Source organism: Argentina anserina, chromosome 5 (assembly GCF_933775445.1).
Source record: "Argentina anserina chromosome 5, drPotAnse1.1, whole genome shotgun sequence".
Classification (NCBI taxonomy): domain Eukaryota; kingdom Viridiplantae; phylum Streptophyta; class Magnoliopsida; order Rosales; family Rosaceae; genus Argentina; species Argentina anserina.
In genome coordinates, this window is record NC_065876.1 from 16,576,280 (window position 1) to 16,648,368 (window position 72,089).

At 37.8% G+C, this 72,089-nt stretch overlaps 5 protein-coding genes across 7 annotated transcripts in view; 2 read left to right on the forward strand and 3 right to left on the reverse strand.

The window, feature by feature from the left end:
• Window positions 1–786, reverse strand: part of LOC126796305 (uncharacterized protein At1g76660) — a 3,380-nt gene extending 2,594 nt beyond the window's left edge. Inside the window, exon 1 of the mRNA XM_050523100.1 lies at window positions 393–786. Coding sequence (XP_050379057.1) covers window positions 393–431 — 39 coding nt within the window. The 5' untranslated portion in view covers window positions 432–786. The remainder of the gene's footprint in view (window positions 1–392) is intronic.
• A 12,951-nt stretch (window positions 787–13,737) lies between these two features.
• On the reverse strand, window positions 13,738–22,464 carry LOC126796297 (histone-lysine N-methyltransferase ATXR7). 3 transcript variants are annotated; one of them, XR_007672336.1, is made up of 19 exons: window positions 22,327–22,464; window positions 21,297–21,899; window positions 21,048–21,164; window positions 20,107–20,412; window positions 19,158–19,499; window positions 18,791–19,081; window positions 18,138–18,620; window positions 17,649–18,036; window positions 17,258–17,437; window positions 16,910–17,029; window positions 16,362–16,783; window positions 16,166–16,288; window positions 15,953–16,033; window positions 15,378–15,431; window positions 15,136–15,287; window positions 14,979–15,021; window positions 14,852–14,901; window positions 14,381–14,528; window positions 13,738–13,980 (listed from the first exon to the last, which is right to left on the reverse strand). XR_007672336.1 is itself a non-coding variant. In XM_050523091.1 (16 exons), exons 2-16 carry the CDS (start codon window positions 21,819–21,821, stop codon window positions 15,000–15,002), a joined length of 3,606 nt encoding a protein of 1,201 aa, XP_050379048.1. In that variant the 5' UTR covers window positions 21,822–21,899; window positions 22,327–22,464; the 3' UTR covers window positions 14,888–14,999. The 3 variants fall into 3 exon arrangements, 1 of the variants encoding a protein (XP_050379048.1); XR_007672335.1 differs by having other exon boundaries at window positions 14,974–15,021; XM_050523091.1 differs by lacking the exons at window positions 13,738–13,980; window positions 14,381–14,528 and having other exon boundaries at window positions 14,888–15,021.
• A 14,878-nt stretch (window positions 22,465–37,342) lies between these two features.
• Window positions 37,343–43,463, forward strand: LOC126796298 (probable cellulose synthase A catalytic subunit 3 [UDP-forming]). The gene is made up of 14 exons (XM_050523092.1): window positions 37,343–37,632; window positions 37,718–37,904; window positions 38,015–38,238; window positions 38,325–38,433; window positions 38,551–38,725; window positions 38,921–39,187; window positions 39,281–39,626; window positions 39,710–39,847; window positions 39,937–40,062; window positions 40,172–40,384; window positions 40,474–40,753; window positions 41,601–41,797; window positions 41,915–42,265; window positions 42,387–43,463. Exons 1-14 carry the CDS (start codon window positions 37,546–37,548, stop codon window positions 42,969–42,971), a joined length of 3,285 nt encoding a protein of 1,094 aa, XP_050379049.1. The 5' UTR covers window positions 37,343–37,545; the 3' UTR covers window positions 42,972–43,463.
• A 1,480-nt stretch (window positions 43,464–44,943) lies between these two features.
• On the reverse strand, window positions 44,944–48,639 carry LOC126796302 (uncharacterized). The gene is made up of 3 exons (XM_050523096.1): window positions 47,691–48,639; window positions 46,830–47,516; window positions 44,944–46,113 (listed from the first exon to the last, which is right to left on the reverse strand). Exons 1-3 carry the CDS (start codon window positions 48,570–48,572, stop codon window positions 45,529–45,531), a joined length of 2,154 nt encoding a protein of 717 aa, XP_050379053.1. The 5' UTR covers window positions 48,573–48,639; the 3' UTR covers window positions 44,944–45,528.
• Window positions 48,640–71,724: 23,085 nt separating this feature from the next.
• LOC126795616 (auxin-induced protein 6B-like) overlaps window positions 71,725–72,089 on the forward strand; it is a 378-nt gene continuing 13 nt past the window's right edge. The window contains exon 1 of the mRNA XM_050522422.1: window positions 71,725–72,089. This exon is cut by the window's right edge and continues 13 nt beyond it. Coding sequence (XP_050378379.1) covers window positions 71,725–72,089 — 365 coding nt within the window.

Genomic DNA, 72,089 nt, shown 5'->3' on the forward strand with positions numbered 1-72,089 from the left:
AACCGATAGAAACCCGAAACTTAACTCAGTAAGCAAGATAATGACAAAATGGTTAGGTAGATAAAATGGGAGAAAGAGAATTATGATCCAGAATTGGACAGTGATTGGTGACCAACAATCATGCACAGCCTGAAAATAAAATTAAATAAAAGGCAGATCTGTCCAGACCAAAACACCTGATGCAAATAAAGACACAACACATCCCCAGATCTGAGCAAAACCCACATCACAAACCACAACCCAAAAGCCAAACACACCAAAATGTAGAGCCAAAAGCACCAGATCTGACACTCAAAACCCTCATAAACTCATTCATACCACAACAACAAAAAAAGGGTTATGTTCCTTTTAATCAAAAGAACAAAAACAGAAACACAAGTAGAAAGCAATACCCGTTCTTGCTGAGGAAACCTGTTCTGTTCGGAACCCATTAAAACCTGAACAAAACAAACAAAACCCACTTCACAGTTTGGACTACTAGTCTCCCATTTCTGTCACTGCAGCTCAGTTGTGTTCTGCTTCAGTCTCCATGAGTTCAAAGGGTGTGCTCTACCTCAAACCCCAAAACAAAATATAAAGCCGAAATCAGAAAGCGAAAACAATCAAAGGGATCCCGAAAGAAAGTAAAAGGGAAAATGAAATTTGGCTTTAATCTTTGTTGGGTTTGTTAATAAGTGAGAAAAGAAACGGATATAATCGTAGATCAAAGGACAGGGAAAGACAAAAGCGAAAAGATTGAACTAGTGAAGTGTGCAGTGATGGAGATACAAGAAAATAGAGAAAGGGACTCTGCTCTCCTATAACTAGAGTCTAGAGAACATGAGAAATTGACACCCTCTTTTTCTTCTGTAATTCTTGCATAGAAAATGATATTAAAATGATATTAAAAGGAATTCTATTCATATTTCTAAAATCGATATTTATAATATATCTTTATTTTATTTTTATAAATACTTAAAATAATATTAAGACTTCCACAGTTTTTCTAAAATGTTTATTATCTAATTTGATATATCAAAGCATACTACTATTTATTAATTTTTTTCTACTGTATTTTAAATTCATTTATTATATACAACTCAAAAAATGCATAATAATCACACAAACTATATTCTCGAATTAATTCGATCACTCGTCCACTCGTTTTTTAAATTCATAATAAATCAGTAAACTATATTTTTCATTAATATGAAATATTTTAACTTCTAATTAACGAGTTTTGTTCATCAACATATATGAAATATTATAACCTCTAATGAACGAGTTTTATTTTTTTGACTCAAATCGAAGGTTATGAGAAATTCTAAATAGTTATATAGTTTATACATTAAATTGTCCACATTCAATTTAATGTTTATCAACTACATTAAATTTTTGACAATGATATTTATCAAAAAACAAGGTAATCAATTAAATCATTTAATGCAATTTAATATCTCATTTTGGATTATCTAGCAATAAATATAACAGATAATTATCTACATTTGTAATTTATAATAGATAAGTAAGAATTATTTCCCTTCTTTTCTTTTTATTGTTATATGTGTTTTTGGTAATTTCATATGCATTGACTAAGTCAAAACTATCTAGGAAAAAGATAAAGGTACAAGTGTCATTTTATGATATATGAATAGAAACTCATTAATATTAAATAGATTATTAGAGTAAAAGAAAACAAAACTTTGAGGAGAAAAGACAGATTAATTAATAAGACAAGGAAATTAGTAAGAGGTGAAAAGAGAAAGAAGGTGTTATTTTTATATTTAAGGCTTGGGGAATGGGGTTGGAGAAGTCATTAAATCTATAATGTCAATTGGATCCCAACTCACTTTTTTTCTTTTTCTCTAAAAATCTGTCTAATATCTTTTTCTTTTTTAGGTTTTAGATTTTTTTTTTTGGCAAAATTTTAAGAATGGTACATGAGGTTTGGATGACTGAAAATTAAAGTGAACATTGTTTCTAAATAATCAAAATAGTACCTGGCGTCAACTTCATGGCAACTTTTGTCAAATGTGTGAGGGTAAAGTCGTCAATTTTTATGTCATTCCAACAACAGTGTAGACCCAACAACAGTGTAGACCCAATTTTCATCCGAAACTCTAAATAGATTTTTTGTTTTCCCTCCTAAATTTTATAGTTTTCCCCTCCAAATTAACAATACTAGTGTAAATCCAGCAAATAAAGACAATTTATATATACACGTTTAATTAGTAAAGGCAAAAAAAGATTAAAAGTCTAAACTCTAGAGTGTCAAGGAAATGTATGTAGAAAATAAATCATCTAAACGAGCCTTTTTTTAGTCAATTAAACCAGCCATTTATGGGGTATAATATAGCAACTAAACCAAAAGAAAATGTGTAAAATAAATCAAAGTAAAAAGTTGGGAACATGATTTATCAAATAAAAACATTTTGGGAACACACATATATTAAACATTAATTGGCATTTGACATTGTCAAAATCAAAAATAACCCGTTGTTACACAAAAGCATGACATTTGCTAAATTCATAAGAAGGTTAAACATAAGAAATGCCACCATAACAGTTAGTTTACATGTCAAATAAAATCTAACTCAAGTAAGCTTTAACCTTTAAGCATGGAAAATATAGCAGCCTCCCAAAAAGGGTTTTGACGAAATATAGCTTAAGTGAGCTTTAACCTTTAAGTGGTCTACAATGTTGGAATGACAGGTAAAAGAAGTTGACGAATTTACCCTCGCATATTAAACGGAAGTTGCACTGGAGTTGATAGTATGCACTGGAGTTGATAGTATGCACTGGTATTGGGTCGGGTTTTATACATCAACCACCATTTTGATTGTTTAGAAACAATGTTCACTTTAATTCTCAGTCATCCAAACCTCATGTACCATTCTTAATATTTTGCCTTTTTTTTTAAGAAACGACGAATTGTCATATAATAGAAAAATGTAATGTACGAAACAACATGAATAAATTCCCACTTCATTTCTAAAAACAACGATAATTAAGAGTTTGCAAAATGAAAAACTCCTAACAAACTAAAGAACTATAACTAAAAATCTACATCTTAATATTGAATCTTTACAGCCGGCCCAAAGTAACCAAGCACACTCTGTTAGCACGGCTAACTTATTGGAGTCGCAATGCCAAACTAGCCCAAAAAAAGATAGAAAAGAAATAGAAAAAGTTGGGCCAACAAAGATAGGGCCTAAAAAGGCCCAGCCCAACCCTTTCATACCTCCTGCGCCTCAATCCAACCTAGGTTGGCCACGACGATCGGAACATGACGCAACCCATCACCCTTCCAGCGGCCGCCCCCGCCCCTCAGCCATGATAGCAACCTAGCTACTGCAAGGCAACCAAGCCTGACTCAGTTTGCCTAGTACGACCCAACGAGATCCAAGTAAACATCGTTGCCGCTGCAATTGGAAGCCGAAGAAGCCGCAAGAGAAGAGCCGATCTCAAACAAACTGAGATCTGAAACAAGGGTACGGTGCCACCTCTTTTGCTTCATCGACCAGCAAGATTTGAAGACCAATTACAGAAGACCCCGACCTGAATCCGAGACCTTCGCCATTGATATGCCGCCGAAACACCGGAGTCGCGGTTGACCCCAATCCTCAAACCTACTGCCACCCGTCCTAGAGGGAAGCAGCTGCTACCTTCCAAAACCAAAGCTATTGGGACCTTCGATTATAACTCTTGTAAAACTTAAATTATCCCACTTACATAATTCATGAATTACGAAAAAGGTTTTGGAATTTGTTGAAAGAAAGGATTGCTTATTTTCTAATTTATATGTTCATAATGTTGTATTTGGACGAGGGTCAAGTTATGGGAATTTAGTTAAATCCATGATTCTATTTCCAATTTCTCAATTATGTACAGTCCTTCTAGGGGTTGGTATTGGGGTTGGTTATTGGGCTTCCAAGTGTGTTGGGTTTTCTTTTGTATTTGGGTTATGGTAGCTAGTTTGATGAGAAGTTTATGCTGGTTTGTTGTGTCTTTTCCTATGTCGGGTCTGTCCATCAGATGTTCATTCACTTGTTGTATCCCATGAAGTGTGGCAACGAGGTTTTAGGAGTTCCAGCAAGTTAGTTGATTTGCTCACATTAGTTTCCTAACTGTGTCTCGACTTCTAAGGGTGTTATTGGAGAATTTACAAAAAAACATATTGAAATTTATTGAGTTTTGAGTGAAAGCATCTTTTAAAAGTAACATTCATGCTATTTCTAAAAACTTTTATTTTATGAAAGTTTTTCAAAACTGTTGTGAGTGACCTACAAATTCTATAAAAAAAATATTTTCTTAAAGTTACGAAACACTATAAAATATAAAAGTCGACGTATAAGCTAATTTTTTTAAAGGTACATTCCTTATATGGTACCTGACGTATGCACTACTACACATATTGCCTTTAATGACATTTGAGGCATGGCGGTTTTTTAAAAACGCCATTGAAAGTTGATTTCATGACGTTTTTGTTTTCAAAAACGCCATTGAATTGTCAAGTCTCTATTATAAAGTTATGTTCCTAGCGTTTCCAAACGCCGTTAAATTACTGAAATTTTAATGGCGTTTGCAAAACGTCATGGAATATTATTTGATGGCGTTTGACAAACGTCATGGAATAGTTATGTGTTCATGGCGTTTAAAAATGTCGTAACGTATTGAATTAATATTCTTTTATCCCACTTTACAATCATGTTTCCATTCAAACCCATTACCGATACTCTCTTACTCTTAGAAAACTCTTCACCCCAAATCTCTCTCTCTCTCTCTCTCTCTCTCAGCCAACTCCAGCCACAACTCTTAGCCCTGACCCTCATCTCGGAAGCACCCTTATCCCTAATCTTTCTCGTTGAGAATCCAAGTCTCGTCGACCATGGATGCAAGAAGAAAGTCGAGCGCGCCAGTGGCGTCAAGAGCCTCTAAAACCCTAATTTGATCCCCAATTCATCCCAACTAAATTCCATCGCTATCCCAAGCTGAGCCATGTTGGGCAGTGTAACTGATTGCTGCGGCGGGATCTATTGGTCTCCGTCTTCATCATTTTTGCCTAGGTATATGACTTGTTCCCTTTTGTGTCCTTTCTCTCAGTAATTCATGAGGTCTAGATCTGTTCTATGATTGTAAGCCTATTAATGAATCAATGGATTTGAATTCGATTTTCGGACTTTGCTTGTTTCCGGATTTAGGGTTTTTGGTTTGGGATTTTCTGGGTAATGAATTTGAATTCGGTTTTCAACGTTTGTATTATTTTGGGATCTGGATGCAAAAGTTGGGCTCATAAGAAATTGAGGCTGGGTATGACTCTTAATTAGAACCCACTTTGATTATAGAATTTGTACAAAAGTCTGAGGTATGCCCTCAATGTGATGTTTCAGTTTGAGGATTTGGATTTTATTGGACTGATCACTCTTTATGTGTTGTATATTTGTTTCAGCACATGTAATGTTGGCAAGTCAGATGAATCCAATTGGAAAGCTCTACTAAAGCAACCAATATATCTCATTGTATCTCAGATCTGGTACCTTTCTTAAGTAGTTTCTTTTCTTCATTTTATATTTGGTCTTCTCAACTAGCACTTGTTTCTACTTTAAGATATATCAGATATGATAACGCTCATGTTGATTCTACGTGTTTGTAACTTTGTATATATATCTCATATGCCAAAGTTTGGATCTTTTGTTTGAATTAATTAATTCTGGATGCTGGAATGAGATTCTGGCATTTTAAGATAGTATGAAGTGTCATTTTAATACGGGTTTTGTGATTTTTTTTTATCTGTAAATAAGAAACATTTTGTGTTTAAGGTATGATTGTTCTCTTCATATTTGGCTAATTTCAAATTCTAAGGATGAAGTCGCTTCTGTTTGAATAATAAGTATAATCATCGTAGGTTATAGATGAGTTTAGATTTTCTTCTTTAGTCAGTGCGGCAACAATGTATGTTTCTTCTGTCTGCAAGATTGGTTTCTTGCATTAGTCATTTCACTATTTGGTAATTTTGAACACATAGTAGCTCTCATATCAAGTTTAAAATTAGTAATTTATTATTTTATGCTTTTCAAAGTATAATCTCTTGCAAACCAACATATACAAAGGAACCTTGTCTAACAATCATTTGACATAGTCAATTAGTGCATAAGTTTCAACAGGATATTGTCTACCTTTGCATTTCTGATATTTAGATGTGATATATTTACATGGTTCTTACTTCGCTTTGTACAGATTGTCTCATCTTTGCTTTGTACAGACCGTTCACAAAGTTGCAGGAAATATAGGTACTAGCTACTACTATATACTGGATAAATTTATTACAGTAGTAAATTTAACTATGCTTGGTTTATTTGCAGCATATTTTAATTCACTGCCCAACCCGTGACAATTGATTTTTTTGGTTTAGGACTTGAGGCAATTCTCTTCTTTTTGCTGAGAATGTTTATCTTAGCATACATGAGGAGAACTCTTGTAAGTGTTCACTCTATGTGCTTTTCTCTAAGTTTTACTATGGCATTGTTTTAGAACCATCAAAGTAATTATAAGAAAAGGCAGACATGCATGGTAGCATAAAGAAATATCGTATTTATTTTGAGGAATATATTGTCTACATGGTAGAACTTCTAGGTCACATTCTTCCAATTTGGTAGCTACAAACTGCTACTAACTTGAGCATTGAAAAAAAAACAGAAAACTGGGCGGTGGGTGGGTAACTTTTTAGAAAATTGTTTCATTACTCTAGTAACACATGTTTATGAAATCAAGTTGTTTATAATATGATCTTTCTATGTTTGGTATAGGAGGGTGTTAATCTCCACCAAATTTCAAGACAGCTGCTCAACTCCATGGATATATTGTCTTAAGAAATGACGTCTTAGCTATTTTCTTTTCTTTCATTTAGGTTACATATTTGTAAATTTCTAGAGTTAAGAAGATTACTTTGATGGATATATTGTCAATTGGGTACATAGTAATGAAATTTTGTCATTGTGATTCGTATAATTTCTTACCAATGAGATTTTTGATTTTTTGCATATAATTAAAAAATCAATTATATAATTTTTTTTAAATTGAAAAAAGATCCATGCCGTTTTCCAAACGCCATTGAATATTCTTTTCATGGCGTTTGACAAATGTCATTAATCTTACAGCATTTAGAAACGCCATTAAAAAAATCAATGGCGTTTGGCAAACGCCATGAAAAAAATATTCTATGGCGTTTTTCGAATGCCGTGAAATTTTTGTGAAAGGACGGTGTCGGTTTCTACGGCGTTTGACGATGGCGTCAAAAAACGCCGTTAACAGGTTACCATGGCGTTTTTCAAATGAAAAACGTCATTGATGATGTTATGTGTAGTAGTGATGGTTAATTGGACACTTTGGTACTTAATGTTTTAAAGAAGACAATTTGGTACCTGAAGTTAGATTTTATAGGACATTTTGATACTTATGGTGACTAATGAGAGGGTAAAATAGACATTAAAATATATATTTACAAAAATACAATAAAAATATGAGTTTTATGTGTTTATTATCCTCAAATCTTAATTGTTTTATGTGTTTAAGTTAATATTTTTGGATCATGTTGATAGCATAAGTCAATTTTATGTTTATAATATTCAATCGTCTCACCCAGAACTACCCCGCGAAACTATATTTAACTAACCAAAAGAATTCTCGTGGGTATTTAGATCACAAATTTTAGATTTTCTAAACAAAAATTCAATTTTCCCCGTCAATTAAAGCTTAAAATTATTTTCTCGCAAGTGATTCACAAATGATGAATACCAAGATGATAGAAATTAGCTTTAAACCCATAAAATTCTATTAGTATTTTTATTTTGATAAATAATATATAACTGTCAATTTTACTCCCTTATATATTGAATAAAGAAGTCAACATAAGTATCAAAGTGTCAATAAAATATATGCATAAATGCCGATTTGCACCCCAAATTTGGTTAAAATTGTCAATTTGCACTCCGAACTTGCATTTGAGTCAATTTACCTCCTAAACTTGGTAAAAATTGCCGATTTACACCCCGAACTTGTATTTGAGTCAATTTACTTCCTAAACTTGGTAAAAATTGCCGATTTGCACCCCGCCCGTTAAATTTAACTGTTTCTATCCAATTTTGCGTCACATGTCATGCACATGAGGGGTAATGTTGTCATTTTTTATTTATATTTTTCTTTAAAACAAATAAAAAATTCTTTAAAATGAGGATTATTTTGTTAATCAAATTATTTATTTACATCTTTTTTCTGCCTACTTAACCCTACTTTGAATTATATATTCAATATACCCACTCATTCAAATATAGTGTGTTGTGTATAAATATATTTTTATATGTACACATTGTTGGAGGATGAACAAAACGATAATAATAACGACGTAATAGAACATAACGTAACCGTTTATTGATTAATAATGAGGCCAATATATAGGCATTACATAACCACATTCCCGTAGAATTCGGAGTCCTAATCTATTACAGAGATGCGAATCTATCTCTAACAGAAAACTTAATAAGGCTAAGACACAAACAATGGTAGAATAGTAATTCTCTCGGAACACACATTTATTTTTAATTTTCAATGTATTTATTTATATTTTTTCTAATATATTTTAACATACCATATCACATAAAATAATAAATATATAAATCAATAACATGTTTCGCAAAAACAAACATTGTAGCAAGTGTTCCTCTTAAGTAATTTTATTAATTTATTTCATTATCCAATATGAATAAATATATAATGACAACATTACCCCTCATGTGCATGACATGTGACGCAAAATTGGATAGAAACAGTTAAATTTAACGGATGAGGTGCAAATCGGCAATTTTAACCAAGTTTAGGAGGTAAATTGACTCAAATACAAGTTCGGGGTGTAAATCGGTAATTTTTTACCAAATTTAGGAGGTAAATTGACTCAAATGCAAGTTCGGGGTGCAAATTGACAATTTTAACCGGGGAAAGCAATGCCAGAAAGCATGTGATCACCGTATACAAGAGGTACAAGGATCTAATGTCTCAAGACACTAACCTTACAGATGAAGTTGAGACAAAAACTCGCAATGCTAATCTCACAATCGACTGAATCGAGGATTTCGGTGGCCATTAGCAACGTGCTAATGACATAGACACTCCGAATTTCAACGTCACAGTCTAGAACCGCCTCTATTATTTTCTTCAATGTTTTTGTTAAGGTGCGGTTTATTCGAGGAAGGATCGCTTATTCTAATTGAGCATTCATGGCAAAGACACAATTTGGTGCTCAAGAATATAAAGTGTTCATAGTTCCTGGTTAAGACTACAGAGATATTTGTGACCGCATTTGCCTTCTCCATCGTCCACGGTTGAAGGTCCTATCTTTTTTATCTTACATTTCACTCAGCTTAATATGAATACTATCTAACAGATGAAGGTCTCAACTTCGTTATTTTACTTTTAGCTTAGCTGAATGTTAATATTAACCAACACTTGAAGGTCCAATCTTCTTGGTTTTACATTTTGTACAGCGTAATATGTTTACTAATCTAACACTTGAACTTCATCGTTGTTTGATCTAGGGCGTTGTTAGTAATCCACTAACTAGCTAGAATCTGCTAAACTAGCTACCTATAAGACTGCATTTGATTTCCTGTGTTAGCTAATGTGATTTCTGAAATCATACATTAGGTACATGAACTCAAACTTAAAATGTATAACTTTGATACTTATGTTATAAACTTCATCCAATCTCTGTTGTAGGTTCTTTCTGGTTATATTAGATACTGTTGTAGGCTTCAAGAGTTTAAACCATGTTATTCACATGTTTGTTTGTTCTGGTTTCACGTGGTGTTTTTTTTTCCTTATCTTGATCACCTGAGCGTACTTCGACAAATGGATTGATGGTAACTAGAGCCTGGATGACTAGATTGCGGGGACAAGACTAGGTTGTGTAGTCTCATTCAGAACTCGGTTCAGAATCCAATTGTTTTAATGGATCATGTGTGCTTGTTACCTCAAAGCTTATTCTACATCCTACATGCCCTCGTCACAGATGCATATTGTTGAGATTTTACTTGTATTGGTGATTTGAGAATATAATGGTCTAGTTAAATTGCATTCCATATAATCATGTAAGGAATCCGATAGGTTGAGCGGGGAGATGGTTTCCACATAATTCTTCTCGACTTTCTGGGTGGCAATTTGCGAAAGTCCTCATCAGTAAGCAGCATGGGAAAGGTTTCCGAACTTCACAGATTCTGGGTTTGGTTATGATTCTCGTTCAGCGCTTGACCTTAAAGTATGTGTTCTTTTAATCAATTGGAAAGATCAGAATGTTCAAGTTCAGCTCGCCCTTTTACATAGAAGATGCAAGGGTTGTGGAAAATCTTTGAATGAGTGGTGTTTCTCTACAGACAAGAATTTGTGGTACTATATTAATAGTTGCACATGTGGTCAGATATAAATGATGCTATATGTGGAACAATTCTATAATTTCTGGGTTTGAGTAAAGGTGTTTAAGTTCTGAGGTTGGTATAATTCACTCATCCAAATTCGATACATTGCAGATTGAGTTGTGCTATCAAGGTCTTTGGAGAACAATCTTCACTTCTGACTTTAGGTTATGGTATTATTTAGGGGTGGATTGGTTGGTATACCAGTCTTAATTTTCTAATACTATATACCAACTAATATATAATTAGAATAAAAAATCCACAATTTATACCAACTAATAACGTTAGTATACCAATTAAATGATACCGTTGGTACGGTTAGTAATGAATTCTACTAACATATTTAAGGCCCAAAAATTTAAAGGCCAAATCCAAATAAAGTAATAACAAATAAGTGAAATAGCAATAGAATTCCAAAGTCTTATATAACTTCAACCAAATTATCAAATACAAAGTCATAAATAGAAAGTCAAAGTCCAAATAGCCAAACTTTTAAAGTACTTATAGATTCTCAAAACAATTGGAAAAATAAATGATAGGTTTAAAGGCGATATATGTTGACATGTTATAAGCAGTGATTGTAAGCAGTAATGGTGCTACTGATAGGTCTAAACATTTGTACTTGGGAATTTGATTGAATCGATTCATTCATAACTAAGTAAAGAAATTGAAGGCAAGAAAAAGAGTGTAATTGACAAAGAAAATTCAAAAAGATTAAATTAAAGTTAATAGATTTATGCGGTTTGAATTTATTTTTCAATAAATCTACGGATGAAATTTATATTTTTTTTAATTAAATAATTTAATATAATATAAATTGGTATGATATACCATGGTATACAAAAAATCTATACCACCTACAGTACCATATTTTAATGTTAGTACAGTATATTGTACTATTTACCGTGTACCGAGTATTTGGTATACCAACGTATTTAATATGGTTGGTATACAAATTGGTTGGGAATGTTTTATTTACCATTGTCAGCCTATTATTAGTCAATTTACAGACTTGCAGAGAACTAACAACATTGAAAAACCACAATTTTGATACAAACCTTTTTCATAATTATCCCCACATAAAAACTGTTTTTTGCAACTAAGAAACTGAAAATTGTTTTTCATCCTCACAACACTTTTAAAAATAGTTTACCAAACACCTCAGTTATTTCCTCTCACAGCAGTTCCAAAAGCAACTCCTCTGACAGTACAACAATCCCAAACTAGACACAACCAATCACATGAGAACATACATAACCAAAACCGAACAACTTTACAAATATCCGACGAACCAAGAATGTCATAGTCGAGAAGAAAGCCATGGTCCAATCCCTAGAACCAACGGAATCAAATCATCCCATAACAAAAACCGTCAAATCCCTAGACCACATAGCTTCTCAACCATGCCAGCGCCACCCCGCCATCACCCCACAGCCGGTCTGCTAGAATCTATTGGAAGTAATAATACAATCACCAAGACCTTGATTTCTTATCTTGCATATGGTAATGTATTAGGAGCAATAAGCCTCAAAGTCTCACCCTCCTCCTTTATCCGGGCTTGGGACCGGCTGTGTAAAATACACACAGGCGGAGTTGCTTTTCTCAATGATCCTCTCATTTCATTTGCATGGCATGAGACCTTGTGCAAGAACATGCCATGGCAACATGAAGGTATTCAAGTACCACTTCAGATCTTGGTTCAACTTTTAATGAACCATACTCAAAAACCACCAATATACCCTATTTATGTCACCTTATTGGGCAAAGCTAATGCAAAATTTTAATATTGAAAAACATGCTAAACTTTAGCCCAATCCCCACTTCATTTCCTCTGGCTGCCCTTTCATTCTTGAGAAGCGAAATCGAGCACAACAGCCACAATTAAATCAAAATCACGGAAATGCTAGTTCCACATATGTTCAGACTTCAGAGTAGTCAACAAGGTGCCAGAGAACTAAGATTTTAAAGCCATTCAATAGTCGCCAAGTTTCCCCGGGCTGAACTACTACTTGAACTCTTTCTTTTGGCTCTGGGAACATGAACTTTAAGCTAATTTAAGTAGATGAGGTGGTTGAATTATAACCATAGAATGCTGCAACCATTCTTTGGGCGGAAGTCAGTGTTTATGCATTTAGTTGAATAGGACATCTCGGCCAACGGACTAATTTGGTTCAATTTCGATGATCCGTTGCATCTGAACTTTTCATTTTATCATATAAAAAGAGCTCCCATAGGAGCCCTCTCTTTCAAAACAAAATGATGGAGGGTGGAGACATCCCACCATGGTACAATAGGATCCAATAATCCCAACTAGTTATTCATTAGGTTCAAAAGGATTATGGAACACCCGGTCACTCCATTGTGATCGAAATAGACATGACTGTTTTCACTGGAAATTTGCTTGTTAAGAGATGGCTGGGATCATTGGACCACACATTGACCACCAAGCTGTACCTTTGGTTTCTTAGAAAGGGCTCTAAATCATAAGGAAAGCCTTTTTTTTTTTGGAAGCAAAGAATACAACGGAAGTGATGCTAAAGAGATGAAAGGGAGATACATACCAGCGGGCACAAAAAGCCTTCCGCCCAAAGCAGCTAAAGTGGTGATTGATTATCCTAATTCATCTACTCCTGCAACAATGAGAAATGAAAAAAATGAAAGCAAAAACATGGGAATCAAGGGTACGTACACATAATTTGTACACACGTAGTATTGAAAGAAAAATAATCAACACAACATATGTGCAAATATGTATGTATCCACCATACGGCAACAACCATTTGACAACTAATTACTGGGTAAAATCATATTACACCAAATGGCTAGATCAATTTTCTCATCCATCTAATATAAATTGTTGCACCTGTTGTTACTCTAAGAGCTTTTTACATGCCAAGGCTTTCCATTTTCCATTCCAAGTTCACTACTGGGAGTTCCTCTCTCACATGCTCGTGATAAATCCAAAATATACCAAGATTATATAGACTGCAAAATATGCATGTTTAACAAACTTGTCAATAAGTTCAGGTCCATGCACAAAAGGTGGTGATAGTCCAACTACGGGGAGACTGGAGAAGTAGGATTCTGACGCATCAAACGCTGGATTGTTGCCCTAGTCCTTTTTAAATGACATCAAACATTAGGGCAACATTAATCATATCATCTTGAACCGCAGACCACATACATAGACTTGGGGCAAATGCATTCCTCTGAATGCAAAGGTAGGATGTATATTACCATTGACTAAACTAACAGAAAAGCATTCCAAAGGGTGTTAAATTTAATTTCTTATAATTGAAAAAAAAAAAAAAGTAGTGCATGTTTATACAAGAATTTGAGATTCCAAAATTTGTTATGTGCAGGAAATCAATTGATTTACAGTTTCTAAAGAGGAGAAACTCATCTGCAACAGAGAAATTCTACAAGAATGCACATGGGTCATGGGTCAGTCGCTATATCTTTGAAAATTAGGCAAAATTCTGTGTCATAGAGTCTCGGTGGCCACATTATCCAGTCTTTTATGTCAACACTGATTTGTAACCTGAAAGAAAATCAAACTTGTATCAATTCTCACAACGTTGATTTGTACATGACAGGAAAATAGTAAAATTCTTTTAATTAAGTCACTTTAACACAATTATTCTCAAAAACAAAAAAAAAACAAAAAAATCACTATAACACAAAGAAATTCTTACTGAAAAGCAGTTATTTGAAGTAACAAAATGCATGGCTGCTCAAATCCCCCATCGAAATGTATGCATAAAGGATATCTCATAAATTCCCCCATCAAAAAGCATGCATAAAGGAAAAACTCCCATCCAAACAACACATAAACACAAGTTACAAATTAAGAGCTAAGGTTATATACAGAAGAGTACAATAATTGACAACATAAACCGCTCAGCTTTAATTTGAAAAGATTTGTGATTTAGAAAACGTACAATTGATACTGAATGCAACTGAAGCACTCTGAGGTGACTCATCCATTGTTATTTACAGAGTCCAAAATATTCAAACAGCATGTGAAGGGCAGGCTGCTCTCTGTCTTGAAAGAACAGAACTCCAGCTCCTCCAAGCAATTCAAAGTAGCTGTTGCATTGACAAGATTACATCACTTTTAGAAAACACATCTACAATTTCAGACAACATCATCTTTTAGGCCAAAAGAATTAAACAAACATATATTGCATGGAATGCAGGCTGCCAACAGGATGAACTTTCAAAGGGAGGTGCCTACTATCCAGGACTTTGGGTTGATAGTTTCATTGGATATAGAACTGCAGGTGCAGTCTGACCTTAAATAGTAATTTCATTTAGAGGTTAGGTTCCTGAAAACTAAAATCTAATGCATGGATGCCAAAAGATGCAATGAACTATAAGGAATTTAATTGTTAGGAAGCATAGAACCAGACCTCTCCAAATATACTGCCGCCCCAACAGCAATATGCAACTTCAAAATGGCCTGCCAAAACTTTGAACAATAAGGGCATAAGCAATCCAGCCAAAAACCTTCATTTGAGGAAGAATTATGTACATTACTCGTGTAGAGGACTCAAATTCCTAATTTAATGATCCGCGGCACCTGACAAAAAGGCAACATTATTAGTAAATTGAAGATAGGTATCCTATTTTTTATAACAAAACTTAGTCAGAAACAGTACAACATGAAAAAGATACCACAAAAACAAGCAGTTACCTTTTTGAACCACAATTGCATGGAATCTTTTTATCCTCCAATGGAAACTTATAATTGTACGTTATTTCTTCACCAGCAGCTATATGTCTTTTTGCATAAATGAAAATCTTTTTCTCACCCTCAACACTTATGACCTTGGTGTAACAGTTAGGCTGCAAAACAATTGATACATATTATGAACTCCAGATACCTACAACTAAATTTGATTCACTAAACTGTAAATTAATAAATAAAATAGTTACCTCACAAGAATGGTTTATAAATCTAGCAATTCCTCCACGTTTTGTAGCATCGACCTGCAAGTTTCAGAAGCAAACACTTATCAATAGGCAATTGCCTGCACGGCACAATTGTGCACAACTACCTTTGAGAATGGAAGGTCGAAAATTGCTTCCTCACTGCACCTCACATACAAAGTAGTAAAGAAGAGAAGTACTAAACAGCATATGCTGCTTTACAATTATTATAAACAAGTGAACACAAATCTTGTTTTAACTTTTGACTTGTTTAAGGTCAGAGTGCAAATTTCCACATTTCTTCACTTAATAATACTAGTGTGTATATGCTGCTTTAGAATCACATTCATGCAAAACAGAGGTACTATTTTAACTTTTAATTAATTTAGGGTCAGTGGCAAATTTTCACAATGATTAATCAGTCATGAGGTACAACATAATCATACTGATATGTCGTATAAGAAAGAATTTATACATTAAGGTCAGAAAAATTAATTAACTCAGAGGGACCAAAAGCCAAAACTGAAAAAGAGAACTTAAAACTATTAAACTAAAGTAGCCATCAGTGTTTAATCACTCACCACATAACCATCATCAATTCTAAACAAATAGCTACTGCCAATTCCCATCTTCTCATAGTGACGCTCGCGTATATCAGATATCTACAGATTCAGAAAGCAAGATTGAGGATGCCAGCAAGAGAAAAGCAAAACATAAGAAAAAAATAAAATAAAAAGACGCACGCACGCATATATATAAAAGTCATGCAGCAAATACAGCGAAGAAAGCTATACCTGGGGACGTATCAATTCTCCAACATATTCAATAACAAAATCTTCTGCCTCGATTGGCTCCAAGGCAATAAGACCCCAATCATGTATCTTGCTCCGCTGAAAACGTAGAAGCTTTTTCCTTGCCTAGCGCGGAACATCAAGTCAAAATACTGTCTAAGGGGCCACTAAACTTGATCTTAATTGAGATTGTATTTACCTTTAATTGAGTGGTTTTCAAAAGGTCAGCACCGTCCGCAGCAGCAAGAAGACTGCGCATTTTCACCCTATTTGTTCTTGCAGAAAGACCCTTGCCATTTGACAACTGTGATGTATTAGTTTCAGAAGTTGTATGCTGGGCATTAACATATTTGATTCCCCTAACACGAGCTCTTTCAACAGGACTTGCGTTTAGTGACCATCGATGCCATTCCCAGCCATTAATCGAAGCACGGGCACATCCATCAGATTTAGGGCAAGGATTTGATGTCTTTGACTTACTGGACCGGGCCTTTCTTACTGCCACTGGGATGTTTGCTGCTTGCTTGAGAACATCATTGGCTACTTTCAAGACCCTTTTGGGATGTGGCAATTGTGAGCCGCCAACTGGACGCTCTCTTTTCAGCTTCGGCACCTTAGATACTGTAGACAGAAGCATGAATCCAGAAAAAGACAGAACAGACATTAAATGTTAAATTACATAATCACCATCAATAGAAGAAAGATTTACAAAAAAAAAAACTTGAAAATTTGAGAACAGGAACATACAAGGATCTTCTTTAAGCTGACCATCACGGCCATGGCTATTAAGAACTTTCTCAATATCATTGTGATCCCGAACATGAGCTAAGACCATCCTTTTACTAGGTTTATCCATGGGTTCAACACCTGGATGGAAAAGTCAACAATTCTAATAAAAATGATTTCTATTTAAGTGATAAACCCATTGCACAGGTAGGGCAAAGAAGTTGACATAGACCAGAACATAACATAAAAGATAAAACCATAAGAAACCATACCTAACTCACTAAAGTCCATTACCATGTAAAACAATGATAAAAAAAAATGGTGAAAAATGTTGAGCATAACCAAATTAAATGTTGAAAAATGGACTACCTTTAACTGCCTGAGAAACCTTCAATCGTTTTCGACTACTAGCATTATTAGCTGCCAGTGTATCAGCGGACGGACATCTCTTATTGATGGCTTGCAAGGGAACGGCACCAACAGATAATTCAGTTTGATATCCCTTGATTGAGCTGACGCCATCAACAACATTGTCAATGGACTCACAACCTGAACCAAACAGGCCAAACCCCTGTTAACATATGAATTCCATACTGAGTAATGAACCCAGTGCACAAGCACACAAGATTCGAGCAAAATACAAAAATCTAAATGGAATGTTTGAGCACAGCTATAATGACAAAAGTTAAATGAACTGTGTTAATTCATGTGAAAATTATAACCATAAAGCATCAAACATAGAGTTGGTGAAGATGCATACTTTGTTCATGAGAACCCTTCAATGGCTTCCGGCTACTGGCACTCTTAGTTGCTGACTTATCAGTTGATAAAACCCTTTTAGCATTGACTTTTATAGATATGGCATCAACAGATGATTCAATTTGGGATTTGCTCAGACCTTGTTTTTTAGGAATCACAGTAGCATTCTTCGGCACATCTATACCAACATGTAGCTTCTTTAACTTCCCCAGTGTTTCACTCTTCAACCCATTATTAACTAGAGTTACATGACCAGAAGAACTCGACTTTTTCCGCAGCAACCGCTTGCGCTGATATGTAAATTCATCCATCACTGGAGATACTTCCGCAGTGAGAGAACTGTGACGATGCTTTAATTCTTCTTTATTAATTGTGTTGCATGCTTTATCCTAGAAAGTATATAACAATAAAAGTTAAAATTACCAGCAGCGACATGTCATTTAGAATGCTAAACAGAGAGAGCAATGTGCAGAAAACAGGAGCACAATACCTTATGACGGACATGGTTCTTCCTTGAAGTTCGCCATGATCCAAGAAACTTATTAAGAGCCAAATCAATGAATGATGATTTCAATTCTCTATTAATATCATCATGGAGTTTCTTCCGCAACATTGCTGTAGCAACATAGGCTCCAATCTTAGGAGTACATTCTTCTGACCTTGAAGGTTGAAATTTGCAAATAGGTTTTGATTGTCCAAATATTTTAACATTCGCTGTGAGTCCAGGGGGTAATGGTTCAATTACTTCTTGGTCCACATCAGAATCATCAACATGTGAACAGACTTCCTTAAAAGCAATTGCCAGAAAATTAGACATATGATTCTCAGGGAGAGAAACATGGAAAGGTTTTTCCATTTGTGGAGTTAGAGTAATATCAGACAGAATTATATCTGCAGATGTGCCATCTGAAGTCCTCAATTTGTTGCACAGGTCAGATGAACCTATGCTCCTCATAGAACAGTCAACATTGTCCTGCAAAAACAAAAAAGTCACTCGTTAGAGATGTGATCATCAATCAAATACAGATAAGTGACTGATTGCTTGTCTCCGTTAAGACAACGACCAAGTGTCTGCTATCACTTTACAGTAAAACAGGAGCTGGGAGGGAGAAGAAGGATATCAATTAAATTTCCCAGGATTACCTTTACCGATTTCTCTTCTGTGGACAAATTAGCCAGTTTACTCACTTCCTCATCAACAAAGGATCCAACATACTCAGACAAGGAACTCTTTGCAGACAATTGGAGTTCATTTTCAATGTGCTTTACAATGTATTTCATGTCTTCATATGAGGGACCTATCTGTATCGTTGGCTTTTCCATCATTAGAACTGATGAAGATATCAATGACGGCTGAGGTTGACACCCTAACTCAGCTCCCAACAGTTCAAAACCAGGGGGGCGATCATCATTATCATCATCATCATGGCAAAACTGCATGATCCAATGGAACATTAAAATTCTTAAATTTGACAGCACCATGAGAAAATAAAACATGCTGATAACTTACAGTTTCATGATTTAAGTTTGGAATCTTCTCCACCCTCTCACCACATCTATTAGGAGGTATCCCAAACAACGAAGAGCCAGTCCAAACTTTCCTTCTCCTCCAAGCAGATGAATATTCTGCCACTGAATCATAGAAGACTGCATTCCACATGACTTCCATGCAATGATTGAAGAGCATTCCGCAAACAACTGCATAACAATCTCGATAATTCTGAATGCTTCCAACAGATTTAGTGCTTGGTGAAGGCTCTGCTGAATCTGGGTTGATACATGTCCTTTCAGCAACACAGTCAGAAGTCCCAGCCTCACTTAAAAGAGCTGGGTTCTCTCCATCAATTTCAGACTAGTCAAGGAAAAAAAAACATTATCTCACCAAGCCAAAACACTGTACTTGTTCTAGCATCACGAGCAAATCTGACAACCATAACAGCATATTGTAGTATTTGGTTGAATAAAAAATAGATGTACTCTGTCAAAAAACAGAATAAAAAAAGTAAAAGTAATTTGGGGTCAAAGAAGCATATCAGAGTGAAGTGCTAAAGAGCTTTCAGATAGTCAGTAGTGCTTTTGATAGCATTTGGCAGTAGTAACTACAAGTAAATTTGGACTTTGTGGAATCACTTTAGTGCGTTTGGGAGGATCCACCCGTTATATGCTTCCAAATAATTTATGCAAAGCATTTTTTAATCAACTTTTTTGAACGATACAAATGTAACGAACAAAAGCACTCCCAAAAAAAGTCCATTAGTGCTTTTGCAACATGTAGTTAGTACTTTCAGGGGAAGTGTGATGAGCTTACAAGAAGCAGTAAAGTTTCATATCAAATTTATTGCAGGCAACTACACATACGTGTTACTGACAAATTAAAACAAATAAATAAAGAATAAATAAACAACCCAAACAACACCACCATCCTATAGAACTACTACTAAACAGGATTTAAAACTCACTGTTTTTGCATCCAAGGAGCACGTCTTCATATTCTGGTTAAGTTTCTGAGCTTTCTTTGTGATAACAAACTCAGCAATCACATTGCTGATTATCTCATCTAACACCACTCTACGTGCTGACTTCAAAATTCCATAGTGCAGTTGGGAAGAAACTCCCTCCGCAACTTCAGATATAATGCTTACGGACGAGCCAGACTGATTACCTTCAGTATCAAATGTAGTGATGGTTTCAAGTCCATCAAGTTTCGATGAACTAACAACAGATGACAGTGTGAAGGGTTCACACTTGTTCTTGACATGATAAATCTGCAAAATCAAATCAATAGTAGGGTCAAAAGTCTAAGAAAACTGCGATATAAAACAGGAAATCCATGAATAAAAAAATACATTGAGGATCTATCCAGTCCATAAGAATCCTCATACTTTTAGTAACACATAAACTTCATGAAATTCCCTTATCAAAAAGAAGAAAACAAAAAGCTTCAAGATATTCCATAAGAAACCTTCAAAAGCATAGGGATCAAGGGGGCCTAAATCTATCCCAAAAATATCTTAGAAAAAGCAGTCAAGAGACGATGCAAAAGGCAGCGAACCCATGCACCAAAGTGACTTTTCATTAAAGACAAAATCTACCAGGCCTTAGTAACATTGTCCACTGATAACCCGCATATTTCATAGTTCCATCTATCTTATTAGGTGGCAATATTTGGTGCTGTTAATTCCTGATAAAGTCGACTTGTCAAAATTAATGCCTATAATTGGGAGTAACTATGGTCACGGTGATATAGAAGCATCGTTACAAACTTGAGTGCACAATTCACGGTAGATTTGATTTCAAGCAACTAAGATCCCAAGAGGATTGTTCTAAAACTTCTCATAGCTTATGTAATAAAATCAAACTAAGTACATCCAAAAACCATCATAATATCTTTATATCTTACCATCAGTGAATCCCGAAGATATCCATATCGATGCCAAGAAGTTAATTCGAAAAGAGAATATGGCCCATTTCTCTTCCCTTCCTTGTCGTCATACAACCAGCAAGACTCTTTACTTGACTATATACACAGATACAAAAACAAAAGAAAAAAATAGAATTAGTACAACAGGTACATGAATTTTTAAAATGATACATAACACATGGGTATTTTCACGTCCCAAAGGAAGCTCAAGTAGACAAGTATGCATACCAGTGACTGATATGAAGTAACTTGGTTAGGTGCTTCGGTGTTCAAAGTCGACTTATTAGAAAAATCAGTGTTGCAGTTGGCCTGTGCAGTGGAGTTCAGATAACTAGTAGGAACCGGTGTAGGTATACTAGATGTAGCCAAATCCCCATGGCATGATTTAAGAGAATCAGTAGGCGTGCTTGAGCTCGAGACGCTGCCCAGACTCAGATATGCAAACCCAGTGGCGACATGATCAGGGAAGTGCTTGAAATACTTCAACGGTACTGGGTTTATTAATGCCCCATTTACCACAGGATATACTGGAAGCACGTCCGGCAAAAAGCCGGTATTTAAACCTTCATACAGCTGCTGCTGAATATACGGACCGCACATTTGACCTTGTTCATTAACATACATCCATCCACTCACAAATGAAGGAGGAGGCATATACCCCGAGTAACTCTTGCCCTGGTATGAGGTCCCCACAGAGTTACAGAGCTGCTGAATACCACTAGAATTGCCATTTGACTGGCAGCTCATCTCCATTTTAGCGATTGACCCAACTTTGTCATCGAAATACCAGCAAGACAACGTGAAGTAGAACGAAAACCACGATTCTCGCACCTGATTGTAAAGATAATAACAATAAGCATATCAGGTACCATATATGCAACAATGCAAACACAACAGCAATACAAACAAGGCCAATTGAACCCCAAGGAACTAAATTGAACACGAAAAGCAATGCCGAAATTGAACCTAATCAACTAAAGAGTAACATAATCAACTAATGATGAACTGATACTGGGGATTAAAGTAACCTAATCCTATAAACACGGAATACTCTATTCTCTCTTCAAGAATCGCAGTAGAAATTCATACGAGTATCCAGTTTTAGCTGGCAATGTCCGATTTTGGGATCCAAAAGCTAGAAGTAATCCATATTCGAATTTCGGAGAGATTAACAATCGCGGTGGGTGTGAATCAGGCGAAATTAATAAGGATGAATACGAAAGAGTGATGCTTTTATTGCGTTGAAATTAGGATTTACCTGAGATTATTTTAGGTGCCGGAGATGGCCGGAAATTTGCTGTATTCAGGCGCAGGGAGGAAGGAGAAGTGAAGGAGACGACACCGGAGGCGCTGAGAAATAAAAAGATGCCGTCGTCGCGTGGTTAGGGCCTACGGGTTTTTGCTCTTATGTTTTCGATATGAACGCAAACTACATATGTGACCCAAATAGCAAGCCCGCCACGACTCGGAAGACCCTATTTTTCTTTTGTTATGCGGGTTCATTCCGTTAGAAAATTGGAAACGTTGCATAGAAATAGCTCACCGGACGAAAAATACAACTTAAGGTAAATGACTTGAATTTAAATTAGACAATGCAAAGGCAACCTAGCATGGAAACACATAATTTTGAACAGTGTTTGATACATAGTGGAAGACACTAAGGTTGTTTCCAAGCATACGTAGCATGTGTGCCTGAAAAAGGCACCGTACACCCAAAAAAGAACCATGTACACTCAATCGTGGCATAAGCATTGTCCTAGTCGTGTGCGTGGACGAGCGCATATAGGCTGAACATGTGTCAATCAGTTATCTATAACTATTGCATGGAAGTGTCTAGAAGACATTCTCTTCAACTAAATAGAGTTTTGAATCACCCGACTTGATGTAACTGACTCCTTCCCAACTTTTCCCTCTATAAGCTTACGCGATGATTCCTGAATCCTGACGTGAGCGTCAGAGGGGGTTAAGACCAGTGTTTGCCCTCTAGTTTACCTTCTAACGTCGTTCGCTTATCTTTTATATCACCATACGGGTGAAAGTAAGGATAAGCTTTTTAACCCAGAGTTACATCTCAAAACAAATAGATATATTTAGATGAAACGAGATAATTTTAAAAGGTGCTTCTATGACCATGTTGAACTAAATGAAACAAAGCACTTCCTCAACTGATTCAACTACGTATATAGTAGTTACACACAAGAACTCACAAGAATACTGACTAAATTAGCTCATTATTAGAGCCCACCACCACACCTATGATCTTTGAACGAGCCCAACCAACTGCATCCCTCAACCACCCATTCTTCAATAGGGCCTTGAACTTGCACGTCTTGTACACTGAGTACCTTCTTTAGGGGCAAACAAGAATTCACCTTGTTTTTAATATCTTTAGGCCTCCCCTTACGCTTTCTTCAAAGAAACCAACAACACACCATTCATTGTCTACATATCCAATTGCAGCTCAAAACAAAGTTTACACCCTCACAAGTTGTTGCACAACTCCCTTAGTTTTATTATTGTATCAAATCATTGTCATGAAGTTAGTTGCTCTCTGTTGTCCTGATACAATCTTTGGCAATACCACTTCTAGGACAACCTTGATCATCATTATGCACTCAAAGACATTGTATTAATTCCAAGCTTTACCACAAATTCCCTAATAGAGAGGCTATACTGAAGAAAGTCCAAACTCTAGGCTAGCTAGTTATTGCCTTACCAGCTAGCGCTATAACAAACCCATTTTGGAGTTAAGTTTGATTCCACAAACATAAACCCTAACAATCTCCACCACTAGCGCACAATACAACTGGATTAAATGATGCTCTAGGAAGCCACAACCTGTCATACTGAAACTTCAACTCTGCCATTTGCACTTGTTATGAACTCAAACTCCTTTAAAAGGAAAAATTGCTTCACCAGAGTATCAATGGCATGTCATATCATACACATTTTCCATTGTACTTCTTTTAATAGCTAGAGTATCTAACTGAATAATTTATATATGGGTTCCACAAATTAGGATTTAAGAGTTTTCAATGAAATGCTTCGGAGGCAGGCGACAAGTGTCAACCTTCCCTAGAAAATCTTGCCGCTAGGTAATGCTTCCCACAAAAATCAAAGGGTTGTCATATAAATAAAACTAAAAAGTATAGTCTTCCTCTGCCTTAATTTGGCAAATGAAACAATAAAGATGCTCCATGATCATGAGACAATTGCCATACCTCACATTGATGCAATCATCCTCATCAAAACCTCTCACCACAATTGACATCAATCTTCCCATCAAAAAGTGGTGTTTAGAGACCGCCCTTGTACGTCTCTATTGGCCAAATATCATTTTCAGCATCTTTCATTTCTAGTGTTTCTGTTTTTTAGTGTATCAGTCAAGGCCCTCAAAGAGCCAAATCTAAACCATCAAGGTTAAGAGCATCAGACACAATAGTGACATTAGTTACTTGTATGATAATATACCACAAAAAGGCAAAATTGATACAAAATAGAGAAATATGAATTATGGAACTTAGGAGAATACGAACTTATGGGTTGTGTAAGAAAACAAGTATGCATGAAAATCAAATCCTTCTCAAATCATGAAATCTATTTTAAGAATGTTAATCAATTTTGACAAAGCATTGTCAACAACTAACATCAAATTTGTATATGTATCATATATGGATAGAATGATACAAATTTCTTATTGTTAAACAGCGACAAGTGTGGCTCATGGACCAACTGTACTGATATTGTCCCAACGTAGCCACCTCACATGTGTTGGGTTTTAATCACAAAAGGCCTCGGTACAATTGGTTATTATCCACCCACTTATAAGCTTTTATTTTCTTTGTCACTTCTTAGATGTGGGATCTCTCCTCTCCAACACGCCCCCTCACGTGCAACCTAATTTTTAGGTCTGCACGTGATAGATTAACATCCCACATACTGGGACGAAATAAACCAAGGTCCAGTAACCAACGACACTTGGTGACCATCTAATCGGAAACTCTCCGTTGGCATGATAATGACACCCATCTTGGGCCCATGACAAAGTGGCACCCAACTCGGGCCTACGACAGATTAGAGGCCCGACTGGAGAGGGACCCGCTCTGATACCATGTTAAACAGCGACAAGCGTGGCCCGTGGACCAACTGTACCGATATTGTCCCAACTTAGCCACCTCACAGGTGTTGGGTTTTAATCACAAAAGGCCTCGGTACAATTGGTTATTATCCACCCACTTATAAGTTTTATTTTCTTTGTCACTTCTTAGATGTGGGATCTCTCCTCTCCAACACGCCCCCTCACGTGCAACCTAATTTTTAGGTCTGCACGTGATAGATTAACATCCCACATACTGGGACGAAATAAACCAAGGTCCAGTATGTGGGATGTTAATCTGTCACGTGCAGACCTAAAAATTAGGTTGCACGTGAGAGGGCGTGTTGGAGAGGAGAAATCCCACATCTAAGAAGTGACAAAGAAAATAAAACTTATAAGTGGGTGGATAATAACCAACTGTACCGATATTGTCCCAACTTAGCCACCTCACAGGTGTTGGGTTTTAATCACAAAAGGCCTCGGTACAATTGGTTATTATCCACCCGCTTATAAGCTTTTATTTTCTTTGTCACTTCTAAGATGTGGGATCTCTCCTCTCCAACACTTATTTCTAAATATTCTTTGGAGCTATTCATAATTATCCCCTAAAAGGCCTGGCAACCATGCAGATCATGTGAGTTCTTAGTGGACTAGACTTTTAATATGTTAGCGTGTTAAAAACCCATTAAAATAATGAGTTTAGCGAGCTAAGCCCGATAAAAATTTGTATTGTCCCTTAGGACCCGTTAAAACCCAATAGACTCTCAAAAGAGGAATAGTAAGGTTAGAGAAGTTGTGCACACCAGAGGAGATTTGAGCAACCCTCCAACAAAGCTAAAGGCTGTAGAAATGTCTAAAGTTTCAAAGAGTAGCAATGCTTCAAAATTTTTAGTTTCTTCAATGGTTAGTGGAAAGGAAAAAAAATGAAGATTTGAGCTTACCTTTATGCATTTAATTTCTTGTTTGAGCATTTGTTAGATTGTTTAATTTGGAGTATGATTTCAATTTGATATCTTGATGAATGAATGAAAGGCAAAGCCGAAGCTTTAGCCTCCGAGCCAGGGCCTGACTCTCCCCATGTATGTTTTTATCCAAAGTAAGGTTTGAATCTCCGACCTATTACTAGTATCGAAGCAGCGTTCGCCCTGTTTAGAGGCCCATTGGATTGCCATCTGAGCCATACCACATGGGTGCAATTTGGTACTTTGAACTTGGAATGTATTGGATTGTGATTTGTTCTTGGTTAATTTAGACTATGTTGGTCTTTAATCGTATTATGATCATCTCTTAAATTGTATGGCATTATATATACTTATTATCTCTTGTATACAGGTTGAACATATATTAGACCTTGTGTCATGCCCGGTCCCGGCAGTCGGCGGTCCTGAAAAGCGATTTGTTGTTATAGTGCGGAATGTAAATAAAAATAAAAACAACTTCTTTCTAGGCATTTCACTCTAGGCCCGCCCAATCAACTCCTGACTCGATAAATATACACTTTTCTACAAAAGAGTGTATAAATGAGTGGGTGAGCAAAAAACTAGCGCCCAGTGGGTGGGTAATGTAATATTTCAGTGAAGCGATATCATTTTACACGCTCTATAAAAATAGTATATCATATACGCACAATTCATAATAATGCGTCACATCACACAAGTCATTCTTATTAGTTATCCTTCAATTTAGTGATTCATACGGGACACCTAACGACCTTCTTCCATATACCTCTGTATGCCACATTCTTACTTCGGTATAACTTAATCAAGAAGTTCACATGTTTCATGACACTATAATACGTATAATTTCAACACAATTCACAAATCGACATGTTTCACTTAAAAATAGATAGATATTTCGCAAATAGATCAAAAACATGTTTTTCGACTATTTTAAAAACATATAAGAATATTTGGAACACATTACAGAAAACCACTCACCTCGAAAGTACGAATCGTCACCAGGATCGTAAATCGAGACACCTAAATAAGCCTTATAGAAATTACCATTGGATCTACCTCAAACCTCTAGGATAGAAAGAGTACACCAATACGAATATGTAGTTACTCACAAATTACGAATCGGAGTTACGGATAAAAAGTTATGATCTATGAAAAATTCGTCGCAAAAATTAGTAAAATAATAATTAGAAAGTACATAGAAATTGATGAAAGAGACACTCTCTCACTAAAAATACACAGTTGACAAGAAAGGCAACATAACTTGGAAAAAAATTTCAATGCTTCCGGAGAACCACGTGACAATGTCTAGTGGTACTTCTCACTTGTTATATTTTGACACATGGATTTATTACATCAAAATTATAAGTTTATTATTTATGAAATGACCTTCATGTGTATTGATAATTGTGAACTAGAATTTCGGGTTTAGAGTTTAGGGTTTGGGGTTTTAGAGTTTGGGGTATTAGAGTGTAGGGTGTAGGGTTTTAGAAAGAAACTCAAAATAGTCTTTGATTAAATAGTTTAAATATGATTTGTTTAATTAAATCTTAAGTGTCAAATGCTGATTAGAATGGAGTATCACTGGACATTGTTACGTGGTTATCCGGGAGAATTTAAAAATTCTTCCTGAACTTGGTCACTAAGAAACCTCTTGACCAATATAAATGTGACACGTCGCCATATGTTGCTATTTCAAACAATCTTTAGAAAATTGCTTAAAATGGTTGGGACTCCGAAAAATTCACTGAAAAAATATGACGAACTCGTGACGATATTTTCTTTCTATTTTTCAAAAGAAAAATAGAATTTTATCTACTTCAAAAATTAGGATATTACACCTTGCTGTGGAGTTCCTTGTAATTCTTACAAAAAGAGAATGTGATAAAACCAAACCAAACGTTGGCAAAAAGTTTTTTTTTTCCCTACAATAAACCCAAATCTTCATAGGCCTAGTATATGCGCATACATTTGTGAACACAATTTTCTTTTTATTTTTGCTTTATATAAGAGATTAGTATTAGGTTAAGTTTTTCAATCAAAAAATAACATCACCACCGTATAATTAATACGTTTAAATCAATTAAATATGTGAAACAGTAGAATGAATTTGATAGAAAGAGTTGTGATTTTATTGATAGCATAAAGTCTTATATATAGGCATTACAACAAAGATCCTGATGAATCAGGGAATAGCTAACATTCCTTATCTAATTAGGCTATACTAATTAGGACAAGATACATCAAGTATGAATATGAGATGATTCTCCTACAACACTCCTCCTTGTATCATGATCCTAATGTGACATAGTGCAATATTTTTGCCTTGGTAAAAACATTGCCAAGCAAAACAAAAACCTCTTGGGTAAAATTAAAAGCTTTTGGTCGAAGGAGAAAAAGAGCACAATGCACTAACTGCAAATGGTCAATGCATGTGATGAAGACTCCCCTGATTTCTACAAAACCGCTCCCCCTGATCTTTAACTCAATCTTGGAGCTCTGATAGACGACGCAATCCAATGCGTTTCACATGCATCCCAAATGTAGATTTCGGAAGAGACTTAGTGAACAAATCTGCCACATTATCCTCAGAACGAATCTGATTAACTTAGATATTCAACATCTTTTGTTGTTGCTGATTATAAAATAACTTTGGAAAAATATGCTTTTGTTGTCACCCTTAATGTAACCTAACTTCATATGCTCAATACAAGCAACATTTGTAAAGACATATATGTTCAACTGTAGTAGAACTTAATCCACTAGCCTCTCGAATATGAGTAATGATTGCTCGAAGCCAAATACACTCTTCGACTGCTTCATGCAATGCTATAATCTCAGCATGATTCGAGGAAGTAGCAACAAGGGTTTGCTTGGTTGATCTCCAAGAAATCGTTGTATTCCTCATGGTAAAAACATAACCAGTTTGGGAACGTCCTTTGTGTGGATCCAAAAATTATCCAGCATCGACAAATCCTACCAACTCATCACTAGAAGTTGTAGGAAATGAGGAATTGTCATTCAAATGCTTAGAAGCAGCACTGATAGCAACACAGGCGGCGGTAGCGGCTACGACAAGGCCGTGTCCAGCTTTTCGGGAGAGCATGGCGGCAACGTTGTGTCGATCATCACCATCAACTCTTGTCGGAATATCACTTTTCTTGTCGGAATATCACTTTTCTTATCGGAATACTGATAATACAACCTCATATCAATGGAACCTTTCAAGTACCTAAAGATGTTCTTGATACCGGTCCAATGACGCATAGTTGGTGCATAACTAAACCTTGCCAACAAGTTCACTGATAATGCAATGTCTGGACGAGTACATTGAGCTAGCTAAAGCAAAGCTCTTATAGCACTCAAATATGGATATTCATGACCAAGTATCTCTTCATCATCATCTTTCGGACAAAATGGATCTTTCTTGGTATCCAGACTTCTTACGACCATGGGAGTACTAGAAAGGTGCATAGCTTTGTCCATACAGAATCGTCTGAGCATCTTTTGGATGTATGCAGACTGGTGTACAAGGATTCCACCAACTCTATGCTCAATTTCCAAACCTAAGCAAAACCAAGTATTTCCCATGTCTTTCATCTCAAATTCTGCTTTCAAGTAGTTTATTGTCTCACCAAACTCATTAAGAGATCCGATTATGTTCATGTCATCGATATAGAAAACTACTATAGCAAAACCAGAACTATTGCGTTTGATAAACACGCAAGGGCACAGTTCATCGTTCTTGTATCCTTTCCCAATCAAGTATTCGCTCAAACGTGTATACCACATTCTTCCGGACTGTTTAAGTCCATAAAGTGAGCGTTGTAACATAATGACATAGGCATTGCGTGGCTTACTTGACTTGGGTACTTGAAGTCCATCATGAACCTTCATGTATATCTCCGTATCTAGATCCCCATAAAGATACGCGGTCATCACATCTAACAGTTGCATCTCTAGCTTTTTAGATACTACTAGACTTATCATATATCGGAAGGTAATGATATCCATAACCGGAGAATATGTCTCCTCCTCATAGTCAACACCAGGACGCTGAGAGAATCCTTGAACAACGAGTCGCGCTTTATACAGCAGAACTTCGCCTTTCTCATTCAGCTTGCGAACAAAGACCCAATTATGTCCAACATACTTAACAATCGGCAGTACTTCAACGACCGGACCGAAAACTTGCCTTTTATTTAGAGAGTCTAGTTTCGTCTAGATTGCTTCCTTCCATTTCAGCCAGTCTGCTCTTTGTTGACATTCTTCAACCGAGCGCGGTTCCATGTCGCCGTCGTCGATGATTTCCTGAGCGACGGAATAAGCAAACACATCATTTATCCGCATGGAATTCCTATCCATGACTTCTAGAGCATTTAACTCGCTCAATGAGATTTCTTTGTTCTCTGATATCAACAATGAGTCCGAAGCGTCCCTCATATCATCAAGTGTTGATTCATGGACATGGCTATAATCAGAGATAATCTCGAAGCTCGGGTTGTCTGAGTCTATGATGAGTGAATTAGTTTGTGCCTTGACTTTAGCTCGTTTTCTTGGATGTGAATCAGTGGAACCTTTCGGCCTCCCCCTCTTCTTGGGAGGAGTCGTGACCGTCGCCGTGCCTCCACCTAGGGTAGGCTCGACCTTGCCCCGGTACGACAATATCTTGCCCGAAGTTCAGGACTTCTAACCTCGCAGGACAGTTTGTAGCAGATATACTTGATCTCGTCACTTTTGCAATATCCGTAAAGGCGTTAGGCATCGAATCTACCACCTTATGTAACTGCAAAATACGTTGCATTTGAATCTCAAGATGAGATGTGCGGGGATCCCAATGAGACATAGTGGGGGTATTCCACGTCAATTCTCGACGTTTATCTTGAACATATATGTTCTTTTCTCCCCTTAAATGCGGGAAGTGTGTCTCATCGAAGTGACAATCTGCAAATCTAGCAGTAAGGAGATCTCATGTCTGAGGGTCAATGTAGTGGATAATCGTTGGAGAGTTATATCCAACATAAATTTCCATTCGTCTCTGTGGACCCATTTTCTTACGCAATGGAGGCGTAATAGGCACATAAAATGCGTAACCAAACGTGCGTAAATGTGAAATGTCAGGCTCATATCCAATTACCAACTGGTACACACTAACATGTTGTTTGGCGGTAGGTCTGAAATAAATAAGTACAGATGCATGCAAGATTGCATATCCCCAAGCAGTTATGGGCAAGTTACAATGCATAACTAAAACTCGAGCTATAAGTTGTAACCGCTTAATTTTCGCTTCTACCAGTCCATTCTGAGAATGAACATGGGGTACAAGATGTTCAACATCAATCCTAATGGACATGCAATAATCATCAAATATCTTCGAAGTGAATTCTCCCGCATTATCTAGTCTAATAGACTTAATTGGATGGTCAGGGTGGTGAGCCCTGAGTTTAATTATCTAAGCAAGGAGCTTCGGAAATGCAGCATTACGTGTGGACAATAGATCGACATGTGACCAGCGTGTCGATGCATCTACCAGAACCATAAAGTATCGAAATGGTCCGCATTCTGGATGTATTGGCCCACATATATCACATTGGATCCTTTGTAAGAATGGAATGTTATGTGTATTATCAACTCCAAAGAAAGGTGTTTCCTGCATCTTTGCGAATGCACAAGCTTGGAAATTAGAGATCGCGAAAAAGGCATCGCATAACTCCTTGGGCTTCATCACGACCTTAGAGGACTGTGAGAAAGCCTTGGCAGGCCGTTAGTCCGAGCCATGGCCGGACACAGGTGCCACGGCCGTGCTAGCATCATTCACGGCTTGTGGGGTTCCCACATGCCTGTTGGCTTTGAAAAATAGATGACCGTGTGAAGTTTTTAATATAAAAATCATCACATCACGTCCAGGATGACCTAGACGATTATGCTATAGCTTGTAAGTGTTTGAATCACAGAAAGACTTGTTCACTGCATTGGATTCAATTGCACATAGTCTGGTAAAGTACAACCCACTACTAACACGCTCAAACAAATCTCGGGTGTGACGATGACGTCCATAACAAGAGGTAACACATAGATACTCCTTTCCATTAACAACTTTGGTGTTCAGGTGATAATCATTGGCACGAATATCCTTACAACTGAGCAAGGTTTGGTTCCTCTTTAGTGCATAAAGTGCATCTTTGACTGTGATGAGAGTACCATTAGGTAGCAAGAATTGCGTTATACCACGCCCTTGGATCAATTGATCAGTCCCAATGAGACAAGTCACAGAGGATTTGTAAGGCACAAATTGTGTAAAGAGTTGCTTATCCCGCAAAAATGTGTGAGTTATTCCACAATCTGCTAAGCATTCTATCTCGCCGGTTGACATCTACAAGTGAATTGTAAAACATAATTAGTCTTCAAAAAGACAAGGTGAATGTTCTCTAAGAGAATAAAAACGATAATATGAAGGGTCAAAACAAGTTGTGATCTATTCAATGTGCATAACGGTATCATAGATACTTAGAGAAATCACATTATAAACTTATGTGTGCCAAAGAGTAATCACGTTGTCATTGGATCAAGTAACTATGATCGGAAAAAGAACAAAAAGTAGCACTACATGGCCAGGGTGAGGCTGCAGGGCCTGGGCGGGGGTGCCTAGGCGGGGCTGTACTGTCGTAGTGCAGGGAAGCTGCAGGGGGGCCGTGCATGCTGCCGGGGGGGGGGGGCATGCGGGGGTGCTACAGAGATGTTGCATAGTAGCTACAAGGGTCTTGCGGGGCGGCTGTAGATGCCGTGTGAGGCTGTTGCAGGGGGGATTGCAGGGTGGCCGCGCAAGGGCATGTAGAGTTGGCAACCGTGCGTCATGCACATTATGAAACCGTTCCTTGAGATCTTCCCAAAGAACACTCGGATCTGTATACCTGAGGCACTGTTTGTTGAGTACCTTGTCCATATGGCGCCTGAGAAACATCAGGGTTTGGGCTTTCACCTCATCGGACGCTTGGTCCTCTTTTTCTTTTGGAGGGTTGATGGCAGCAGTAAACTTCTTTCCGACTAACGTGATTTACACGTCGGACACCCATCGATGATACTCAGTTCCATGAGAATCTAGGATGTCAAACTTTGTTCGTGTATTTTCAAGCATTTATAAGAAAAGCATTGAAGATGTTAGTTTCGATTTAACGAAACAAGTTTGATTTGATAAAACTATTTTAGAATAATTGTACAAGTCAAATCGATGCGAATTTGCGGCTATGAGTGCCACGATCGAAATTTTTATTGTTCTTCCTTCTTTTCTTTTTTGTATATAGCTACTCCAACGGCTACGAATGGTAACTGCAGCGACACTCCCAGCCGCACCTAAAACTCAATACCATGGGAGTCATATCCTTGTGTATCACCCGAGAAGCAAAAGAATCGGGTTTAAAAGAAAAATGGAGTTTGAAAGTCCCCGATGCAAGACAAAATTTCCATCAAAGTAAATTTCATTGAAAGCAGGAACTTTAATTTATAAATTGACCTTGAATTGCAAAAATCTTGAATTTTCTTCTTCTCTTTTTTCTTAGCTTGGCAACAATCTTGAAGCTTTGTCTTCAACTTGGTGCAGCGGCAAACAGAGGGGTTAGGCCACCGAGAGGTAGTGGCCGGACATGGGGGGGGGGGGGGGGGGTAGGGAGGAGGCCGGTCGGAAAAAAAATCTAGGGTTTTAGTTTTTTTGTTTTGTTTTTTTGTCGGGTTCTAGGCCTATGGTTTTCAGGGCTAGAGCTACGTGCTGATAACGTGAAACAATAAAATGAATTCGATAGAAAAAATTGTGATTTTATTTATATCATAAAGCCTTATATACATGCATTACAACAAATATCCTGATGAATCAGAGAATATCTAACATTCCTTATCTAACTAGGCTATACTAATTAGGACAAGATACACTAAGTATGAATATGAGATGATTCTCCTACAATAATGTGTATATTATTCATGTAATTTTTCAGCCAAAATAGTAATTGTTAAGACGTCTCTAACTAGATTAAACCAATGACCACATCAAATTTAATTAAACATTATTCTTGATTCTTGTTTAGTTCAAGAATCGAGAGTCATTAACTTAGAGTTGTGCCGAAATGATAAAGTAATCTACCATTTTTATATTGAACATTTTTACACGAGAGTCATTCTTGTTAGATATCGTTCGGTGAATCGATATTATCAAGTTTTCTAACTCTTGGTCAACTTTGTTCAACTTGGTGCGGGACTTGGTTAATTTCCTAGCTAAACCAGGATACCGATAACATAATCATGATAATCGTCACATCTACCGCTTTTGTATCATCTTGACGCTTTTCTTGCCGAGATTTAAGATGTCATTTACCGTCGATGTACGAGGGGATCGAAGCATGGAGCACCCTAACCTTGTCTTCAGCATATCACGTAGGGTGGGCCGCTGGCTAGATAGGATGTGTCGTGACCTTTCTGGGATAGTGGCGTTTTCAATACAAAAACAAATTCGGTTGTATGCCGATTCAACGAGTTGGGTTTAGACGTCGTGAGACAGTTCAGTTCCTATCTAGTAGTGTTATGTTTAATTTCTTTCTGAGCGATGATGGCGGCGACACCCGGTAAGGCAACATTTTAATTGGACACTTATTGTGGAAGTGAAAGGACGATTAGTTAAAGAGGACACTTCCGATTCTTTGAAATTGTAAAGCTAAAATCCTTTGTCCTCTTCCCACCGACGGATGAGTCGACGGAGTCACAAGTCAGAACTCAGAACTAGTAGTCTAGCAGTAAGCTTCCAAAAAAAAATTAAGAATCATACCCTTCTGGCATTATTACCATTTTTTCTTTATGACTCTCTGGCCTTGCTTGCGTCAAGTGATTCAAGTAATTAACTATATGAGAAAAAATATTCTATAGACGTACACACAAAGTGGGCAGCTAGCTTTTAACATCAATTCCACAAGTCTTAATTTCCCTGCAAATTCATTATAAAATTTGGTTTGAGAAACTAATATGATTCATGTCTTAATTATTTGGACCTATAAAGGATGCAACGATCTAGGTGGGGGAGGGCAGAAAGAGACGTATAAACAAATTAAGGATTGAATATATTTCTAAACCTTGATTGTATCCTTTCAAAAACCTTGATTAAATTGTGTAACTAGCTGCTAAGCTAGACAGACATAATTATATGAATATATTTTTAGTAGGTTAAAGTAAAATTGCAACAAACAACCTCATAAATAACCTAACTGAATAACCCTTTTTTTTAAAGAAAAAAAAAATCTTGAATCAAATTAAAACGTAGATGACACCTAATATTTATGCATAAGTCTCATTTTAAGTGAGAGTTCGTTAGTTTCACTCACAACAGACTTATTAAGTTCGTTATAGCATATTAATTGTTTCAATTGATTAAAAAAACCGTAAATACCAACTAAATCGGAAAAGTTAAATCGAAATACACATGTTTGAAATCTGCCAAATTGTCAGTTACAAAATTAGTAAACTAGCCTTTCAAACAAGGTATAAAGCACAGTGACGAAATGAAGCAGCTAGAGTGTAAATCACAATAATTAACTGATTAATATACTCGTTGGTTACGAATTAATTATGAAGGTAAACCAATGATTGAACTAATCACGGAATCAGCAGACGTTACGAGTTTCAATTGGGGTAACTTTCTAGTATTAACTATTTAACTGGGTTAGTCTGACCCGAGAAAGTCAAAAGCAGATTGGAAAAGCTACAGTACTGATCTGAACAACTCGAAGAAGAAAAAGAATCACAAGAGGACATGGAAAGGGATGGGGCCCAGGTGTTGCGGGAGACGGAAGGTACAGCTGGCTCTTAGCAGAAGGAGACCGTCTGGCCGACGTGACCGCCTACCTCCACATGTAACCCAGTTGGTTTTTTTTTTAAATTTTTTTATCTGCGACCTTTATGTTTTTATTATATTGTGGAATGATTGATCGTTAATTGCTGTCTCTTCTTACATTAATCATGTACCAGTGCCCACGTGTCTTGTCTGGTTATTTTTACAATATCTATTCTCATCTATGCATGCATTACTTATTTGTTTTTTTTTTTTGGAGAGAAAGACGTCAAAATGTCACACTTCTTATAGAGAAATGAATAACATTGAACAATCTATTTTGTATCATAACAAATGCTTTCATTTCAACGAGAACTCGAAACTCTGATAGTCAAAGAAATAAATTCCAAATTACATTGAGCTTATAATTAAACAAACATGAAAAAAACTAAAAAATTACTCCCATTCGTCGAAATACATAACATTTTTCAAACAACTTAGAACTTGTTCGGGTTCGTTTTTGAAAACAACTTTTAAAAATAAGTTTCAAAGATGAAAACCTTTGTACAAGTTGATATATTTTTAATTTTCATTTTCTGCGACTAAATAAACATATTTTCATAATTTTTTCATTTTTAAAAATAAAAAATATAAGTATGAAAACATTACCGGACGCTGCCTAAAAAATTAAGAATTATTTTCTCACATCTAGGGATTTGGGGTCTCCAATAAGACTCATTTTCAAGGGTCATTAGGTTAAGATCTTTGAAGCATGGAGGAAATTAAAGGAAAGAAAAAGAAGCAAAAGATGGCAAGGTGGTTGGTTGTCCTCGTTGTTTCTAGTCACAAAACAACCATCAGGCCTAAACCATTGATTCCAACAGTACAAGATATTTCAGGAAACTAGACAAAAAGCAAAGAGATATTTTCCTCCCGACGAAAAGAGGAAAAATAATAACTCCTTCCGTTTCCTCCGTTATTACGCCCATGTTTTTGTTTCCATCCCGCCGTCATTCCCTAAATTACCGCCCCCGGACAAAACACTGCTGAGATTATCCCGAGGTAAAAACCATTACGCCAGCAGATCACATTAATTTCATAATCCGTTGACGAAGAAACATCGTTACCGTTAAATGACAGTGTGAGTATTAATGACGCTTCAGCTTGTGTCGGCTGATATTTTGATAACCCAAAAAGAAAAAAAAAGAAAAAATCTCTTTTGATTATAGTACAGCTTAGTTGAAGCATCAAATTTGCATTATTGGATTTGGACTGGTACTATAGTCCTATAGTAGCTGAGATGTTATTAATTAATTAAAATGAAATAATTATTACTGGTAAGAAAGGAGGAATTACTAAACAGAGAGAGAGAGATTGATTAGGAGAAGAAGCAAGGAATGATAAGAGAGAGAAAAGCAGGGCGCTAATTAGTCGGTGGAGATTTTGAGAGCTAAAAAGAGAGAAGGAAACAAAGCCTCTCAGACTCTCTCTCTCTCTCATTAGTCTCAATCTAACTGAGAGAGTTGGATTTAGCAGATGCTGGAGTAGTAGTAGCTTTGGTGGTTGGTGAAAGCTTCGAGTGGCTTGTGCTGCATTAGCAGCAGCAGATCTGAATCTGAAATGGAGGCCAACGCTGGTTTGGTGGCCGGCTCTCACAACCGGAATGAGCTCGTCGTCATCCCCCGCGAGCGCGACGGCGATTCTGCGGTAATTACTGATTTGTTTGTTTATGGTGTGGTGAGATAATGGATTTGGATTTAATCGAATGTGTGGCGTGTGTTTGATTTGGCAGCCGAAAGGGGTGAAGGGGCAGATTTGCCAGATTTGCGGAGATGACGTGGGGCTCAACGCCGACGGGGAGCTCTTCGTGGCCTGCAACGAGTGTGCCTTCCCAATTTGCCGCACTTGCTACGAGTATGAGCGCAGAGAAGGAAGTCAGGTCTGTCCTCAGTGCAAGACTCGATTCAAGCGTCTCAAAGGTAATCTCACTAATTAGCGCTATGATAATTAACTACAATTGATGAGTTGATCGGTGTCGGTGCTAGTATATGACTATGAGTATCGGAATTGTAATCGTTGAATGTTTCAGGATGTGCGAGGGTGGCCGGCGATGAGGAGGAGGACGGGGTGGATGATTTGGAGAACGAATTCAGCTTCGATGGAAGGAGCAGACACGATTTGCAGCATGCGCTTTCCGCGGATGCAATGCTCCATGGCCACATGAGCTATGGCCGCGCTTCTTCGGTCTCGTCTGACTTCCATAATGATCTGCATTCCATTCCTCATCTCCCTCTCCTTACTAATGGTCAAATGGTAATGCTTGCCCCAATCCAATCCAATTCAATTCAGTTCACTCTCTGGGTTCAGAGTTTGATATGTGAGCTGTTGTTATTTTGCAGGTTGATGACATCCCTCCTGACCAACATGCTTTGGTTCCTTCTTTCATGGGAGCCAACTCCGGAGGCAAAAGGATCCACCCTCTTCCTTTCTCAGATCCTGCATTTCCAGGTAAACGGAGCATTCTCGCAAGTCCAATCAAGTCAACTGCCCTCCACACTAGGATCTATTCATCTCTTTCTGCTGGCTTGAAATTGAATTCATCGTGCTCTTTTTGTTTGTTTGCAGTACAACCCCGATCCATGGATCCTTCGAAGGACCTCGCTGCTTATGGCTATGGTAGTGTTGCTTGGAAGGAAAGGATGGAAAGTTGGAAACAGAAGCAGGAGAAGCTACAGATGATGAAACATGAAAATGGTGGCAAGGATTCTGACTATGATGGGAATGGCCCTGATCTACCATTGTAAGTGCTCCGCCCCAACTTTGCTCCTTTCTATGAGGTTGCAACTTGTTGCATCTAATCAGTTCAATTTTATAATGCAAAATAGGCATCCATATAAAATCTATTGCTCTAGCTAATACATTTGTGATTTAGTTTTAGTTCAATTTCTCTCCTATAAAATTAGTTAAAAACGGAAATCGTTTGCTTGTGGATCAGAATGGACGAGGCACGACAGCCCTTGTCAAGAAAGTTGCCAATTTCATCGAGCCAAATCAATCCTTACAGAATGATTATCATAATTCGACTTGTTGCTCTTGGGTTCTTCTTTCATTATCGGGTCCTGAATCCTGTGAATGATGCATATCCACTGTGGCTTATCTCAGTTATTTGTGAGATTTGGTTTGGTGTTTCGTGGATTCTTGATCAGTTTCCCAAGTGGCTTCCAATTGACAGGGAAACTTATCTCGACAGATTGTCTCTGAGGTAAGTAATCTAAATAGTGTATGCGTGCACGGTTTTCTTGTGGTGGTTTCATTTTGAACATATCTAATGTTTGCGTTAATTGTTTCCTTTTAGGTATGAGAAGGAGGGCCAGCCTTCACAACTTTCTCCAGTTGATATTTATGTCAGTACAGTGGATCCATTGAAAGAGCCTCCTCTGGTGACTGCAAACACCGTTCTTTCCATTCTTGCTGTGGACTACCCTGTTGACAAGGTCTCATGTTATGTTTCGGATGATGGTGCTGCTATGCTGACATTTGAGGCACTGTCCGAAACATCTGAATTTGCTAAGAAGTGGGTTCCTTTCTGTAAGAAGTTTAACATAGAACCACGAGCACCTGAATTTTATTTTGCCCAAAAGATAGATTATCTTAAAGATAAGGTGCTCCCTTCATTTGTGAAGGACAGGAGAGCAATGAAGGTAATGGTTGTTACTAGCAGCTGATACGGTCTGTTATTCATTCCAGAATCCATTAAGAATGTTCTGCTTACTATATTTTGCAGAGAGAATATGAAGAGTTTAAAGTTCGAATTAATGCTTTGGTTGCAAAAGCTACTAAGGTTCCAGAGGAAGGGTGGACAATGCAGGATGGAACTCCGTGGCCTGGAAATAATGTTCGTGATCATCCTGGGATGATTCAGGTTTGTAACATTGGACTTTGATTGTGATGTTTTTGTATACTTACCTTTGCAATAAACTTTGACATAACGAGTTTATACACATTTCCTAGGTTTTTCTTGGACAAAGTGGAGGACTCGATACAGATGGCAATGAATTACCGCGCCTGGTATATGTTTCAAGAGAAAAGAGACCTGGGTTTACTCATCACAAAAAAGCTGGAGCTATGAATGCCTTGGTAAGTTAAATAGAAAGGGAGAGAGGAAATAGACTGCCCGCATGGTTGATTCTCTTTTATTATTATTAGTTTGTTCTCTGGGGCTTACGAGCTCTTGTTGTATGAACAGGTCCGAGTCTCTGCTGTGCTCACAAATGCACCTTACATGTTGAATTTGGATTGTGATCACTACATCAACAATAGTAAGGCTCTTAGAGAGTCTATGTGTTTCATGATGGATCCATTGCTAGGAAAGAGGGTGTGCTATGTCCAGTTCCCTCAGAGGTTTGACGGTATTGACAGGAATGATCGATATGCAAACAGAAATACTGTGTTCTTTGACGTAAGACTCTAGACAGTGTGACTGGTTTATTGCCTTTTCAATTCACATATTTTTTTTTGAGTTGATAAATGATTCATCTTTGATAACAGATTAACATGAAAGGTTTGGATGGGATCCAAGGACCTATCTATGTCGGAACTGGATGTGTCTTCAGAAGGCAGGCTCTATATGGTTTTGATGCTCCGAAAGTAAAGAAGCCGCCAACCAGGACATGCAACTGTTTGCCTTCATGGTGCTGTTGCCTTTGTTCAGGAAAAAGGAAGAAGAAGAAGGCTAACAAACCTAAAACTGATTCAAAGAAAAGATTTTTCAGAAAGGCAGAGACAGCCCCTGTGCTTGCTCTGGAGGGAATTGAAGAGGGCATTGAAGGTAAATTATTGCCATTTTTTTTATCTATGAGCTTTACTATCTGGGAAGAGCAATATATATGTGGGCAGTTTGTCCGCCAGATTGAGATGATTTTGCCTTTATGTTAGTTTTGCTTTGGATGAAAAGTACCCTGGCATGCACCAGCCTTCTTCACATGAATTACGCAAATTGTGTTTAGTCATATAACATTTTGAAATAGTTATTTTCTTGATAAATGTTTTCAAATTAACTGTTTCTCATCTTTAATTCTTTACCTGCAAATTTGATAAGATTCTGATTAGTCTTAACTATATGCCTGTATATGTATTATCCTGGGCACAACTTTACTGGAACACATGAAAATACATAAGCTCTTCCATTATTCAGTAGGTCTCTTGTGGTCACCTACTATAGGAGACCCCAGAACTCCAACAGTGGTGGTATGCATAGTTTAGTTGATAATAGTTTACATGGTTTAAAGCTAGGCGTAAATATTTTATGTCCACTTGACCGGAAATGAAACATATTAATGTTTATATTGGCCTTTTATGATTGTTTGTATTAGTCCTATATGTAAATATCATGATTACTGTATTTCAAAAACGAGATGCCCCTCTGCCTTCAACATACTTCTGTGAAGTATTGGTGGGTTGATTGAAGAAAATGTGTAAATAATGGGACATATTAAGAAGTTTGGAATGGTAAGGAAGGTTTGCTGCTAACTATTGTACCGTTTAACCAGCAGTAACTAGATGCTTGCTACCATTGTCAAGATATGCCTCTTTATATCAAATAAGTCTCCCCGTTTTGTCTTTATTCCCAGTCACTCTGTCGTTTGACTCCAGATAGTTATGTCTGCTTTTTGCAGGTGTTGAAACTGAAAATGTGGCTCTAATGCCTGAGCACAAGTTAGAAAAGAAGTTTGGGCAATCTCCTGTGTTTGTTGCATCCACTTTGCTAGAGGATGGAGGTTCACTAAAAAGTACCAGCCCTGCATCTCTACTAAAAGAAGCTATCCACGTGATTAGCTGTGGCTATGAAGATAAAACCGAATGGGGAAAAGAGGTAACATCTAATTTTTATGATCTGTTAGGAATAGGTTGCGTAGTTAGATTTATCTTCTCACCATTAATTACAGGTTATAGATCTTATTGGCTTAATTTTTCTTGTTTGCGAATATAGGTTGGCTGGATTTATGGCTCAGTTACAGAGGATATTCTGACAGGCTTTAAGATGCATTGCCATGGGTGGAGATCCATATACTGTATCCCTGACAGACCTGCATTTAAAGGATCTGCGCCCATTAACCTTTCTGATCGTTTGCACCAAGTCCTTCGATGGGCCCTTGGCTCAATTGAAATATTTTTGAGCAGGCATTGCCCTCTTTGGTATGGGTATGGCGGGGGTCTAAAGTGGCTGGAGCGTCTCTCTTACATAAATGCTACAGTGTACCCATGGACATCAATTCCCCTTCTTGCCTATTGTACTCTACCTGCTGTATGTTTGCTGACAGGCAAATTTATCACTCCGGAGGTAATGAATATAAGACTTCGCTCTGCCCTTTATATGCCTTCTTTTATTTAGTATTCACTTTATACGTCTTGTATCTGTATGTATCTATTTGATTAAAGAACGCATTGTTCGCTACTTGCAGCTGACCAATATTGCTAGCTTGTGGTTTCTGTCTCTTTTCATCTGCATTTTTGCAACGGGCATATTGGAAATGAGATGGAGTGGAGTTGGTATTGATGAATGGTGGAGAAATGAGCAGTTTTGGGTGATTGGAGGAGTGTCAGCTCATCTATTTGCAGTGTTTCAGGGGCTTCTGAAGGTTTTAGCTGGTGTTGATACAAACTTTACTGTGACATCAAAGGGAGGAGATGACGCAGAGTTCTCAGAACTTTACGCATTTAAATGGACCACATTGCTCATTCCTCCAACAACTCTGCTCATAATAAACATTGTTGGAGTGGTTGCTGGAATCTCAAATGCAATAAATAACGGTTATGAGTCATGGGGGCCTTTGTTTGGTAAGCTCTTCTTTGCCTTCTGGGTGATTGTTCATCTCTATCCTTTCCTCAAGGGTCTGCTTGGTAGGCAGAACAGGACCCCTACTATCATTATTGTGTGGTCAATACTGCTAGCTTCCATCTTCTCCCTTTTATGGGTCCGGATTGATCCATTCTTGGCCAAGTCGAATGGTCCTGTCCTGGAGGAATGTGGATTGGATTGTAATTAATCACACTTGAATTCCAATTCAATCGTTCGGCAGCAGGCCACAACCACAGCCCCAACCACAGTAGGGGTTGATGTCTGAATGATACAAACTACACTAGAAAAGATTCGGTGTGTTTCAGTGATGGGTCTGCAAACTGTAGATTAAAATGTGTGTATCAAGATTGAAGGCTGCTGTTTTGTGGGAGACTGTTGGGCACAAGTACAACAATGCTCCGATTCTTTATTAGTTGAATTTATAAAGACGAGATAGGTTAGGGTGAGGAAGGAAAAAAAACCACACTGTTTTTGTGTATTATTGTTATTTATCACCAGTCTCTTTCTCTGTCTCGATATTGAATTTGCAATAACAGCAGGTCATGTTCTGCTGCATGTAACTTGTAAGTTGTAACTACAAAAGCAAAGAGATTGTGGAACATAACAAATTGTTTGTGGGTTTCTTGTTTGATGTGTTTATGAACTTTGAAGCTGTGCTGCGGCCTGTTGGCTTTTGTGTTACGTGCAGGCTATGTAATTACAAGTATCTTTCCACATTATCTGTTGCAGTTCTCTTGTAGTGCAATGTAGGACAAAAGTTCAATATGTATTTTGTTACTGGTTCTTTTACAATACATTAGTATACCGCTGCATTATGTATACTAGCTCTAGCTTAGTACAGATGAATTTAAGTCAAACTGGCCTGTTTTACTTGTGTATCAGATCTAATTTACTCATGTATTGTACACTATATCGTAGAGTTTTCAAGTGATATCATCATATGTCCGGACCTCCATCTAATCAAACGTTACATTGGTCTAAAGGACCCAAACGGTGCATCATGTGAGATGATATAACTCATATGCAGATGTTAACCTTGCTAGAGCTCCCCAGTACTTTGACCGGTAAGTTCCAAAGAAATAATTCACTTCATTTTTGTCTTAATTAGCACTTACATTTGTACATATATGATATATTCAGCAAACTTTTACAAATCTCGGATGAAGAATACAACTGCATCAAGGGTTGAGAATAGAACTGAAAGATGAATTTGGATTCAAGGAAAAAGTTGACATTATTCTTATTGATCAAGATAAATCAGATAATTTAATTAATTCACCCACATCCATAGCGAATAAATTATATTCACAATGTGTCGGATTAGTTTTGGCATATATACTTGTATAGAAATTAGATTACTGAATAGTGAAGAATTTGTTTCTTGCTTATATACAAGGGGTGACTTGCTTACCTTGTCTTCGATTATGTAGTTAGATTTAGAGATAGACTGGCATCCATAGACAGTTATCCCATTGATACTCTAGCTTCTGTTCTGTAGAAATACCAGAAAAGTTGAACAAAAAATAACACCAGAAAAAAGAACTCGATATATGTAATTATGTTCTCGACGCCTTCAAGCACCTCAGAACTTCAGCGAATCTCTGCTGAAAACACTTAATTTTTCACTTAATTTCTTCATAATATTTTCTATATAGCCCTTTAGATTGATTTTTATTTATTTAAAAAGGTGAGAATTTGGGTACCAATGCTTTTCTCCAATGAGCCTGGCATACTGAATCAATCAAATTATAATTAACAAAACTGAAAATTCATTTAGATGGCAATAATGTATCAAGAAGGTAAGCTACCATTCTTGTTATTGAGATTGTAATTTGTTGAATCTGAGGTGGCAGGCAGTCCAAAACGATAGAATGCTAACAAGATTATAACAGTTGCGAAGGAAGACACTGTAGCATGAATGAGTTGGTTGGTGCATGTTGGAAGCCTTGCAAGCAGGTATAGGGCGTTTAGCTATTGCAATCATCATCAACTCATTGTTTTTGCTAGACAGTAAAAATTAAAAAAATGGAACAAGCAATGATCAACGACCGAGTTTAAAAGATGCAATAGAAGATTCAACAGCAGTGGAGTCAAAATGACAAAACAATGCCAATATTCTGATCAAAACCAACAATCCCAAGTAAGAAGAAAGAAACCAGTTATAGAAGCAATTTATATATATCTCCACATACTTGAAATATGGTACACAGCTATCACAAAACTGACCAATCCATGTATTCATACAAGGATTTATTTTTCCCCACCAAAAAATCTGTATCAATTTGTCTACGCAGTTACCAAGAGAAACTCCCAAGTACACTGGACGGACCAATAAACTTAGTATGGTACAAAATTATGCAGCAGAAAATTGCTGTATGCACTGAAACCGTTGAAGACCTCCTCATTTAAAATCATACAAAAAAGGGAGATAAAATGTTGAGTGGTGATTGAAAGCTGGATTTTCCGACTAACTGACAAGACACAGCTCAAGGGAACATAAGTTGGGTGGAAGGGATTCCAAACCTTTCATCCTTAAGATGAGGAATTTGCGCCCTTAGACAATCAAGGCAGTAATCACATGGCTGAAGGGAAAATGCAATTGCAAAGCTGGATGTTGCCAAAGGAACACAGTTCATAAGCTGCTCCAGCTTCTCAGTCATTCAATATTGGAATCCTCTTTAACTTGTGGATCCCAACACCACAAGCATCATTGATAAATTAACTCACTCCTGTTCTGTCAGTTGTCATGCCGGAGAAACTTGAACAGATGCTGCCAATTCTTCCAACTGCTTCTTCCCAAGAGTGGATATGAGCACCACAGACATAAAGTGCTTTGGTAGACTTTCTACCTCTTCCAGTTTAAAGTTGTATACCGGTTCAAGTTCCTTGGCTTCAGAGTCGGCTGCTTCAGCCTCTGCAAGCAGCAGGTTAGCTTCCTCAATATCACCCAAGTCCAAAGCAGCTTCTCTTTCCGCTTTAGCAATACCAGATACTAGTAGCAGCCTCTGAAACCTAGCTGTTGCTACCTCTTTTTCCTTGGACAAAATGTGCCCCTCAGTCTCCTGCAGTCTGTTGACAGTCTCTTTAATCTCTTCCTCAAGCTTATCAAGCTCTGAGATGGCCTTTTGCATGTCAATCTGTAAACCATCCTTTTCAACATTCAATGATTTGGCCTCGGCAGCTATCCGGGCAGCTTCTTTAAAATTTCTTGCAGTGGCAGCAACTTTCTTTTCTGCTTCCAGCTCTGGTATTCTTTTATCAATGAAAATAATTTTCTGCTTAGAGGACGCTATATCTTGCTGAATGCTTGACTTTCTGGAAGACCGTTCCTGAAAACAAGAAAAAACACTATGTTTAATGAATGGCATCATGAAATAGCGTATACGACAACTAAAGGGAAGATAGAGATAACTGGGAGGATCAAGAGGGTTTGAAAATATCATCAGGTGTTTTAAGTTACATTTTATAAGGAACATTAACATGTTCAAATGCTCAGGTTAGATATAAAGTTGGGCGTGTGTGTGCGTCTGTGCTTTTGGGGGATTGGGGGGGGGGGGGACTGAATATGAGATATATCCTGGACTAATGGATTGTTCTAATTGATTTTTTTATATTAAATATAGGAGGGAGATATGTTCTCACAAGAAGATGGGTTACCGAACACGCATGTGTTTTTGAATTTGTATTACTGGGCAACTGGGTTGGGCTGTTGGGCAGTGATTCTCAATCTTACACATAATAAACCAACTTCTGCATAGTAGGTTATAAGTCCATAATTTTATTAATATGCAGCAAGTAATTCTTTCATTTCTTTGGATACTTGTTTATTTAACAAGGAGATAATTGTCTGCTACGAACAATTTGGTGGAATCATTCATGTCAGTTCTAAAGGGAAAAACAGAGACTCGATGCAGGAAACCATCATCCGCTACAAATATTTTGGTGAAACATTCACGCCAATTCTTATGGAAAAACATAACACCTATGCAGCAAAAAATATATCTAGGAGCAAAAATTTATAGGCATAAACTAGAAACGTTCATACCTGAAGTGAAGTTCTTGCTGCAGAAACATCCTGTTGGAGCTTTTGAACATCCTCGGAAAGCTTCTCTTCAGTCTTTGCTAACCTGACCTTATCTTCCCTAGACTTCAAAATAGAGGACATTAGACTCTTTCTAAGTGCAGCAACTTGTTGGTATCCCTCAGCTTCCTCTGCAGAAACCCTGGCCAGTTCCCTCAACTTTGCTCCCCTCTCTTGGTCCTGAGTAAGGACAGCATCAATTTCTGTCTTTTGTGTTGACAGAGCTTCATTCTCCAAGTGTATCTGAGAAAGAGCTTCTTGCAAGTCACTAGACTTGGCCTCCATAGTGGATTGCATCTCCCCAAAGCCAGACAGAACATTAGCAATCTTTTCCTCAACTTGCCGGATGTCACGATCATTCTGTGCGATTTCCTGTTCCTTCTCTCTTACTAACGCAAGAAGCTTCTCCAGTTCATCTGTAAGAATGTCCCTTTTCTTACAGAGAGATTCTTTCTCTTTCTTGTCATCCTCCACCGAAGTCTCAATGCAACTGTTTAAGCCAAGCCCCGCTTCGCCAATAATATGTGACTCAAATTCCAATTCCATCTTCTTGGCTTCCAAGGCTTCTGTCGATGAAAGCCATTTGTCTGTCTCTGTGGAAGACAGCTCTTCTGCCGCCTTTAACACCAAATCTGCATTATTTGAAGCATCCTGCAATGCAGAACAAACAATCACAATCATTTCTAATATACTCAAACTTACATATGCTGGATCGATCCATCTGCAAACTACTAACCGGTCTGACTACTTTAACCAGCTTTACTACGCAAACATGCATCGATATGCTTACAATAAATAACAATCTAACAGTTTATAGGTTCTCACAGTAGCAAACTGTTGTAGCAGAGATGCACATTCTTCTTCTGCGGCGATCTGTGACTGCAGAACCTCATGCATTTTCGAGTCCACAGCATCACAATCCGCCTCAGCGTCTCTCAATGCAGCCAACAGAACCTGCCTTTTCTCCTGAGCAGCAGCAAGGCTGTCACTAAGCCTCTCCGCCGTCTCGAAATCCTCAGCCTCACATGCCTCTTCCAGCTGCTTCTCCAGGCTGCCGTAATCGACAGACGCCACATTGAGATCGTCAGCCGCTGCCCTCCTCCTCGCAATCGAGTCCTTCCTCGCCGACGAAACGGACGCCGCAAGTTCACGAGCACGCCTCAGCTTCTCGCCGATCACCGCCTTGCTCTGCTCCAGCCGCACCTCCGGAGTCACCTCAAATTCATCGGATTGGAGCTCCGCTTCGGCTTCGGGTCTGAGTTCGGGTTGGACTGGTGGTAGTGATGGAGTGGAAGGGCTGGGCTCCGGGAGGGAATCAATACCGTCGGTGATGACGTCATCGGCGTCGATAGAGAGGGAGCGATCGTGAGAGTTAGAAGAGTGTCTGGCGTATCCGATTCTTAATCCGGCGGCTCTTTTCTTCTTCCGGGAACTCGAGTTCTGTCTCGATGTGGATTTGATCGGATCTTGTTGTTCTACCGGAGGGGATTGGAATTGGACGGTGAGGTCGGAGAAGAGATTCTCGTCGAGGGGTTCAGATGATGATCCCGGCGGCGACGGCGGAGCATCTTGAGATTCGATTTTGCGATCTTCGGCGGTGTCCTGAGGAGGGAGAGGAGGAGGGTGTGAGTCGGAATCCAATTGGGAAGAGTTGGGGTCGAACAAGACCATGCCCTCGAACAGGGAATCCATTTCGTCTTCCTCCATTGGCTTCGACTACTCGCTCTCTGCTGTTTGTTTTACCTCTCTAGTTTTGGTCAGAGTGCAGCTTTTGCTGTTTCTACTTCAAACTTCTTGACAGGAAAATTCTAGTATACATCAATGTATGCTATACATCCCATATCCGACGGTCGATAATGTTTTATAAGGGGTCAAAAAAATAATATCCGTTGTCAACCGTTGGATGTGGGATGTATAACATACATTGATGTATACTAGATTAACCCATGTTATCATACAATTAACAAATCGATGATTATTTGGCATTTCATCATCGTGTTTTACACACATGGTTCAGGTTGTATAAATTTGGATCGTTGCATGATTTAGTAATGTTTTAAATTTTAACACCTTATTGATCATCAAATTAGATAAATTTTTTATAAGTGATCTTTATATTATATTTTAGATTATACAGTGAAAATATGACAAAACCATAGTAAAATAATGAATTTCGCTATGTAATTTTAAAGCGAACATTCACTATGCATATAATTATATTTCAATAAGTATTATTATTTAAAAAAGGCAAGTTATATAATACATCGGCGTATGTATGTTGGTGCTGAATACGTTGTTAAGACGTGAGGGCATATTTGCAAAATCAATGAGTTGGTAAATCAGTTTTCACCAAGATCAACAAAATGATGTTAATGGAGCTTCAAATCCATTTAGAAGACGAGAAGCAATCGATAGAGAAAGGGAGATCAAACTGATTCCGCTTAAAAACATGTGGGTGTTTCTCTGGTTGGAGTGATTTCGCTGATTTCGAAGTTAGAGTCACAATTTTTCAACAGTGTGATAGGAGCACAAAGTGTGACGTTCTTAATGTATATATGCCATATTCTTATGCTTTGTTACTTCTTATTTTTGTTTTAGGTTCATAATTGTCATTTTATGTTCTAAGGAGAGCTATGCCGAAATTAAATGACTTGATGATGAAATTGTACTAAGTGTTAGAACTCCTTATTGAGCTAGGATTCGTTACTCGATTAGGACTCTACTTTCCTATTTTCATTCTTTCCTATTCCTTAATCGTCGAATTCTTTTCAGGAAAGAAAATTCATACTTGGAAAGGAAGTAGTGATGTCGTGATGCATTCCTAGTGAGACAAGGAAATCATATCCGAGTTGAAGAAGGAGAAGAAGAGGCCGGCCTAGCTATTCCTAGTTGAACATGGAGAGATGCCGTGCAGCCCATATGTGTTCTCCCTATTGGATTTGGTTTCCCACATCAAGTTGGATTTGGAGTACAAGAATCAAAGTCTATGACAAATAAGATTTCAGCTTCCCAATTGGATTCTACCTCCTTAAGGGACGGCAAGAGGGCTTCATTGACTCCTATATATAGAGGCTCGGCCTCCCCATTCATTCATCATCAACCTTGCACACAAGCACAAGCCTAGCTCTGCCAAATTAATCCCTCACCCTTCCAAGAAATCCTAAAACCGATTCCACCAATCTATAGCCTTCAAGCACGCTTGCGAAGAGGTTCCATCCCCTTAGAAGCCACGGCTACACCTTGTAGAATCGCTTGATTGAAGTGTAACCATGATTCTCTCTTTGATTAATTCGGTTTTGGTTTTCTTGTTCTTGGATTGAGCATGCGATTTGTGTAGTGTAATCTTGTTTCAATTTTGTCTATGAAATAGCTACTTGATTCAGTTTATATAAGGATTCAAATTCATGTTTTGGTTTTATGAATTTTCTGTTTTGGTTTCTGCCGTGTACTATGTATGAACAATTTCGATTCCTAAGTGTTATGATTATGCTTGCAGCATGATATTTAGGTTGTTGGATTAAAGACTTATGCTAAGAACATGTTACTCTTTTATATGTGAGTTTCGAATTGCATGATTATTGGTTAAGTAGGTGACATGCTTAATGAATTCAATGTGCATGGCTTTGGAATTACATGTTGAAGATGAATATGTTAGATTTCGATTATGGCTGCTTGGTATTAATCGAATGTGTTAAGTGTCTATGTGTTTAGGTTACTGCTTAGAACCCTAATTGCATGATCCAACCTTAAGTGTTCATAAGGAGGTCTCGGCATGATTCTAAAAGGAGACATAGAACTTGTTTCGATTTCTTTATGTGAATTGTTTTGGTGATTGCTTAGATGTTGGTTGGTTGATCACATGTATATATTAGTTTAGGTTTTATTTCCTGTTCTTATATCTCAATCCGATCATATAAATCAACTCTTTTATATCTTTATGAATTCGTGTCAAGTGTTTGTGATCCTAAGCCCTGGCTGGATCCCCGGTTTGTGAACGATACCCTCTTGCTTTATACTACTAATGATGCGTACATGGTTAAATATTGATGTTGAGTAATCGAGCAATCATCAAACAGCTCTGTATTTTTGTGTCTATCTTTGTCGTGATGGGTCAATGGTACAGAAGGCAATAGTCATTGTGGACGAGACGACGTGACATACTACGATCGCGTATAGAAGTGCTGCCCCTTGGCCACGTATATCCCATATTTGCACGTGATGACAAATAATTGGAAGTCAACTTGATTTTGTCCTCAAAACTTTCAAGCGTTTTGAGCAATTCATTTCTTTTTGCAATAAAGAGTTTATCACATCCCTTTTGCAAGTAGAAGCTATTAGTCCTCCATAGTGAGGTGAAAAGCTCTTTTAACCAATCTATGTTCTTTTTGCTACATTCCCACTAGAATTACAATCTATTGCCTTTTCAGTCCTTGATCATGTGATTGACCCACTATATGAGTGCACCAATGCCTACATAAACGGCTAATACCATTACTTCCTCCATATACCAACAATGTACTACAAACACTACATTTAGCATATTTAACGGATTTATTATTCTCAACAACTACAATCTTTTTGAAAAAGATCCAAATTGTTTCACAGTCTGAACTCTATGTAAATGAGGTTTAGAGGCCTGTTTTGGAGATGTTGGTGGGGGTTGTTTGAGTTACTAGAGTTGAGATTGAGACTATAGAAGTAGCGAGTATAGGGCTAGTTACTCATTAAGTTCAGGTGCAGGTCCTCCATCGGTGGTGGAGATTGAGTTTGGATCTGATTGGGGAGACCAATAGAGGAGGCAACGTTGTGGTCTATCCTTTTAGGTTTCCTTTCAACAGTTGTTGAGGGGAAGTTGTTAGGGTTAGATTAAATTAGGACCTAGGTCCGGAAGGTTGATTTGGGTTGCTATTATTGGTTAATTATGAGTTGATAGAGGTGGAACCTGAGTCGTGGGGACGGCCGGAATGTTACCAGATCTGGTATGGGTGTTCAAAGTAGAATTGTGAGGAATTTCGTGGGTTTGGGGTGTTGTAGTTTGTGCTAGGGTGGTGTTGTTTGTTCTCGATCAAGGCTCACGTCCCGAATTTTGGAAATAATAAAATTTCAAATTTGAAGACATTACAACTCAAATCAAAATCAAATAATACACTTACATAGTGGTACAAAATTGAGCAACAAGTAAATTTAAGCGTTCCTAAGAGGCTTACTACAAATAATACAAGAATTACAAAACTCCTACCTCTAACTGAACTTCTCTAACATCTTTTGTTACGAACCTGAAAACCTCACCTACACATAACCCACACCATGAATTGGTACACCGGGTTGTAAAAAACAAACCCGGTAAGTTTATAAAACTCATATGAGTAAACCTGACTCAAGAAACTCATTCTTATAATTCTTCAATATAAGCAACCTCACTTAACTCCACAAAACACACTCACATAAAATGCATGTTAAAAATTTGTGATTCGTGCATAAAAGCATAGTTTAGGAATTGACAAATGAAAGCAAATAAGATAATTGTAATCTCTGCATATAGTTTAGTTCAAGAGATCACATGCATAAAAAAGAAGTAGAGAAGAAGATTTTAACAACTCAGCCCAAATTCAAGACCCAAAAAAACACACAACCATTGGTTCTAATCCCTCATAAAACATTAGAACCAACAACAACAAAATGAAAAAACTATTCATTTAACTCACAAAATTCTATTCTTGAGGTTACAGCGATCCTATCATCGCCCCAATGAATAGATTGGTGATAAAGACTAGAACTCTACCTAATCATCCCCACACCCGGTCAAGGTGTCGTTCCGACACTTGCCTAACGACACTTAGGCCGCCACTCATGCAAAATAACAGAAATTTAATTTTGCCACTTTAGCCGCCACAAAGAAAAACAACAGAAAATCAATTTTCACCACTAGCCGCCACAAAGAGAAAACAAGAAAAACTCACAATGAAACAACACTTCTACTAGAAGGTACATTTTTTTCCATTCCGGTTTCATCATCTACACAATAAACCTCAATCAACATCAAATAATCAAATTTACCAAAAAATACATTTTCTTTCATTCTGGTCCCTTCCGCCATATTATCAAGTAACCACATTCAATTAACCCAAAATACACAATAATAATATATAATATAATAGAGCAACGTGTATACGTATACTATTATTACCATTAAATATACATATACAAATAGACTGTACTATACTATATGAATAACCACAAGCACAAACCAATTTCATTCTCAACATTAACCATAGTCCATAATCACCGAAACCCTTTAAAATCATTTATAAAAATATAATTTACTTACCTATGAACCGTTGATGATCAAGTTCATGTTATTTAAAACCAAAACATATTCTTAGAACCATTTTAAAAAGATTAATGATATATGGACTATGTTAACAACTCAAATTAATTTTTTAACAAGTGAGGTTTACTCACCTTATCTCGCGCTTTGCAACTTCTACAACATCAAGTGAGGCTCTCTCACTTGCTTCCTCAATCACCTAAACGACATAAGCTTCACTTAGTAATAAATAAACCAAAGTAAAATTCAACGAAGACGAGTTCGCACTCTACACTCTCCAAGTAATTGCCGAATTCCTAACTTCATCGTAACCTTCTCCTCAATCCTAAGGTCAAAATCATGCCAAACTCACTTACATGTATTCCGACAATCGAAACCAGATGATCTCAACTTAACACTAACCATCTAACCATAATTCACTTGTTTTACCATGAAAGTCTTAGTAGCTCTACCTATCCAACAACACTGATCATAACACATGAATTTGAACCTCAAAACTCAACCGAAATTACACTCAACACAGTGGAACTTTCTTCCGGCCAAACACCACCACAAATCATCATATGACCTCAAATCTCTTACTCTCACTACCTCACAGACTCTCCCTCGGTGCAACAGCTGTTGCCTTCAGATGTTACTCCTTTCGACTTCCCCACTTATGTAGACGTGATCCAAGGAGTGAAGGTGGTCGATTGATGGTGGCTTCGAGCCCCAAATTCGCCAGAATGCCCGCAGCTCCAACGCCTACTGTTGCAACAACTTACGAGTTTTGCTTCTCTTTGCTTAATTGCCAACGTAGCTCAAACTTGGTACCAATAGAAAAATAAGAGAGAGAGAGAGAGAGAGAGAGAGAGAGAGAGACGAAACTAATAGGACAATCGACACTCGATTTGGTGGTCAGATGAGAGAGAACAGAGGAGAGGAGGTTTGATGCAATTTTGGGGAAGATGATGAACAATATTGCGAAAAAAGTGCGGCTATTTCACTTTTCTGATTTTTAGATGCCCAAACCTCTTTTTGATTTGTAACTTTTTCATACGATATTTGATTTAAGCGTGTCATCTATCTATGCACTCAAATTGACAAGCTCTACGACTTTCGTGAAGGAAATTTTTTGAGATTTCCAACGATAAAAAGTCAACTCTTGACCCCTCTACAACTTAAGCACTCAAACACTTTCGAGTTCATCCTTGTACAATAAAATCGGACCATCACCAAATTAATAATCTCCAAAAACACTTGGAAATTTAATATTAATTTACGGGGTATTACAAAGGCCCAAACACTTTTGGGTCTAGATGATTGTGGGAGTGGGAGCAACTTAGGTACTTTACCATCTGGTTTGCAGTATTAAGATTGCTTAAGTTTACTTAATCAATTTTGCATGGTTCAGTTTTGTTGTAATCCTCACAGGCGTTCCGTGTTCATGCTACTTCTCCTTGTTGATCGCTTGATTGGCTAAGGTTATAGTCTAGGCTGCATGGAATCGGAAGCGGGGACGTGGAAGCGAAGCGTTTGGAAGCGCGGAAGCGTTTTTTTTCAAAATTTCTTGGAAGCGGGGACGTTTCGGAAGCGCGGAATAAAATAATATATAATTAAAGATATCAACATGTATATATAAATGTATAATATTACAAAAAAAAAATAGCAAATTCAAAGTCATTATCCGATTCATAGAAAATTCAATGTTATTGTTACACAACCAAATAAACTCAATAAAAATAAAGACAATACTAGTTATACATCAACGACATCATCCTCATGAACATTCTCCTGAACATTATCAAACAAAACAGCCTCCAAAGTCGGTTCATCAAGAGAAAGATCCTCAAACTCAAGCCTTCCAAGATTAGTTTCATCTAATGAATCAAATTGATCACCTCCAACATCCCACATGTGAAACGGACCTTCCTTGTAAGAGTCACTACATTTAGATACAAGGCGAAGATTGGTATGTACATACACCAAATCTTCTGCTCTTTGTGGAGTAATCTTGTTTCTTGTTGCCGAATGTATGAACTTGTAAGTACTCCAGTTCCTTTCACAACAAGAGGATGAAGATGGTTGCCCAAGCAACTTGAATGCTAAGGCTTGAAGCCTTGGTGAAGACGCTCCATGAACAGCCCACCATTTCAAAGGGTGTAAGATGGACCTATCATGCATTGCATCAACATTACAAAAATCATCCATACACAAGGAAAAATTGGAGTACTCCACATTAACTTCTCTCCGCTGATTATAGTCATGGTTCTTGTTACGATTCTTTCGCATCATCTAATCACTTGGTCACCCTTCATTATGCTCGATGCGTCATGACATATTGCTATTTTTATTTTACTTTGTAATGTTGCTCCTACTGAGCATTCTGATCTCTTGATCACTCCTTTGTACTCTTTAGAGTTATGAATAAATTGACATTTGAAATAAAAAAAATAAGTTTCTAAATATTATCTAACTATGTATAACCGTAAGTAAATTGATCATTGCAATATGTATCCAAATTAAGAAATAAACAAGTGAATAACTAAATTAATTTGAAAGTCATATGACATTTAATTTTTATAAATGAGTGAATAACAAAATATATTTTTTCATATGTGTTTGCTTCGACATGTTCTGAAAATTAGCCAAGTTCATAGCTATTTAGTGGCATCCTTACTTCAAAATTTGAAATTAGAAAAAAAACACTTCTAACAATTGGGGAAAGCAATTTTTGGACTATAAATTCAAAAAAGAAAGGGAAAGAAAGTTACATTTATTTGAAGTCAAAAAAAGTTGTATTTGATGATTCATCGAAGTCAGAATCAAACCCTGAGTGACAGTTCAAGAATGAATTTAAAGAAACAAAGAGCTAAAATTTGTTCAACAATTCTAAAAAGAACCTCGACTTCCAAAGAACAATTTCAAAAATAATAAAGAGTTATTTTTGGAGAAGAAAATATGATAAAGAGTTATAAACTGTTGAACAAGCAGTAAAGTGTCAAAATTTCAACTTTTTTTTTTCGCAAAATCAAAATGTTAAAAACTTTAAACCACATCCATCACACTATCCACAAACAATAAAGCTTAGTCAGAATTTCAATCCAACCAAACCAAGACTCAACATCATTACAAGAATAGAACTCAAAACCCCAAATACAATAATATCCTAAAAATAGGTAAACACATTACCTTTGGCCTCCAAAACCAGTCTTTAAATCTACAAAGAGGAAAACGAAGCAGAGCTAGAACTTAGAACCCCCAAAAGGATAGCAATTTTCTTCAATATCAAAGCAATAACACCGAGCTATTGATGATAAAAGTAAGATTTTCCCTACATTTCCTAGTTTAAAATGGGTAGAAACAACGTAATGCTTTGGATAAGTTATGGTTGATAATGACAATATGAAACAAGCCAGCTCCAAATCATGTGAGATCGAGCAGGACATACATATATGATCAAGAAACCCTAACTTGGAAATAAAGGAAAGACAAGAGTTTTGAGCTTGTTGCTAATCTGATTTGCAATGACATGACAGTCGGGTGATGCAACAACAATATAAGTATGTTGTGATGATCGGGATTTAAAGATTCCTCATAGGACTTTGTAGTTCAAAGAGTAGTACTAGATGTCCTTATGATTACAGAAGGTCTCACTGGCTTATTAACTGCAGCTGAATTCAATGGCATTATTCAGGGTATTCACGTAACACCTAATGCCCTCTCTATTTCTCATCTCCTTGTCGCAGATGATAGTCTCCTCTTCACTCCAGCCTTAGTTTCTCAATGTTTGGCCCTCAAATACTGTCTATTATTATATGGAAATGCGGTAGGTCAACACATCAACTTTCAGAAAATCTGCTATTTCATTTGGCCCCAATGTTCCTCTCTCGCATAAATTATGGATCAAAGGTTTTTTGGATGTCCCCGAGGTTGAATTCCATGAAAGATATCTTGGTCTGCCTACTCCTTGGGTTGTAATAAATCAGATGCTTTCAAAAAACTTGGTGATCGACTTGATACACATCTTTCTGGATGGATTGGAAAGTTTCTCTCTCAAAAGCAAGTAAACTTGTGCTAATCAAAGCAGTAGCACAAGCCATTCCTACTTATTTTATGAGTGTGTTCCAACTTCCAGTGGGTGTTTGCAAAATGTTTCAATCAAAAGTAAGAAAATTTTGGTGGGGGCAATGGAGGCTCAAATGGTATTCACTGGTGCACTTGGGATAAATTATGCCTCCGTAAAGAATTTGGAGGATTGGGCATCAAGGATTTCAAGCTTTTAACCAGGTTCTTTTGAAAAAAAATGACTTGGCGTTTGTTCTGGGCCTTCATTCTCTGGTGGGTGATCTATTGCAGGCCAAATACTTTCCCAATTCCTCTGTTTGGAAGCAAGTTTGGGACGCACTCCATCTTCCATTTGGCATAGTCTTATGTGGGGGAAACCTCTCTTAGATACTGATTCCTGATGGCGCACTGGCAACGGGCAACACGTTTAAATTACGCAGGATAGATGGCTACCTTCCCCAGCCAACTTCAAATTAGTGAGTCCTATCTCTATATCTCCAAACATAAAGGTTATTTCTCTCTTCACTGCTCAGGAAATTGGAACGTGCCTCTTTTACATGCTTTGTTCTTGCCGTGGATGTTGATCACATTACTAGTATCCCACTTGGTCTTTGCTCTTCACAGCACAAAATTATTTGGCACTTTTCCAAATCAGGCGAATACTCTGTCAAGTCGAGATACTGGTTAGCACAGCAAAATGCCCTTATTGTCCCGTGGTTGTCATGCTAGCTCTAGCTCAGATCAGATTGCCCTGTTGCTCGGAAAGTTTGGAAACATTCCTACTTGAGTGGAGTCTGCAGGTTCTGGAATCCTTCTTCTTTTGTCGATCTTTTGGATCTAGTTTCATTCCATTCTACATCTTCAGAGTTTGAGTATTTCAGCATCACTGCTTGGTGGCTTTGGAAAAATCAGAATTAGATTCGACATGCTAATCACGTGTGGCAACCGACGCAGATTGCTTGTCTTACTTTGGAATGGCATCATGATACTCGTATTATTGTTGGTCCTCTTCTGAAACCAGTACAACACCCTGCATCTTATTCCTCTATTTCATGGTCTCCTCCTTCATCCCACCACCCCTTTAAAATTTAATTTCGATGGTGCTTGTTGTGCTTCATAAGGTTACTCTGGTTTGGGTGTCATTATTAGAAATCAACTTGGCAATTTCTCTAGGGCTTTGGCAGTTCCCATTCAAGGCAACCTTCCTGCTAGATCAGTAGAGGCTCTTGCTCTTCTTCATGGACTGACCTTTGCTCTTTCTCTAGGTCTTGACTCACTTGAAATTGAAAGTGATGCTCTGTCAGTAATTCAAGCTTTGAATTCTTCTTCCCCATTTGATTTATCCACGGAAGGCCATTTTTTAGAAGAACTTAAGTTTATCATTTGATCGATTCGATTACTCGACATCAATATTAACCATGTAAGCATCGTTAGTAGTATAAAGTAAGGGGTATCGTTCACAAACCGGTGATCCACCAGGGCAAAGAATCACAAACATTTAACAACAAATTCATAAGAGATAAAATGATTTGATAGTTATGGATTATAAGTATAAAAACAGAAAATAAAACCTAATCTAATATATATATGTGATCAACCAACAAACACATAAGCAATCACCAAACAAATAACATAAGAATGAATGTGTAGACACAAGTTTGAATCGTTGTTTCAGAAGGCTGGATAGCTAATTCAGAGATAATGAACATGGTAAGACTCATTTGTTGAACTACGGAGGGCAAGCCCCCGATCAACTCCATCACCGAGATGTATGTCAGTCAATAGTTTTCTCAGATCCAATTTTGGTCTCATGCACAAGGGTAAGGAAAGAGCGTGCCCCTTACTCAGCTGAACTCAAACTTGGGTGTTAGACAAATCTCCAAGTGTTAATAAAAGCCGCCCTCAACCTCATGCAAAAACTTTAGAAGAAAACATAAGGGGTTAAAGTTACTATTAACAAAATGGATTTTACCTATTCCGTTTGATTTACAACTTACAACAATCATTCATTCGATCACCAAAACAACAACCTATGATATATTTACTATATGTTACGACAAAATAAGATAAGAATATAAAAATGTACAATATGAACAGTGAATTCGAAATAAAAAGATTGGGATCCATCTTTATGGATCCCCGGCAACGGCGCCATTTGATCGGTTCGATCCCTGGCAATGGCGCCATTTGATCGGTTCGATTCCCGACAACTGCGTCATTTGATCAGTTCAATTACTCGACATTAATATTAACCCTGTAAGCATCATTAGTAGTATAAAGCAAGATGGTATCATTCACAAACCGGGGATCCACCAGGGTAAAGAATCACAAACATTTAATAACAAATTCATAAGAGATAAAAAGATTTGATAGTTATGGATTATAAGTATAAAAACATAAAATAAAACCTAATCTAATATATACATGTGATCAACCAACCAACACATAAGCAATAACTAAACAAATAACATAAGAACAAAGGAAATGAAATACAATCTCAATTAAGTTCATGCCGTATGGTTCATTATACATCCTAGAATCGGTTATGTAGTTAAGTTCCTCCCAAGGTTCCTAACTCAATGACATTTTAACACGTTCGAACTCAGCTTCATTCGAAATCTAAAATACTAACCCATCATGCAACCCCAGTCACATAAAGAAATTAACATATTGAAAGACACAAGTCTAACCGAACCTATGCAATAATCGGTGAAGGTGACAAATAACAAACAATTAATCAACTCCCAAGTATCAAAATCGTTTATAACTTTGGATTCTTACACATGCAACGTCAACTTCCGAGTATCAATCACACACATAAGTAAGAACACACCGAAAGTCCTTTAAATAAATAAATAGAAACACATGGCATAAAACCTAAAATCATTGAATAAAAATCGAAAACCCTAATTCATCATGTCATTCGAAAGTTATAAATATCTCATAGACAAGAATAAAAATAACTTTAACAAAAATTAAACATGAAAATCATAGAGTTACACTTTATAATTCTCCTCCCAAGGTTCCTTACAAAGGTAGCACGAAATCTAGAGTATGGTATCTTAGGCTCCCAAGCTTTGGACAAAAAATATGGTGAAGGGTGGTGAATTCGGATTATATGGTTCTTGGTGAATGAAAGTGTTTGGGCAAAACTTTGGCTATACTTATGTGCAAGGTTGATGATCTTTTTATGTGGAAATGAGGTGCTATATATAGAGGAAGAAACCTAAGGGAGGCTGGCCACAAAGTCCACAAAGTTGCAACCAAATTGGTTGAGGTTTCCTAGATTTTCTCAATTTGGCAGAACTGACCTTTGTCCCTTGTTGTGACCATAACTTTATCTAGAAAATAGATATTGAAAATAGACTTCCGTAGCTTTCCATCTATATATTATGCATTTTCTGAATCATTGTGAGCTATCCAGGGAAGCCTGTCAAAGTTGGATGATCTGCACTGCTAGAATTCTGTTTTCGATAAATAAGAATGAGTACGTTAGAAACAAAGAAATAGGAAATGATAAATCATACTCGAACAAGGAATCATATTTCAACAAGGATTCTTAACACTTAGCACGATTTTATCATCAATACACTCATATCCGAGTTAAGCTTTACCTAGACACTTATTCTAACAAAATGACTCTAAAACATACTAAATAAGAAGTAACAAAGAGTAAGAATATGACATAATCACATTAAGAACGTCATACTTTGTGTTCCTATCAGGTGTCCTTATTAGAAATCAACTTGGCAATTTCTCTAGGTCTTTGGCAGTTCCCATTCAAGGCAACCTTCCTACTAGATCAGTAGAGGCTCTTCCTCTTCTTCATGGACTGACCTTTGCTCTTTCTCTAGGTCTTGACTCACTTGAAATTGAAGGTGATGCTCTCTCAGTAATTCAAGCTTTGAATTCTTCTTCCACATTTGATTTATCCACCGAAGGCCATTTGTTAGAAGAACTTAAGTTTATCATTTCCTCTTTTCGGTCTTGTAAATGTTCTTTTGTGCGTTGACAAGGTAATGTTGTAGCTCACTCTTTGGCTAAGGCAGCCTTGCTCGTTCTTCTCCGTTAATTTGGGTTCAGGAAGCCCCCTCATGGCTTCTCCATTGTATCAGTTCAGACTTCTTGTCCGAAGTCTAGTCTAATCTCTCTCCTTTGGTCAGGCCTTTGTATGACCATTTGTCTGAGATTATACTCCTTGTTTCTTTCTTCAATGAATGAAGTTCAAGTTTGATAAAAAAAAAAGTACTAAATGTCTAGCTAGTGTAAAATATCAATACTAGTTTTCTATGTACTAGAGCTTTATGCGGAGGAAAAGTTCTGTTATTCGGATTTTCTCCTTCGATAGAGCCCCTGTATTGTTGGTCTCTTTCACTATTTTCATTTTCGTCTCCTTGAAACCAAAAATCATTCCGCTCATTACATGGAGCTTTCTGATCTCATTCCCAAGTTCTACAGCTAGATCTGCTATTACAATTAACTACACGTTATTGCCCCTGACATTTGTAAGCCTTGGGAATTTTTACTGAGGCTTAATAATGTAAAAGATGTAGATATAGATTCTTTCTCTCCTATACATTAATTCTTTTGTAATTTCAAAAATTTCTTCAAAAATTGAAGAAAAATTGTTTATATATTACAGGAAAACCCTAGTCAACATAAGAAAACCAAACTCTTTGGCCAGAAAATCAGCCACGTACATTATTACCTTCCTTGTGAATATGCTTGAGGTTCTAGAAATAACCGATCAGTAAATCTTGCAAAGCATCAAAGAAAATGCCAAGTGGGTGCAATAACTGCAACAACATCAAGAGAAGAAGAGGATCAGACTCAAGAAGACTAAAACAACAAAAACCCCTATGCTGGGTTTTCCTCTACTCACCGACTCAAAAACCCCTCATCTTTGCATACGTTTCCTTCTCGGCTGAACGTTGATGGCATCTCTTGCTGTTGCATTTCAGTTTGGGAAGGGCTTGTAGAGTAACTTTGGTGGTGTTGTGGTAGTTTTTGGTTTAGATCTGTTTGTTTGGGCTCCGATCGCGGTTATGCCGTGCTGCGGCATGGTTTGATGCTGCCTCTTCGCTGTGGGTCATCGGGGGTTTGGGTTGTCTGCCTTGGTTGGTGGTGGTCTGTGGGTATACAGCAGCTCAGGTTCCTTGGGTTGGCCTGTTAAAGCCTGAGATCTAGAAATGAAGGATTGAGAGAGAAGAAGAGAGGAAATGAGGGAGAGAGAAAAGATAGAAGCTGATATATTCCTTTCTTATAAAAAAAGAGATACACCGCATCATATATGCTGTCTATGTTAAAACCACATCACCCGGACTCAGTCCCATTCTTACGACTTAATTAAACATACTTAATTAATACACTAACTTCCTAGTGAGATTATGGGAGATCATAACATCCCTGCCTCCTTCAGAAATACCTTGTCCTCAAGCTAGGCTTTGAAATCTGAGAACCGCTTAAACACTTCATCTGCATCCATCCAAGTTGCTTCTTCCGGAGCTGAACCAAGCCATTGAACCAGCCACTTCACCCATGTTGCATTACCCTTCTTGTATAGCTGTCTGTCCAGTATTTTGGCAGGATACCACCTTGGATTGTGAGGATCAAGGTCTGCAGGTAGATACGCAGCTACCACAACAGCATCACAATTCTTCTTTTTTAGCAAAGACACATGAAAAACTGGATGTACCTTGGAGCTGGGTGGTAGTCTCAGCCGATATGCAACCTCGCCAATCCTCTTCTCAACTTGGAAAGGTCCATAATAACATGGAGCAAGCTTATGAAACCTTTTTTTTTCCACAGAATGTTGCATGTAGGGCTGTAATTTGAGATACACCCAATCTCCCACTACACACTCCCTCTCAGTGTGATTTTTGTCATAGAACACTTTCATACGATCTTGTGCCACTTTCAAATTGCGCTTGAGAGCTGCCAACAGTTGATCTCTTGCCAACAACTGATCATCTACTACAGCTACAACAATACCTCCAGCTTCATAAGGTCTAATGGCAGGTGGTTCATACCCATATAGAGCTTTAAATGGTGTCATACCAAGAGCACTGTGAAATGCAGTGTTATACCAATGTTCAGCCCAAGGCAGTGCTTCCACCCATGCATGTGGTTTCTCCCCCACTACACACCTCAGATATTGCTCTAATGTTCTATTCAAATTTTCAGTTTGACCATCACTCTGTGGATGGTAAGCTGAGCTGCGATTCAAAGTAGTACCCTGAAACTTGAAGAATTCTTGCCAAAAGTTACTCATGAGATTGGATCTCTATCAGAGATTATGGAATTAGGCATACCATGAAGCTTGAAGATGTGGTGAATAAACAGTTGCACAATCGTTGAAGCAGTATAAGGGTGAGCGAGAGAGATAAAGTGTGCAAACTTAGTGAAACGATCAATCACTACCATAATGACACTCTTACCTTCAGCTTTAGGCAAACCTTCTATGAAATCCATTGAAATGTCACACCAAGCTCACTTTGGGATGGTATTAGGCTGTAACAAACCAGGAGGCTTAATGGTTTCATAGTGATTCTGTTGACACTTGTGACAAGAAGCAACAAAAGTCTGCACATCCTTAGCCATGCCAGGCCATGCAAATGATCTGGACACTCTTTTTTTTGTCCTCAATGTACCAGCATGCCCTCCATTATAACCATCATGGAACTCACTGATGATTTTTTCTCTCCAACCACCCGATTCAGGAACAAACATCTTACCCTTATACTTGAGCTGCGAATTAGTCAAATTGAACCCTGCAGGGGCTGCACTGCCACTAGCCAACTGATCCATCTTGTTTCTTGTTTCCACTTCATCTAGACAAGCCTGATGTATGTCTGCAACATAAGAATGCACAGGGGAAGAGATTTCAGTTGCCATAGACAATGAAGCATAATTGGTGATCACATCAATGTGAATCAAATCCTCCCTCCTAGATAACGCATCTGAAGCAACATTGTTCTTGCCTGGCCTGTAATGAATTGTGTAATTGTACCCTATTAACTTAAGTAGCCACTTCTGCTGAGGTGGGGTAGTGATTTTCTGGTCCAAGAAATGTTGTATGGTTTTCTGATAAGTAAATATCCTAAAACGTCTGCCTAACAAATATGGCCTCCAATGTTGTACTTCAAATACCACAGCTAGCATTTCCTTGTCATATACTGAAAGTGTTGTATGTCTTGGTGCCAAGACTTTGCTTAGAAAAGCAATATGATGGCCATTTTGAGACAACACTGCCCCAATACCATTACCAGACGCATCACATTCAACATCAAACTCTTTTGTAAAATCTGGCAAAGCTAGAACATGAGTGCTCATCAATGCTTGTTTCAAATTTTCAAAAGCCTCTTCTGCTTTAGTCGACCAGTGAAATCCCCCAATCTTCAACATATCAGTGAGTGGTTTAGCTATTATTCCAAAATTCCTCACATACTTCCTATAGTATCCAGCTAATCCCAAGAACCCTCGCAGCTCCTTCACAGTGCTAGGTTTATTCCAACTCTTAATGCAAGCGATCTTGTTAGGATCTATTACAACCCCCTTTCCACTGACAATATGACCTAAGTACTCTACTTGAGACACTCTAAAGCAACACTTACTCTCTTTAATCTTCAAACAATTTTCAGCCAATTTCTGAAACACTTTCTCTAAATCTTCCACATGTTGCTCCATTGTGGGACTGTAGATCAAAATGTCATCAAAGAAAACTAATGTATTCTTTCTCAACATCTCACGCAAAACATTGTTCATCTCTGATTGGAATGTGGATGGCGCATTTGTAAGACCAAATGGCATTACTAAGAATTCGTAATGGCCATTGTGTGTCCTGAATGCGGTTTTGCACACATCTGAGGGTTGCATCCTTATTTGATGATATCCTGATTGTAAGTCCAGCTTTGTAAAGATTGTGGCTCCATGAATCTCATCTAGCAACTCATCCACCACAAGAATAGGGTATTTGTCCTTAATTGTAACAGCATTTAAGGCTCGATAATCAACACACATGCGCTATGTCCCATCTTTCTTCTTCACTAGCAACACAGGAGAAGAGAAAGGGCTAACACTTGGTCTAATGACACCACTTTCAAGTAGCTCTTTTACAATCTTCTCTATTTTGACTTTCTGAAAATGTGGATAACGATATGGCCTCACACTCACAGGAGGAGTATTTGGCAATAACTCAATTTTATGATCACACTTCCGAAAAGGTGGGAGACCAGTTGGTGCTTCAAACAACTCTTTGTACTTGTTCAACAATGATTGCAGTGGTCCAGCTTGAGAGCTAACTACTCTTTCAGTGGTCATTGGTTCAACTTGCACCAACATTGCATCTTTCTCCTTCTTGAGTAGCTTAGTCATAGCTTTACAAGTGATTGTAGTGGTCTCAGGTCTAGTTTCTCCCTTAAGATGGTACTGAACTCCTTGCACATGAAACCACATATTCAAAGTCCCAAAATTCCAAGTAATAGTACCTAAAGATTTGAGCCATTTAGTGCCCAACACAATGCCACAACCAGTGATTGGTAGCACATAAAAGTTGTCCTCGAATTCATATTCCTGCAACTTCAAGTGCACTCTGGTTTCACCACGAGTCGTCATATTTGCCCCACTTGCAAGGAGCACATTGAGTGGAGAAAGTTGATCAATATGTGCTTTAGTACCCTTGATTAGCTGAGGATGAATGAAATTGTGTGTAGCTCCAGAGTCAATTAGAACATGCACCAACTTGTTATTAAACTTGCCCTTCAACTGCATAGTAGAAGAATCATCCCCATCTATAGATTGTAACCTGATTAGAGGCTCATTGATGTCAGTGATTGGTGGTACTTCTTTCCCTTCCTTAGGTTCATCCAGCTCTTGCTCATCCTCAATGCGCTGCACTATCTCATTATCCGGTACTATTTCAAGACACATGAGTTGTCCCTTCTTCCTAACACATTTGTGCCCTACAAAAAATGTACCACCACAAAACCAACACTGCTTATTCTGCCTTCTAGTCTCAAATTCTGAGTCAGTAAGAGTCACTCGAGATGTAGAGTCTTGTGTAGGTCTAGTTGATAGTTGAGGGGAACTCACAGCTCGTGGTATTAGAACACTTGTAGGTCTAAACTGTTGCATAGATGATGGACCATGTTGATGCACCACATTAAACCGAGAAGTATTGTTGTTTGGTTTAGCATACTGCCTTCCACTGTCATTATTGGTTTCAAACAACCGTGCAAGGTCACAAGCTTCATAGAGTGACCGAGGTTTAAAGGCCTACATATGTTCTCAGGTTCTTATGTAACCCACCAATGAAAAAAGATACTAACATGTCTTGAGGAAGGCCAGGACAACGCCTTGACAATTTTGTAAATCTTTCCATAAAGTCCTCAACACTTCCCGTCTGATTCATCCTTGCCAACGCTGTATAGTAGTCAGCCCTATTGTAACTGTTGAACTCCCTCATTAAAAGATCAGCAAGGCCTTGCCAAGTAGGAGGGAATTCATGCTTAAACATATACCAACGATCTGATGCTTTATCAGTTAAGTGCATATAAGCAATATAGAGTTTCTTATCCTCCGGAATCTGATAGAACTCGAAATACTGGTCACACTTATTAAGCCACTCAACCGGATCGCCGCCACCAAAAGTGCTAAAATCCAATCTCATTTGTCGCATAGTAGGCAAATTGCTCTCAAAATAGTGATTGTGACCATTGTTGTTGCCTGGTCCCGTTGAAAAATATTGTTGATGTTGCTGGTGGTTATTTTTGGGGTTAAGTGGAGGTGATGAATGTGATGTATTCACCACAGTCGTATACGTAGGGCCTGCAGTGGCAAATTGTTGCGCTTGCGACACATTAAGGTTCATGGCTGAGGCCGTGTAGGCACCAGAATAGCTCATAGAAAATAAGTCATTAGCACCTTTGTTGTAGAAGGAGGGAGTTGCCTGTGTGTTCAAAGATGTACCAAACAATGGAGGATGACCCAAAATAGAACTTGAATTAGGGCCCGGGATAGGTTGGTGCGTGCCAAACACAGGTAGAGACATGCTCGTAGAGCCCCCCATGGCACCAACAGTCGTAGTAGCAGGCATAAAATTCATACTGAAATGAAATAGTAAGCTAGGAACATCACAACCATTGAGAAAGAGTGAAGTGGTATTACCCTCCAATTTACCTAGTGTCGACGAGGACCCATTGCGTGGCGAATTCAACAGCAACAGAAACGGACTCACAGAAACTGTGCCAGCTCCGATTTGGCCAGATCCGGAGCTCGGAGGTATATAGCTCGCCTCGAGCTTCAGCGTAGCGATGTGTTGCTGAAACTTATCCATAAGAGACACTTGAAATTTCAGCAACGAAGTCTCCATAGAAGCCTGTAACGAGGATTCCAGCGATTTGTGCAGCGTGGCCTGCATCTCTTGAAGACGCCCATGAGTTTCCTCACGGTTAGCTTGCAGCTCCTCCTCAAGGAAGGTCAAATCGCCCGAAACCAACACTGGTTCTTCCGTCGGCGGCTTGCCAGATGCCCCAGTCTCTCGGCCTCTCCCCGTCATGATCGAAAAGGCTCTTGATACCAGATGTTAAGGCCTGAGATCTAGAAATGAAGGATTGAGAGAGAAGAAGAGAGGAAATGAGGGAGAGAGAAAAGATAGAAGCTGATATATTCCTTTCTTATCAAAAAAGAGATACATAGCAGCATATATGCTGTCTATGTTAAAGCCACATCACCCGGACTCAATCCCATTCTTACGACTTAATTAAACATACTTAATTAATACACTAACTTCCTAGTGAGATTATGGGAGAACATAACATGGCCGCTCGTTGCTCATCAATTCGATCTAGATCTAGAAGCTTTGTCTGCTTCTAGAGGTTGCGACATCTTTTTCCCATGTTGTTTGAATAAATGCCGCTTGTTCCCGGTGGTTTGCTCGGAATTCGTCTCCTACGTCTTCCGCGCCTCGGTTGTTGGCGGTGGTGACCGGTCCAGTTGCTTTCGTGGCTCGGTGTCGCCATTCTCTTCCGCCGGAGGTCGTGGCTTCTACCACTATGTGTGGTTCTTCCTTGTCCTTCCTCGTGCCATCCCTGACTGAACTAGTTCCGGTAAATGGCTCTTGTTGCCCAAAATCCCGTGCTCGAATTCATACTACACTGCCGGTTTCCGTCATGTCCGTGCCCGTTTCATGTTCTTGCCTTTTTCATTTTCTTTCGTTTAGTCGTGTCTGCAGACAAATTTTCTGAAATCTGGTGGACTAATCTTATCTTTAATGGATTATGATCTCGAACTCGTTATAATTCTTCTTAAGTGAATGAATTAACTTTTGATAAAAAAAATAGCATTAAGAGGGTACGATTCAGCTAATTTATTTGTAAATCACAATTAATTACGAATTACTAGACTAGTTAGGGCAGTTGGACTTAATCTTGATTCTATATAACTAATAAATAGCAAGCTGATACCCTTATAAGAACCCTTAGCTTCAGGTTGGAATGGTAAATATTTGGGGGATTCTTTAGTTAAATCTCCCTTATTTTAGATGCACAAATAATTACCACCAATCCGCTAAGGTAGAGATGTACTAATTACGTTTATCTATGATAGTGAAACACCCCAGTCAGAGGTGGGCCGGGCCGGCTCGGTCCATTTTAAGCGGGCTAAAACCATGTTTGTACCATGCTCGGGCCGGCCAATTTATTTATCGTGTCGGGTTCGAGCCGGCCTATTTGCTTAAATATTGAGCCCGGCCCACGGCCCAATCCCATGTCAGGCCATGCCAAGAAACGGGCCGGGCCGGCCAATTAGCATTATATGACACAATTAAAATAATTAATACTATGTACTTAGAATATTTGTTTTATATAACCATTTAGAATAGTAAAATAAATAAAATACTACAACATATTTCATAATCTTATTTCTAAAACGTTAAGTATGTCAAAAGAATGACGTTTTCTTCACTACTTTGATAATATTTGTGAAATATTGTACTTAAAATAATGAAATAATCAAGAGATTTTAATTTTAAAAGTCTATTCAAGTCTAATAATGATAATTGTTTAAATATTTATATAAATAATATAAAATTATGTGTTTAACGGGCAAACTCATGAATTTATTGTGCCCAGACGATGCCAGACTAAATATCTCGGTCCAGCCCGTCCTATTACAATAACGGGCTCGGGCCAGGCCTGACCGCTAACGGGCTCAGGCCGTGCATAGCCGATTTTTAACAGTCCGGGTCCGAATCGGGTTCAGACTTTTGGGCTCATTTGCCACTTCTACCCCTAGCCCCAGGCCCGACCCTGGGGCAAGGCCAAGTAGGCAGTTGCCTAGAGCCCCTAACTAGGTAGGCCCCTAGAAACAAGTTACAAAAACAAAGACCCGTATATATTTTTTACATATATAGGTGAAAATAGTGAGAAAATGAGTAGAACATCAGGCTATTCAGGCTAAATTTCCAATTCCATGATTAATTGAAAATTTTCAAATGGCCAAGAGCTCATGGTCATTCCTTTGCAACCTGCATGTCGGTTAACTTTCCGTAGTTCCATTCTTTTATTGGTTTATTCATTTCAAAGAAGCAGAGAATCATATCTATTTTCTCTACTTTTAAACTGAGATTTGGGTCTAAAGCTACTTATTTCCTCATGCCGTTGGATGATTCTCAACCAGCATTCATCTCCTGGCATATGATCTGGGATGGTCTAGAGGCTTCTAATATGCGTGCATCCATGTTTAAACAGAGTTCAAAGCAGAGATGGGTGAGACTTGCTGTCTGAGTAAGAGCACGAGAATATTCAACATTTTATAAGCTCCATGCACAATTTGTACTCCATTTTTTTCACTGTCCATCGCACTAATAAGCACTAGATTTAAGGTTCATATATAAGAGGTAGAAAAAAAATTGTGACTACATTTTTTAGAAAGGACACCCCATTTTTTTTGTTTCGCCTATAGCCCCCAAAATCACAGGGCCGGCCCGGCCCAGCCCAGCCCCTCCTCTCTCGGCATATTACATCATTTCCATTCAGTGACTTAATTTAATAGTGGAACTCGTTGTAAGAAACAACAAAGCAATTATCAAACATATATAAAATGCACCATACATATGACAATTATCTGAATTTCTGAAGGGAAGAAGGGGTAATAAATTGCCTATAACTGTCCTTGCAAGTTTGACCACTAGTAAAACGCTTTCTCGTTACAAATTACATTATACTGAAGTAACTGAAAGCTACTGTTAGTGTATAGAATTCAATAATTAATTATTGCTGTTGGAAAACATAAATGGTTTTTCTAGTAGTACTGTGGTAATTATATATACAACTTAGAACAACGCAACTCGATCGGGAGCTTTATAAAACTTTCGATCCAACAGCTTTTGATCATGTTGAAGTATTTAGTTTATGTCTAAAAACCCTTAAGGCTGTCGCATCTTCTTCCATGGAGAGAAGATGATCAGAAAAGTTCTTTGCAAGACGCGGTTGTTCTTGCTCTAGAAGCTAGCTGGCAATGGCTTGCTATTATATTCCTTAATTATGCCATCTTGATCAGCTCTCCTGGTCTACGTACACTAAATATTTTGTTGGTTGATCAAGAGTTCACACTACCTGGCTATCTCTCGTAAATTGTATACATCATATACCTTCCTCCTTTAAGTTAAACTAGCTAGGCATTATAACCATTATTTATTCAAAGTTTCTTGAGTATGGAATAATACCATGTGATTGTGGATCTCTTTGTTTATATGAATAATGACGACTGATTGTCAGCTCCGTACCTTCATGCCGTATAACAGCTCTTCTCCTAACTAAATAATTTAAATCATTCAATATTATTGTGTATGTACTATGTAGCTAGCTAATTTGAGCAAGACAATCAGAGTGGTATGGAAGGTAGTAAATAAGAGAAGGTCTTGTATCAAGCAACCTAACTAGTGACTACTTTCTCTAGAAAACTACTTGGTATAAATATTTAGATTACAAGGACATAATTATATCTGATACACATATAAATCTACAAACTGCATGCTGAAGCACCCAGCAATAACACTTAAATATATTCGCTATATATTTTCATGTGGCAGATCGAGTGCAAGGTTACTCGGAAAATTGACTTGTTTGTCACAATCTCTCTTTCCCACCAAAGACATGATCATAGTACGTAGAATTAATTGGACTTGTGAAATAATCACTTATTAATCATGCAGCTTAATTTACTGCGCGCTGTTGCCTTCTTGACCAAGCCAGAGAGCCAGTCCCGCGGGCCCAAGCCACCGTGGATCCGCGGCTGCACCTCCTTCTGCTTCCTTCCTTGCCTTTTACTTTACATATGAGGACTGAAGCGCCATGCATCAACTAGCTACGTTTGAGCACCCACTTCTTATTTAAGTCCACGACTATATATATAGGAACCTCTGCCATTCATTGCTTCATACGTACATTCCTTTCTCGATATATCCTTACATATCATATCTGATCGATGATGATGAGTAGCTTTGTGAAGAAGTTCTTCTGTGGAGCAAAGGGGTTTCGAATTTCCTCCATTTTCAAGTCGGACAATTCTCGAGTTGCGCCTGTGCCACAAAAGGCCGGTCACGTCCGTGTGTATGTTGGAAGAGACATTAGCATGATGTGCAAGTTCGAGATGGAAGCTAATTACCTGAACCACCCACTCTTCCAGAGTCTACTTGAGCTATCTGCGGAGCAGGAGTACGGTTATTCCTACAATGGAGCTCTAAGAATCGCTTGCAACGCCGATCTCTTCCTCTACATTGTTCATCTCCTCGATAATAGCAATCCTGCCGCCCATTACATGGATCTTTCCAATCTCATTTCCAAATTCAA

Coding starts and splice junctions, on each gene's coding strand:
- LOC126796297 (XM_050523091.1), bottom strand. CDS start 21,821: ATGGAGATGAGCTGCCAGTCAAATGGCAATTCTAGTGGTATTCAGCAG. Junction 17,438..17,648: donor GAAGGGTTCTCATGAACAAA/GTATGCATCTTC, acceptor TGTTTGGTTCAG/GTTGTGAGTCCATTGACAAT. Junction 15,288..15,377: donor TTATAAACCATTCTTGTGAG/GTAACTATTTTA, acceptor ATTGTTTTGCAG/CCTAACTGTTACACCAAGGT.
- LOC126796298 (XM_050523092.1), top strand. CDS start 37,546: ATGGAGGCCAACGCTGGTTTGGTGGCCGGCTCTCACAACCGGAATGAG. Junction 39,848..39,936: donor ATCATCCTGGGATGATTCAG/GTTTGTAACATT, acceptor CACATTTCCTAG/GTTTTTCTTGGACAAAGTGG. Junction 42,266..42,386: donor GCAAATTTATCACTCCGGAG/GTAATGAATATA, acceptor CGCTACTTGCAG/CTGACCAATATTGCTAGCTT.
- LOC126796302 (XM_050523096.1), bottom strand. CDS start 48,572: ATGGAGGAAGACGAAATGGATTCCCTGTTCGAGGGCATGGTCTTGTTC. Junction 47,517..47,690: donor TGCTACAACAGTTTGCTACT/GTGAGAACCTAT, acceptor TCTGCATTGCAG/GATGCTTCAAATAATGCAGA. Junction 46,114..46,829: donor CAGCAAGAACTTCACTTCAG/GTATGAACGTTT, acceptor TCTTGTTTTCAG/GAACGGTCTTCCAGAAAGTC.